Source organism: Natrix helvetica (assembly GCF_964273705.1).
Source record: "Natrix helvetica genome assembly, chromosome: 5".
In the NCBI taxonomy this organism is placed as follows: domain Eukaryota; kingdom Metazoa; phylum Chordata; class Lepidosauria; order Squamata; family Natricidae; genus Natrix; species Natrix helvetica.
Window position 1 is genome coordinate 115800946 of NC_138551.1, and position 72089 is coordinate 115873034.

Here is a 72089-nt window from a genome sequence, read left to right on the forward strand (position 1 = left end):
TCAGTCCAACTGTGCAGAAAGTTGTCATCCTGGATTTGTCAAGAGGGCTCGAGAAGGAGAGCCAGTTTGCTGCTATGACTGCGTTCCTTGTCCGGCGGAGACCTTCTCCACTCAGGAAGGTGGGTCACACTGAGGAAAATGGGAGGCTTTGTGGAACTGGATCCATCCAGAACATTTTCATGAAAGTGCAAGTTAAAAGACGGATTGAAGTTCACCAGTTTTTTTTTTTAACCTGCACAATTTATTATCTAAAAGGAAGTAAATCAAAAAGACTTTGAAGGAGGGGCTGGGAGGAGATGGGAGGAGGGGGTGGCAGACTGGGCAAGCTTTACTAGCAACAGAGGAAACATCTCCCCTGCTGATGGATTCAGAGTCCAGACATCACAGGGTTCATTCCAAATTCTCTGTCTGCCTCTTGCAGAGTTTATTCTTTTTATACAGTTTTCACCAGCAAAGCAAAGAGCATATAGCAACAGCATCTTATTGGTGCATTCTCCTTGTCAATCTCTAAGAACATCCCATCCAGGATAGAGTCTTACATATCTAGATGATGTCTGGCACTGCTAATTAGTTGAGCTCATAGGAATCTGAGGTAACCAGCCACTGAGATCATGGCAGTGTGCTCCGCATGTCTGTACGTAACCTTTCCTCCATTCCTACACCCTGCTTTTTTGTCTGGATATGTGCTGCTAAGTTCACCTTTCTAGGAAGATCTGAATTCTTTGAAACTTGATGAATTGTTTTAGGTCCACCTTCTGAAAGACCTTGCAATTCATTGTATATTGCATTCTCCCCTTGAGGATCACTGAGAAGGTGTCACTGGTCCATAATGTGGTGTTGTGGATAGTTATGGGAGGGGGACTCATTACACAAATATTCTGCCTGTCATGTAGATCAATCAATCAGTTGAGAGCTGGAAGGGACCTGGGAGGTTTTCCAGTCATATCCCCTGCTCAAGCAGGAGACCTGATACCATTTCAGACAAGTGACTGTCCAGTCTCTCCTTAAAAACCTCCAATGTTGAAGCACCCACAACCTCTGGAGGCCAGCTGTTCCACTGGTTAATTGTTCTCACTGTTAGGAAATTTCTCCTGAATTCCAGCTTACTTCCAGATGTTACAAGATACTGTAGATTTCTTCTAAGTCCAGTATATTAACCGCCATGTGGCAGGACACAAGATGTTTGCCTAAAAAGATTATATGATTCGTTATTAACCTCTAATAATGTAGCTTCCTATGAGTTACATTACACATTACACCAGAAATAATTAACACCCTAGGACTTTCCTCACCTTCATATACCTAGCTACTTTTTAAAAAGATTGCATCCTTCTTATGCTAGTTTTAACGAAAAATAAAAGGACAGAATTTTAAAGAAAATTGATTTTTGGTTTCTCAGATGCAGAAAAATGCACCAATTGTCCAGATGACAAATATCCAAATGTGGACAGAGTCCAATGTATCCCCAAAGTTGTAACCTTCCTGTATTATGAAGAACATCTGAGCATCATCCTGGTCTCTTTTGCCCTATTCTTGTTCCTAACCACAGGCCTTGTTTTAATCATCTTCATTAAACACCGAGAAACGGCCATTGTCAAAGTCAACAACCGGGATCTCTCCTACATCCTCCTAGTCTCCCTCCTGCTTTGCTTCTTGTCTTCTTCTCTCTTCATTGGTCAACCAAGGAAAGCCACCTGCCTTCTCCGACAAACGGTCTTCAGCATCATCTTCTCAGTTGCCATTTCTTCTCTCTTGGCCAAAACTATCACAGTGGTGCTGGCTTTCCTGGCCACAAAACCAGGAAACCGAGTGAAGAGATGGTTGGGGAAGAGCTTGGCCAACTCCATCATCCTTCCTTCTTCTGCTGTCCAAATTATCATCTGCTCCATCTGGCTGGGAGTTTCTCCCCCCTTCCCTGACTCTGACCTCCACTCCCAGCCTGGAGAGATCATCCTGCAATGCAACGAAGGGGCCGTTGTCATGTTCTACGTCACCCTCAGCTACATGGGCTTCCTGGCTGCCATCTGCTTCACGGTGGCTTTCCTGGCCAGGAATCTGCCTGGGGCCTTCAACGAAGCCAAGCTGATCACCTTCAGCATGCTGGTCTTCTGCAGCGTCTGGGTGACTTTTGTGCCCACCTACCTGAGCACCAAAGGGAAATACATGGTGGCTGTTCAGGTCTTCTCCATCCTGGCCTCCAGTGCTGGTCTGCTGGGCTGCATCTTCATCCCCAAGTGCTACATTATCCTCCTGAGGCCAGACCTGAACACAAAGGAGCATCTCACAGCCAAAAGAAATGTGTAAATGTGAGACTGAGGAATTTCAACTTTTAACATGTTCCACAGTCTAAACCAGTAATTCTAAATCTTTTTTTGGCCATGCCCCACCTAAGCATCTTTAAAATCCTGTGACATATAATTCTTACTTTACTCAAAGAGTGAACTCTACTCACACGGAGGAAGCCTAAAAGGCCATTAAATTAGTTTAAAGAAGGTTCAAATTGCCCCCATTAAAAATCAAATTGCCCCCCGTGAAGCATGGGCTCCACGTTAGGAACCACTGGTCTCAACATAGACAATGGTCCAAGCTGTTCTGCATGCATGAGTGGGCCAACTCTTTTTCTTGAAATAAATAAAGGGTGTGTGGAAGGTTGTGAGGAGGCAATTTTTTTTGGAGAAATGGGGGCATGTTGGCAAGATAGAAATATAAAAGGAATGTAAGGAGCAACATTGATGCCCTCATTTCTCAGGACATTTTGCCCAAACTGCTTTTATTTACACAATAACTCTTTCTTGAGGGTAGCAACAATACAATGGTAGGAAGGTAACTTGAACTCTCACTAATTATGAATATTCATGCTTACATCTATTAAATAAACTATGCACCTGTATGATTGTCATTTTCGCCTCCTTTCCAGGAATGTATAATTTGTGTGCATGCTTTTGTCTGTAAGATTTCCTCTCACTATTTTATGGAGGGAAATTCCTCCAGTGGAGACTGAATAAATAAATCCACTGAGCTTGGATTATTGGGTTTTTGGGTCCTGCGTTTGATTCCACAGAAACTGGTGTCAGCAGTGGGAGTCATAGTCTTAGATCTGCCACCAGGGACAGCAGATGGGAAACCCCTATAGGGGGGCTGTTGTGAGATTGATCCCATATCCCTTCCCCCTGCCCCATAAAGGCCCCATTGAGGAGCTTCTGGGAGGCCACAGTCTGTGTCTCAGAGTCCATTGTGGCTGGGGAGGATTGAAGAGGGTTTGTGGTCCCTTCCATCCCAATTCGCAGCCACTCTGGCCCTGCTGCGACCTCAGCTGAGCAACGGCTGGAGGTGTCCAGGAACCGAGGGGGAATTTGGCTTTAGGGACAGGATCAGTGTGACCTTTTCATGTGGAAGAACGGAGACTCACCCATAGACTCTGTCCTAACCCCCCTTTTCCTATTGTGTGAATGGAGGAATTGCCTGAGCTGATCCTGGGCAGGGAGGGAAGTGGATGATGGGGCTCAGGCAGACTCTGCTTGGGGAAGGAACCTTTCCCAAAGAAACAGAGAAACCTGCTGTGTCCCAGGGCTGGGAGGGGGTCCAGGGTCCTCACTGGTGCCTCCACAGGAAGTGAAAATGGAAGGGATGATTAAAAAAAACCCTCTCCCTCCCTGGTGAGAAGAGAAATTCCTGGATCTGCACACGGCCAGGACAGATTCCATGCAAACAGAAGCAGGAAAGTCCGTTTTTATTTTTGTTAGACTTTTTCCCACTGTTTTATTATTTTTTCAACTAACTAAAGGAGGTGAACATGTCCAACTCGTCTTCCTCTTCCTCCCCTTTTCCCCACAACAATCAACCTGTGAGGTGGGCTTGATTGAAAGAGAGCATCTGTCCCGAGGTCAGCAAACAGGCTTTCAGGGCTAAGGCAGGACTCGAACTCAGGATCTCCTGCTTCCTAGCCTGCTGCCTTAACCATTGTCAATGTTAAAGCAAGGTGGATTTTGGGCAGAGGCCCTGCTGGTCACCACTACCGCCTTGTCTTCCAGCAGGACCCCAAGTTTCCCCCCTGGGTCCTTCTGGGGTAGAGCAGCCCCATCCAAGAGCAAAGGAGAGAAACTCCTGGACACAGAGAGCCCCTCCCTCCCCCAGGCACAGCCCCTCCCTCTTGCCAGGGTTCAGCTGGAACTCACTGACTGTAGGGGGCAGCATAGAGTCTGGCCCTGAAGTCCTAGCTGGGCCCTGGGAATTCAAATCAGATCCTTCTGGTGATTGGCTCAAAGTCCCCAGCTGCCTTTGATGCCTAAGGCGGGACTAGAACTCAGAGTCACTTAGTGATTCGGACAAAGTCACTAAGGGACCCCACCTAATTTTCTTCATAGCAAGATAGGTTGGCCACTGCCTTCTTCTCAATCTACCCCTGGCATTTCCTGGTGGTCTCCCATCCCTGCTTAAATCCCGGCCTGCTTAAGCTTCTCCAAACCATCCTGTTATTGCATCCTATGGGTATTCCTCGACCTACGACCAGAATTGGGACCAAAAATGCCATTGCTAAGCTAGGCAGTCATTAAGTGAGTTGTGCTGAATTTTACAATGTTTATTGCCACAGTTGTTAAACGAATCATTGCGGTTGTTGAGTGAATCCTGCAGTCACGAAACAAACACCATTTCGCCCACTGATTTTACTTGTTCTAAATCCATGTTGATTGCCAGGCACCCAAGTGGCGACTATGTGCTGCACTAGTCGTAAGTATGAGGACCCATCATAAAGCGCTTTATTCAATGGCCGTGGAACTTGGAACAGTCGCTAAATGAATGCATGTAAATTGAGGACTACGTGTAGAGAATGTATATAATTGGATCCATTGTTTCTTCAGGCACTTTCTCACAAGGCCTTTTTAAGAGGAATAATATTTTATGCATATTTCCCTTTCATCATCTGGGGAGGTGCAGGAAAACCTGGATTCTCTGGATCTCTAATACCCGATTCCAGATACAAGGGACAAGATTCCCAATCCGCAAAACTCCCAAGAGCAGCACAGTTTTCTCAAGCAGACAGTGGATCAACTTCACAACAGAAGACCTGTAGAAAACTCTGCTGGACAACAAAGGAAGCTTGGACCAAGCCAACATGATGATCCACCAGTTGGAGCCAGAGAAAGAATCTTTGGTGAAGAACTCCAGAAAGAAATGTCTGAGGTTCCTAGCCAAGTGGCCTTTCTCAAAATTGAGAAGGCTGCCTTAGAACCTCTGAGAAGCTCCTCAAAGAGGTCTGGAACCTTCTTAAGAACTCAAGAAGCACCTCTAGAGTCTGCAGCATGAACTGGCTGAGATGGACCAAAGTTCCACTTTGTGGAGAAAAGCCACTGAAGCAGAAAGTCTCCATTCTTCAGAATCTGAGGGGAAATGAGAAGAAGCACCTCAACCATCTGCAGCAGCAGCAGACCTGTGTTTACCAGGCCAGAATGGAAGACATGCAGAAAACTCTGGAGGACAACAGAGAAGGACTGACCCATGTCAGAATGGCAATCCAGGAATTAGAGCTGCAGAACAGGTGTTTGGAGAAAGGCAGGGAAGATCTCCAGAGTGAGGTCACCAGCCAAGTGGCCTCCTTCAGAAATGATGTTGGCACTCCTGAGTGACCAGCACATGGGACAATTTTGCTGACTCTCTCTCTCCCCATACCTGGAATGGAGGAATGGTGGCCTTTTACCCATTTGAAAGAGAAAAGAGATTCTTCCCCTCCCTTCCCTTGACTTGCCACCCAGTGTGCCAGGGGAGTCAGGGGAGAGAGAGAGAGAGAGAGGGAGAGGGAGAGGGAGGGAGGGAGGGAGAGAGAGAGAGAGAGAGAGAGACTCCAAGTTGCCGCTGGCTGTGGGGCTGCACCTCCCTTTCACTCATCCACTGCAGCCCCACTCCATGCTGGATGGGGGGGGGGCAAAAGGAAGGGATGGCATGAACCCCCTTGAGCTGGGGGCCCCCTCCCCCAAGACTGAACATATTCCCCCTCCCGCTCTTTTCTCTCAGCACAGAACTCTCTCTTCCATCAGGTGAAGTCAAGGGAGACTCTGCCCGGAGACTGATGATGCTATAGTAGCTAGAATTCCTATTGGCCCGCTGGGGCTTCGTCGGATCCTGGGAAAATACGATTTGCTGGTTTTAGTCTGCATTTCTCTGCACATCCTGCGTTTCTCAGGCATTGCGTCGTCTGAAGGCCCGTTCTGGGCTCGGCAGCGCGTGTGTGTATCTCCCGGGCCTGATGCTCCCAACCCCAGAGGAGGCATCTGGAAGGGGGTGGGAGTGTTTGTCTCGGATTTCGGAGGTAGGAGGGCCGGGCCAGAACTAGAGGCAGCACCAATGAGAATTCTCCCTGCTTGAGTGTCATCGGTCTCCGGGCAGAATCCTTTGGGGCTTTACCCAAAGGAGGAGAGCCAGTTCTGCGGAGAGAGAGAGGCGGGGAAAGTGGGAGGGAGGGGGATCCTGGCCTGAAGAACCAACTGGGGCTTCTTCTCTGCTTGGAACGCTCTCCTGCACTGGGGGAAGTCAAGGGAGACTCTGCCCAGAGACCGATGACGCTGAAGAAGGGAGATTTCCCATTGGTCATCCTCCTTTCTGGACCCTCCCAATCCCGAAATTCGAGGAAGCCTCATTCTGGGCTCTGCAGAGTTTCTATGATTCCTTCGCTTTGCGGAGAGAGGGAGCCAGTGGGGAATTCCACTGCCTGAACCAAAGTGATCCACGGGATCTTGAGACAGGTCGTTTTCTCGGGGTGGGGGATCGGGGGGGGGGGACACCCTCAGGAGGGAGGGGGGGGCACCCTGAGGCAATTCAGCCGGTTGGCCGAACTACTCATACAATTAACAAGCAGTTTTAGGGAACCCGCGGGAACTGGATGAATCCCTCCCCTACCTGGTTCCATGTTGGGCCAAGTGATACGTCCCTCCCCCCTGCTTGTGGGCAGACCAGAGGCATCTGGGGGATAAGCGTGGATTTTGGGCTTATCTTGGTCTGGTCCATCAAATCTTTTTTACCTGCTTAAAATGGAATTTGCAAAGGGATCCGAGTGGCAACCAGAAGCCATTCTAAAACCTCAGACTGACTCCTGATCCACCCACAATCTCTTTGGTTGGAAGGCAGAAGACTTTCCAGGGGGCCTCTTGCTAGAAACCTGGATGTCGTGTCCCCCCCCCCCCACCTTACTCCCCCTCCTCTTCCTCCTTGGACCTGGATGAATAGGCGGCATTGAACGCTCTCATGCCCCAATCCAGAGCATTTGGTCAATTTGATTTACTGGGAACGTCCCGGTTGAAAAGGATTCTGTCCTACAAAGAGGGAACCCGGAAGTCAAAAGTTACAATTTGTTGTAGTTTAACTCATCAAAGGAAAGTAGAAAGGAAGGTTTACCTGGATAGGACAGAACATCCTGCCCCCTTTACACAGAAAGTCAGTTATATAAGCTAAACAGAATAAGCGAATAGCAGAACAATAGCCTTGGAAGGGACCTTGGAGGTCGTCTAGTCCAACCCCCTGCTTAAGCAGAGAACCCTCCACCATTTCAGAATCTTGGCTCTCCAATCTCTTCTTAAAGACCTCCCGTGTTGGGGCATCAACAACCTCTGGTGTCATTTCACTGCTTAATTCTTCTAACTGTCAGGAAAGTCTTCCTTAGTTCTAGGTTGCTTCTCTCCTTGATTAGTTTCCACCCATTGCTTCTTTTTTCTGCCTTCTGGTGCTTTGGAGAATAGGTGGACCCCCTCTTCTTTGGGGCAGCCCCTCAAATATTGGAAGACTGTTTATCAGCCCCCCCCCCTTAGTCCTTCTTTTCACTGGACCAGACATACCCAATTCCTGCAACTGTTCTTAGTATGTCTCCATCCCCCTAATCCTCTTTGTTGCTCTTCTCTGCCCTCTTTCTAGAGTCTCAACATCTTTTTTTCTTTGTGGCGACCAAAACTGGATGCAGGATTCCAAGTGGGTTCCTACCAAGGCCTTATAGAGCGGTATTAACACCTCTTGTGACCTTGAGCCTCTGTTAATGCAGCCTAGGACTGTGTGGGCTTTTTTGGCAGTTGCAGCACACGGTTGGCCCATGTTTGATTTGTTGATTCAGGATTTAGGACGTGAATGAAAAAAAGAAGAAGTCATAAGGTTCCTTAAGAGTCCACAAAGACAGAGACCACATGCTAATTGAGACGGAAGGAATTCTTGGCATAGAAGAGAAGAAACTATGGGCATCCCATTATCTAAGCATAGTCCTCCTTGGCAAGGAAAAACAGCTTATCTTACAGGTAGGGAATCTTACAATGTATCAATAGTACAGGTGGTCCCCGACTTACGACACTTCATTTAGTGACCAATCAAAGTTACAATGGCACTGAGAAAAAGGACTAATGACATGATCGAAATTCGGACACTTGGCAACTGGTTCATATTTATGACGGTCGCAGCGTCCTGGGCTAAGATGATCCCCTTTTGCGACCTTCTGGCAAGGAAAGTCAATGTGGAAGCCAGATTCTCTTAACAACCATAGTATTGACTTAACAACTGCAATGATTCACTTAACAACTGCGGCAAGAAAGGTCATAAATGGGGCAGAACCCACTTAACAAACGTCTCGGTTAGTTACATAAATTTGGGGCTCAATTGTGGTCGTAAGTCCACAATTATTTACCTGAACACACCGTTGATCCTAAGGATTTTTAGCCTGAAATGTATGCAATTAAAATTTTGTATATCTCATCCGATCTTTCTTTGGCTCTTCGTCTCCCCATTCCCACTCCTGGTTCGCCCTCCCCAAATACCATGATTGCATCATTGCAGGGTCACCTAGCAACAGAAATGTTGGGCTCAATTGCGATCGTTAGTGGAGGACTACAGGTTTTCCCTTATTTTTTTTTTATCCCTTGTGGATTTTCTAATCAAAATGTGATTGGCCAAACAATAATCTAATAATACCATTTCTGAGAGGAAAAGCATTCTAGGTCCCAGCCTCAAAGTTATTCCCATCCTTTCAACATTGCCTTGGCAAGAGAGAAAAATAAGGCCAACCAAGACCCAAAGAAACCCTGCGCTACTTAGCAAGAGCAACAGTATCAGGACCCCCATGTGGTGGGCACTACAAAGTCCCCCAGTCCAAGAGAGCTGAGGGAGGGGGCAGGAGGCCAGCCGAGGGGAATCTCCCACCCCTTGCTAGAGGCTCAGCTCCCCTGCAGCCATCCAGCAACCGCTCAGTTAGGGCATCCTAAGGGTGGGAGGTCTGTGTGGGGAGGAGGGCAGCCCCCCTGCCACACCTCTAGCAAGGACGGAGGGGAGGGTCACAGGGCTCTGCACCATTGACCCAAACAACACAAATAGGCAGGAATCAGGTGGGAAGAAGCGAGGAGGCAGGACGGCCGGAGCACCTGTTTTGCCAGACTTCCTAAGATGCCTGCCGGGATCCCTGCGGTGTCTCCCTTTTGTCTCCTCGCCTTGTCTTCATCTGCTCCATCCAGAACAGCCCCAAAGGAGGGAAAGGGGCCCTGCCAGAGCCACCTGTCAGAGGGGTAAGGCAGAGCATCCCAGGTGCTTCTATTTACCCTTCCAGTCTTCTTCCTTAAGGGAGAATTCCATAGCCTTCCCTTCCCTCTCCTTGTCCTTTCCTTGTCTCTGTGTTACCAAACCTTTCCTTCCCAGCAGGGTGGGAGCTCTGTCCATGAGGCACACCTGTGGCCTGAAAGGTAATCTTCCTCCGCCCCCCCCCCCCCATGCAGAGGTGGAAGAGCAATAAGAGAATTGGAAGGGGTCTTCTAGTCCAACCCCCTTGCTCAAACAGGAGACCCTGCACCATTTCAGACAGGTGGCTGTCCAATCTCTCCTTGAAAACCTCCAGTGGTAGAGCACCTGCAGTTTCTGGTGGCAAGCTGTTCCACTGGTTAATTGTCCTCACTGTCAGGAAATTTCTCCTTAATTCTAGGTTCCTTCTCTCCTTGATTAGTTTCCGCTCATTGCTTCTAATCCTGTCTACTTTGGAACCCCCCCCCCCTTTCTTTGTGACAACCCCTCAAATACTGGAAGACCTCTATCATGTCATGCCAGGGCTTTCTCTAGACAATCCATACACAATCCCTGCAACCGTTCTTCACATGTTTTAGGCATATGTCATTTAGCCATTTGGCCACGTCATGCGTGCAAATTCATTGGAAAAGTCAGTGATGCTAGGAATGGTTAGTAGAAGAAGCTGAAGGGGGAGCAAAGAACACGTTGGTTTGATAGCATCAATCTGACCCAACAGTCGGGGCTTCTCAGGGCACCATGGAAAGCAATGGCCTACAGGTGTTGGACACGACTGAACAGGAGTTCTCTGAACAAGAACTCAAAATAATCTCTCGTCCTGCAGATGTGATCAAAGTTGACACAGTGGGAGCACAGAATCCTTTAGCCACAATTTCCAACTGGATTTAATTTCCTGGATGAAAGCTTTCCTAGCTGTCAGACGGCTTCAAGCTGGGATTCAAAGGTTTCCAAAATAGACTAGACTAGAATAGAATAGAATAGAGCCGGAGGGGACCTTGGAGGTCTTCTAGTCCAACCCCGTGCTCAAGCAGGAGAACCTATACCATCTCAAGACAAGTGACTGTCCAGTCTCTTCTCAGAAACCTCCAGTGATGGAGCAGCCCCAACTTCTGGTGGCCAGCTGTTCCCCTGGTTAATTGTCCTCACTGTCAGGAAGTTTCTCTTTAATTCTAGGTTGTTTTTCCTCTTTGTTTAGTTTCCATCCATTGTTTCTTGTCCTGCTCTCCGATGCTTTAGAGAATAATTTGACCTCCCTCTTCTTTTGTGGCAGCCCCTCAAATACTGGAATACGCCTATCATGTCACCCAAATCCCTCCTTTCTTTAGACTAGCCAGGCCCAGAAAAGAGTCTTTTTTAAAAAAGCACGTGTCAGCCTCTGTTTCGCTATTCGCTTTCGGCTGCCATTGATATGGGGAGGGGGGAGCATGGTATTTGGGAGGGGAATATTTGCTACAGGAGAGATTGTTGAAGAGGGAGTTTTGTTCTCACCATCTACTGCGCATTCTGATGCCTGGGGTTCAGAGTTGGTCAAGGCCAACCGTCCTGCATACCAATCTGGTGATGCTTCTTGGAGATGCAACCCACATGACATCTGAGGGATTTGCAGATTGGGCAATGGGAGGGGGGTTGTCGGGGGGAGGGGTTGGACAAATATTGATATGTATGATTCTGCACGCTTCTGCCTCAGACCTCGCCTTACTTTGCTGCTATCTTTTCATAACCAGTAAAAGTACTTTTAATTCTAAAAAATGGAGCTAAGTGTTTTCTTTTTTGGTTGCTTGACTCTTGGCAAGGCTGACAAGATGCAACCCAATCGGTGATGCCCTTGTCTAAGTTGGGCCACCAGGCATAACTGCGGGCAAGTGCCTTCATCCGCATGATGCCTGGCTGGCCTAGAGGAAGAGCTGCCAAAACTGGCCACCGCAGCCTCTGGGGTACCACCACACGACTCCCCCAGAGTAGGCAGCCCCCTTGAGCGGAGAACTCAGGTTGCCGGGTGTGGAAGGGAAGGGACTCTGTGCTGACTGGCCCCCTCGGCCACCCCCTCCACACCCAGTTGAGCACTTGGGCGATGACATGGTCCTTGGCGGAGTGTGCAGAAATCTCCGATGCCAAAATAGGACCAGATGGCAGGTCTTCCATTAATAAAACAGATGATGCTGAAACCGGATCCCCCACAACCATCATCACAACCTGAAAAAGGTCCTCATAGTTACGGCCGTCACAACCTTCTCACAGTCCCATGATCAACCTTTGGGCCTTTGGCAGCCAGCATGTATTTGCCATGGTTGCCGTCTTTCGGTCGTGTGGCCTCCATTGGCCACTTTCCCAGCTGGCTCCCAACAAACGGAGAAGCCGGTTTCCCTTAAGGATCTCGGGGTTCCTTCCGCAACTGCAGTGGTTTCTTTACTATCTGGGGCACAAGAGGTCGGAAAATTGGCTGTGATTCACTGAAGGACAGTCCTTTGGATGGAATGGTCTGGGGTCTCCTGCTTGAGCAGCGGGTTGGACTAGATGACCTCCAAGGTCCCTTCCAGCTCTATTCTGATTGAATCTTAAGGGTAGGAGCCTCATTGTCAAAAACTGCCCTGAGGACAACAGCTCGTGCTCAACTTACAGTGATTTATTTAGTGACGGAAGTTACAACAACACTGAGAAAAATGACTCAGGACCAATTTTCACACCTACGACCGCTGCAACACCCCCTGGTCACGTGATCAAAACGTAGGCACTTGGGAACTGGCATGTATTTATGACAGTTGCCGTACCTTAGGGCCATGGGATCATTATAAGATTTGCTTAACGACACTTGATTTACTTAACGACTGCACTCATTTGCTTAGCAACTGTGGCTAAAAGGTTGTAAAATGAGACAGAACTTACTTAGCAACAGAAATTGTGGTCATAAGTGGAGGACTACCTTTATTGCTCCATAGTCCATTCTAATTTATATTCAGAGACGTTCAGGATCCCATAATTAGAACTTCCCCTTTCTTCTCCCTTCTGCTCGCTTCCTGGGAGCCTGGAGCAAAGTCCTTCTGAAGGGCTTATTTCTGGGGCTTCTGGGGCTGGAAGCAGCCTGAGATGATTGACGGGAACCCACCAGATCAGGCTTCCAAGGGTTGCACTGGAAGGAGCCCAATCTCCTCAGGATGCAGTCTGACTCTCCTGTGGGGTTTCTCCACCCACATCTTCTGGACTCCAGTCTCAACCTGGCCCATGCACTGGGGGGGGGGGGAATTGGCTGTTTGTGATGTCCTTATAACCCAATTAGGAGATGGAGACAGGATGGTGGATCTCATAGAAAAGCTTCTTTAACAGGGCAGGAGCAGCTATGGAAAAGGTGAACTAAGTAGGTCTCCTTGGATGAGAACATCTAAGCAAGAGGACCGGGAGGCCCCCACCTTCTCTGGCTTGGTGGGATGGCCAATGGTTCTCATGGAGATTATCAAATAACATGGTAGTTGGAGCTTGGCTCCCATAGAATCTATCTTACCACTTTTCCTATTCATTCTCTCACACATGCACTTTTAGTGCTGTCCATAGGAATCTTTTTTTTAAAAAAAGTTTTTTTAAAAGGTGTCAAATTCATTGGCAGTTGGTGAACAACAAATTCCTCTGAATAACTTTCACAGAGTTCTCTTTAGCAAGATTTATTGAGGTGAAAAGGAAGGCAGTTATAAGAATTAAAATCCTTCAACAATTTCCCATTTGGAAACATATAGATATGTTCTTTGATTCCTGCATACTATCTAAGTGGAAATAATTCAGGTATTCGTTCAAATAAATGGACATTATACCATTCTTAAATTTCTTTTTTTTTCTAATATTTTTACATTTGTTCTGGCTGTGAGATGCTCCTTTGTGTTCAGGTCTGGCCTCAGAAGGATAATGTAGCACTTGGGGATGAAGATGCAGCCCAGCAGACCAGCACTGGAGGCCAGGATGGAGAAGACCTGCACAGCCACCATGTATTTCCCTTTGGTGCTCAGGTAGGTGGGCACAAAAGTCACCCAGACGCTGCAGAAGACCAGCATGCTGAAGGTGATCAGCTTGGCTTCGTTGAAGGCCCCAGGCAGATTCCTGGCCAGGAAAGCCACCGTGAAGCAGATGGCAGCCAGGAAGCCCATGTAGCTGAGGGTGACGTAGAACATGACAACAGTCCCTTCGTTGCATTGCAGGATGATCTCTCCAGGCTGGGAGTGGAGGTCAGAGTCAGGGAAGGGGGGAGAAACTCCCAGCCAGATGGAGCAGATGATAATTTGGAGAGCAGAAGAAGACAGGATGATGGAGTTGGCCAAGCTCTTCCCCAACCATCTCTTCATTCGGTTTCCTGGTTTAGTGGCCAGGAAAGCCAGCACCACCGTGATGGTTTTGGCCAAGAGAGAAGAAATGGCAACTGAGAAGATGATGCTGAAGACCGTTTGTCGGAGAAGGCAGGTGGCTTTCCTGGGTTGACCAATGAAGAGAGTAGAAGAAAAGAAGCAAAGCAGGAGGGAGACCAGGAGGATGTAGGAGAGGTCCCGGTTGTTGGCTTTGACAATGGGAGTTTCTCGGTATTTAGTGAAGATGATTAAAACACGGCCTGTAGTTAGGAACAAGAGTAGTGCAAAAGAGACCAGGATGATGCCCAGATGTTCTTCATAAGACAGGAAGGTTATAACTTTGGGGATACATTGGATTCTGTCCTCATTTGGATATTTGTCATCCGGACACTTGGTGCATTTTCCTGCATCTGAGAAAATAAACCATATTCCCTTACTATTCTCTCCTTTTACCTTTCAGGAAATACCTTATTTGGACAACAAGTGATACCAGGAGATATTTTCTATAACACATTTATTAGTACCTCTAGTGAGTGACAGTAAGAAGTATAAGACCTTTTTTAAAAAATCATTTTTTGTTTAATCGTCTATGAAAGTGAGAGAAGAATTTGGACCTGAATAATATCCTGTGTGATGTTCAGAACCAAACTTTATTATTTCATGTATGTAATGAATCAGTTCCACTTCCTTTCCTCCAGTCTCACCCACCTTCCTGAGTGGAGAAGGTCCCCTCCGGACAAGGAATGCAGTCATAGCAGCAAACTGGCTCTCCTTCTCGAGTCCTCTTGACAAATCCAGGACGACAACTTTCCACACATCTGGACTGAGGCAGAGACTGAGCAGAAAAACAAGGAATGCCGAAGAAAAAATGTTAGGACTATCCGTTCATGGAAAATGGAGGGAGAAATGGATGGAGACAAGTAGGCTCTGGGCTTCACTGAGGTAAATATGAAATCTCTGACTACTTCTAAACAGATGCAGGAGGGATAACAACTGGAAGATTCTTCATTTACTTCCTCCCTTTTGATTTTGGTATTTAATATTACAATAAATTACTTTTCTACTTTAAACTTTATTAACGGATTGAACTGAAAAAAATTAACTATGATGATATATGTAAAAGATTTAGGAAACTTTTATTCCTTTAGATTTTTTAATACAGAATAAAACTGATGAGGAAAGAAACCTCTGACAAGTAAAATCTTGAAAGGTTTCCATAAAACATGGCTAAGCCTCCACTTCGGTCCCATCTGTTGAAGAACTTCCATTAGATGATACCAACTGGCATGGGAGGCCAACCACCATGGAGACTATAGGCTTTGCCCACTTGATATGGGACCTCAGGCTTTGCGAAACTGAGAAAAGACACCAAAATTTATCTCACCTTATTGAGCAACTTTAGCTGTGAAAGAGCATCTTCTTTGATAGAAAGTCTCTGTCCTTTAAAATACGCCAGAATCTCTTTCCTGGGATGCTCATTGGGGAGAACCAAGGAGCTACCAATGCCAACATCTGCTGTTATCTCTCCATTTTGGTCCAAGTACAGTTTTTTATCAGAAATATTCCAAAATTCATTCTTCTCCAGAAAGGGATGAAACTAGAATGGGAACATCCAGGAATTTGAAAAACAGAATACTTTGTTTCTAATCCCACATTGAAACTTTCTTCTACAATTGTCCAATCTCCAAATATGGTTAAATAGGGTACAAATACTGCCAATATCTTCATAAGTGAATGAAAAAGTTTGAGAAAAATTTGTCAGTCACATACTGACAAAGTATAAAGAAAATATAATCCACACAGTTGGTCAATTATAGGGAACATTCAATAAAATGAACAGAGGAAAAAAAAGATGATCCATAAACTCTTTGAAAACAACAGGTTGATTCCCTGAAAGCATGGGTTGATTAAGGAGAAATCTTTCAAGCTAATCTTCTCCCTTGTAATCCTGATGGAAAACACCTCCAGATGTACTAATTCTGCTTTAGTGTAATGTGACTTTAACAAAAAAATTAAAATCTGAAAGAACAAATCTCTTTTCTCAGCCTGAAAAGTTAGGGAGGATCCTTTCTGAATGTCTTTCTCTCCCATTATGCAGCTGCAGGATTCTCCCCTCTTCTCTGATCCTTCCCTAGGCAGCCTCTCTTCTCCTCATCCCAAAAGTCATTCTCACATATCATTACACTTTCTAAATGGATTATGGGAACTGGTGATAGAACTGGATTTCAATAAAGGACTCGCAAAAATGTTTGTGAATTTTGTGGAAACTTGAGGGGTGGTATGATAACTAAATGGATAAAAATGGTCTTCAAAATGTTACTCAAATAATTTTTAACAATTTTTAATCTTTCCTATGAAACCTGAAGGTGATGGATTATAATTTGCCATTGGTCATCAATTTTTCTGTTATTAATATGGTAATTAATATGATCTTAGAGTAAGCTAATTTGATGTGATTTAAAGAATATAAAACCTTTCAACTTAGAAGCTTTATTTGAAACTTTATTTTAAATTTCATTTAAAAAGTTTGATAAAATAATAATGGTTTTAAATCAACTTAAAGGCAATAATCAGAAACAAGCAACAATTGTTGAATAGGATGGATTGGATGGATGGACTGGAATTTAACTTGCTGCTGGCATCCCTGAAGGAGGAGTCCTGTTTGAAGGGAGGCTGCTTGGAGATGGCTGGAGAGGCCATGGACCCTGAAGACTCAAAGTGGACAGAATGGAGGACTGATGAAATGGATTCCTTCAAGAAGATTGGGGGAGATTGGGGAATAGACTTGCCATATTTAACTGGAAAACAAGTCTTAAGAGTTGTGTTTGCATTTACAGGACATCCTATAACTTTGGGGAATGGAAAGCAGTTGTTGGGAAAGATTCTAATTAAAATTTTAAAGAAATGTATTATTATTAAGAATCAACCAAAGATGTTTAACCCTGGACAGATTCTGGATGGATCAGAGGTAATGATTGTGGTGGTCTGTAGTAGATACGAAGCCCCTATAAATATTCTGTGAGTTAAATACAACAGCAGATAACACAGAAGTTTGAAGTTTTGAAATTTAACTTTATTGTTGGATTGCCTGTTAACTACATTTTTTATATACAGCAGATAGATGACAAGTCAAGTAGTTGCAAATAGATGCGTAATTTATAATAGTGGGCCTGTTTTGCAAGGGGGAGAAACTATTATAGCTGTATTGTATTCAACTGGGGGGGACAATATGCATGTTTTTGTCTGTTTTTAATGCACATTTTTTTAAAAAAATGTGTTGTCTCCTTTTGTTTTGTCATTGTAATAGTTTTATTTTACCTTTTTGAATAAAATTTTTTATAAGAGGAATATCAAGTTTTCAGAAACAATATTTATGATTAGCTCACAGAGAAGGGTGCATAAGTAAAAAGCAGTAGAAAATATCTGATTTTTAGCAACTAGGACTTGACTAACTATAGAGTCTCAAATAAGAACATGAAGGACTTGAAAAAAGATGAGGGATACCAAACTTGATACGTGAAAAGGACCTCAAAATCGTAGTTAACTGGAAACAGAATCTGAGTCAGCCGGGAGATGTTCATGGAAAGAAGGCAAATGCAGCCGTAAGAATCTCAGGAAGTGAAAGTTCCAGTTTGGGGAGACCCCAACTCAAGGACCAGGTCCCCTTGCAGGCACCAAGCTTGGAGGAGAATTTGTACAAAATCTACGTGAACTTCAGGGAAGGACAATGAAGCCAAGGAAGAGATCAAAGGAGCTGTTCTTAGCCTTGAGGAAATACAACAAGGAGAAGAGCTGAAGATCAGGAGGAGTCTGGGAGCCCCCTTTCCAACTGACACAATCTCTTGGTTGGAGAAGGGAGGATAGAGCCAATGGTGGGATTCAGCAAGTTCAGGCTCCCCGGTAGTAAAAATTCTGCCTGGCCACGTCTCTCCCCACCACTACTTGCCTCGCAGGCCTTGGCTGGTGCCTTGGAGTCATAGCTGCAGCTGCTCTTTGGCTCCCTGGCCTCAACCACGTGTCCATTCAGCCCAGCCTGTTTGCCTGCCGTTGCCATGGCCTCCTGCTCGTCTTGGTCTGCTCCTGAATGGCCTCCTCAGGCTGCTCCCGACCACCCCAGCAGCAGAACAGTAATGTGTTCTGGCCACTCTTCACCTTTTTCCTCTTTCCTTTCCTTTATCCTTTCCTTTTTCTTTTCCTTTCCTTTCCTTCTTTCCAATCTCTTTTCCTTTCCTTTCCTTCCCTTTCCCCACAAAATGATTTGTCCAGTTTTGTTTTGTCTTTGTAATAATTTTATTTTCCAAAACTCATATTTTACCTTCTTAAATAGAATAAAATTTTACTGCACAGTAAACTGCACCACCTCAGTTGCTGCTTGGAGGGTGGGGGGAGATTTCTGGTTTTGAAGGGCTGAGAGGAAGAGGGGAAGGATGAGCAGGCCCTCCAAGGCTGCCCATCCCTTTGCATTTCTGCAGCCAAATTCTACCCCCAAACAGAGAAACCCCCCACCCAAATACATCAGGCTGGGCCCATAACTGGGCAGTGTGTGTGGAGGGGGAGAGGCTTCCCCCTGGCCTGAGATGCCTCCAGCTAAATGCCCTCAGCGGACACCCCACACACACTCCCCCCCAAAGCGGTCTGCCGGGGCAATGGGGCCATCAGGAAAGCAGAGACGCTTCTCCCAAAGAAGAAGTTCTGGGGAGCCCAATCTGGAAAATTGCCAGAAAAGGGAAGGATTTTAGTAGGACAAGGCTACCATGCAGAGGAAGGCAGAGAGTCTTTGACTTATGACAATTGAGCCCAACATTTTGGTTGCCAAGCAAAAGTGTTGTTAAGTGAGTTTTGTCACATTTTACTCACTCCATGACATCTCCTGGCTCTAACAGTCATGTGCAAGCTAGGGAAGAGCATCTGAAGGCCTGTGTAATGTTCTAATGTGCAGAAGTTATAGTTAAACGTGTGGCAGAAAGTGGACTCTGGGTGTGTTTTTCCAAATGCAGTAAGTGAGGTTGAATGTGTATAGTTTTAGAAGAGCTGTGTGTTTCTGTGTGTGTGTGTGTGTGTGTGTGTGTGTGAGTGTGTGTGTACATACACATACAGTGTATATAGTAGATAATGTATCTTTTTGTGCGCATATATACTATACCTTGTAATATGGATGTACACAAATGGCATATATAAATAGAATTAAATTGTGTGTTTTGGATGTTCATTAGTTGTAAATAAATAGACAGAGAAATTGTATCTTGTTGACGCAAGGAGAGGCCAGGCAAGGTACCCCTTGACGTGAGTGATGTCAAGTTGGCCACGCCCACCCAATCACATGATCACCAAGCCTTACCCACCCAGTTACATGACCACCAAGCCACACCCATCCAATCACAAGACCACCAATTCATGCCCACAGAACCAGTAGTAAAAATATTTGAATCCCACCACTGGATAGAACCCTCTTCCAATAACTGATTCCTGTTACACACAAGTGTAAGATCTGCTCACTCTTATTCCAACGTGTCAGACATGGAAAAAGTGAATTCAGTTACAAGAGAGGAGATTTTAACTGAATGAGAGAGAAAAATATGATAAGAGGATGAGCTGTTTTAGAGCTGAGCCAGTAAAGCAGAGAAGTTCAGTCTCTTCATGGATCGTCTGAGAGCAAAGACTGAGCAGCCATCAGTCAGAAAAGCTTGAACTGGGATTCCTGCAGAGAGGAGGGGTTGGGCTAGATGGTCTCAGGGTCTCTTCCTAATTTATAAAGGTTGTCATGTCACAACATGTACTGTATTTTGTGGAGTATAAGATGCATCTGAGTATAAGACACACCAAGTTTTGAAGAGGCAATTTTTTTAAAAGTAGGTAGGTAGGTAGAGGGAGAGAAAGAGAAATACAGTAGGTAGGTAGGGAGAGAGAGAGAGAGTAGGTAGGTAGGTAGGTTTTTCCAGGTGTATTTATCCATGTGCTGGAGAAGGAAGTCACTGACAATCTGCAGCACCTAAGGCTTTGTTTCTGCTGGCACAGCACTTGATCAATCTAATTCTCATCAACCAGTTAAAGAGCTTTCCAAAAGGTGGAAAAAAAATTACACTCTGCAAACCTTCCCAAAACAGCCCGTTTTTGTGAAAATGTCCCCCCCCCCTTTTTTTTTTTTTTTAAAGTCATGAATAGCCTTGGGAGGGCTTGCAGAGTGCTCCTGTGGGGAGCAAAAATGCGCAAACAATGGCCCATTTTTCTCAAAAACAAGCCCGTTTTTTATCAAAGAAATTGCATGCATATCCTTATGGAGTCTTATAGAGTGCTGCTGGGGGCTGGGGGGGGGGGCAAAAATGGCCCATTTTTTGCTCATTACTGCCCTCCCTAGCCCCCAGGAGCTCTCTGAAAGCCTCCATAAGGGTATGCATGGCTATTTTGGTGAAGGGCGCTGGGCTTCGGGAGGCAAAAAATGCTGTATTCGATGTTTAAGACGCACCCAGATTTTCAGCCTCTTTTTTGAGGGAAAAAGGTGAGTCTTATATTCTGAAAAATACGGTAACTGCTGTGCTGTTGTTGCTCTAGCCCCACCTAGTGGCCTGGGGCAGATAAGCCTCACTATAAGGTCTGAAGCCAGACTCCATTTTCTGTCAGCCTTTGGAGAAGACGGAAGCAGCCATTGTGACCAAGAACCCTGGTCATCCGGAGACGCCTCCGTCCCTCACACAGAGCATCGCTGGAGAGGTTCCAGCTGCTTCTTTGTTGGCTGTTAGTTAATGCTGCCTATCTCGTCTTTCTATTTGATTTCCACCATTTGCATCTCCTCAGTTTCACCTGCCCTCTTCTCCCAATAAAGCATCCAGATCCACGCCAGGCTCCCTTTCATTGGAGGAGAATAGGGGGGCTTAGCTGCCTGTCCAGCTGCACACAGACCTGTAGTAAGGTAACGGAAATAACTGAGACGGCATGCATAGGAAAAAATTAATAAACACGTAGCCAGGAGCCATTAGCAGAGAAAACCACACACGTAGCCAGGAAGAGGTTACACTTGGTCACAAAAGGAATATAAGATAATAGGATTAGGAAAAGTGTAACAGTTAGGAAATCCCCAAATCTAGCAATGACCGGTCAGAATAACAAAAGCACAAAATCCAATTCCAAGATAACACAAACATTATGACCATTTACATAGAGCAGACACCTTTGTATAAGCACCCCAAACAGGAAAACATCCTCCTCGAGTTTTATGATAGGATTAGCCCAAGGACGAGATACCGGATGAATGAAATCCGAAGACAAGAGAATCAAGATCAGAGCAATCATCCAGAATAAAAGAACTTTTGTAAAAACTGAATTTTACACAATAGCCTGGGGCAAGAAATATTGTATAAAAGGGAAAACCAAACTGTATATAGTGTGCTGCAGACCCGGGAATGATAGAGCTGCGCCTCATCCTTCCCGTTCATTTTTCTTCAATAAAACTCATAACTTCCAGGCAGCTGTCTTCACGAAATTTTCTTTTAGCATCGTTGGTGACTCCCTGCTGGGAACGGACTGGAAACCTTTGTCTTCCAACAGACCCACGTGCAATGGGGACAGAAGAAAGGTGGAATTCCACCAGGCTAATCACAAACCCACAAATACAGGAATTTATTTTGAAAAGAATACAGCATTTTCCAATTAGCAGTGCTAAATATAAAAATGCCATGGTATCTACTCTTTGGAATCATTAATTCCCAGAGTAATTAAATTGGCCAGATCTGTTGAGATGGTTCTCCTCTGGATTCCTTCTCCAAAGGATCTAAGATTAATGGATCCATATCGGGACCCCCATACCTGCCACGGCTGCAGCCTTGGAGACCCCAACCTCTTTTCATCCTCCTTCCTTCCCCTCCACAATCTGGAGGAATATGCAGCATTCAGGGCCTGGGCCAGAGTCTTTGTGAGACTGTAATGTTGGTAGAAATTTTGGATCCATTCTCTGTCCCTTTTCCACTGGGTCTCCAGTGGGGCTTTCTGGGTGCATCTTCTGCGGCCTTTGGCAGAAAAGACATTCTTTGAAAGAGAACAATGAAAATAATGATCTTGAAACTTTACTTCCACAAAGAAATAGGGTTGAAAGGCAGAATCTTTTGGCCTTTCTTTTCCCAGATAACCAAATTTCCAAATACTGTGGATGTATTTGAGAAGTCTGCGCTTGTCCATTTCATAACCTCTAAAATTAGTGAGGATCCAGACTTTCCCCTCAAAGGGTCCTGGCAGACGCATAAGTGTTAAATGGAAAGGAAGAATTCTGTCCCAAATGGAATCATATTCCATGAAGTGAACAAAGACGTTGACTTGTCTCCACTTAGAGAGGGAATCCCTGAGGTATGCAGTATATCCAGTCTTTGAGAACAGTTGTGATATAACCACACAAATTCCATTCCTGACAAGCACAGGAGTAAAAGTCCTCATGAAATTCTCTCCCTTTTCTGTGTCTGAAGCAAAGAGGCCAATCAGGGTCCATCTGAAGTGGAGGAGCAGTGGGACAATTGCTGGATACTGGAATCCTTCTTTGGGGAGCATCTGGTGGAAAAAGGGGAATCGACTTTTATCACTCAGAGCCGCTGAAGCTGTTCCACATTTGATCTGAAAAAGGAATTGAAAGGATGAGAGCCATGATGGGGAACCTGTGGCATGCAGAGCGTCCTCTCCAGGCATACCAGCCGCCCCAGCCCAGCTCCAATAGCATCCACCTGCAGGCACACCTCCTGACGGCCAGCTGGTTTTCGGGCCTTTGCAGAGGGCCAGGGCAGGGGACCCGTGAGTATGCAGTGGGGGGGGGAGCTCACACTGTGCAGGAAACTCCGGCGGGCTGGAAGTGAGTGTGAATGGCCACCCCCACCCCCCCAGTGCTTCCTGGCTCAGTTGGAGGCTTCCTTCAGCCTTCAAACAGTTGCAGGGTTTTGGGGGGTTTATTTGCTTCCAGGTTGGTGCAGGAGGCTTTCCAGGGCCAAAATGGGGCGTGGAAAGCTCAGCGTTTCCCCCCCCCCCCCATTATTCCCGAATTGTGAGCTCTTAGGAAAGTATCCCCTCCTTTTGGGTTGCTAACAGTGGTGGGTTTCAAAAACTTTTAGAACCTCTTCTGTAGGTGTGGCTTGCTTTGTGGGACTGGCTTGCCAGCCATGTGACCAGGTGGGAGTGGCTTGGCAGTTCATGTGACCGTGAGGGAGTGGCCAAGACAATGTCAGCATTCCCAGTCAAGATGGAGGTATAAATTACACAGAAAAGAGGCATCCATACATCTGCATTTAACTTCAAAGCAGTGGCAACAACTTAAATTCATTAAATAATAATGTTTGTTAGGGCTATGCACTGTTTTTGAATATATAGGAATGTAAAGCCCACAGCATCTACTTGATTCATCACCACCACCTCTATTTTAGCTTGTTTCTGTCTTATCTAATATTTTCCTGCAATTCTTCCATAATCCAGACTACTAAAAAGAGTTCTACACAATTAGCCTTTTAAAATAAGTTTGATGTCCAACAGATTTCCTACTTATTAATATGAACAGGTTCTGGCCTGTTGCTTAAAAAAATAAATTCATATCACAATCTACGGGAAAATGCAGTCTGTAAGTATAATTTCTTTTGTGCAACTACTAACACCACTACACATAAGCACCATACAAAAGGCTGGTAAGATTATTTGCAGAACAGTGTGCTCTCTCACACTTGCCTTTGTTGTTTAAACCACTTTGTAGAGTATAATATACAATGTACTGTGCATGTAGAGGGGAAACTACTTGGATTGGCCACCCTCTTAACACCTTGGGCTTGGAATTATGTGCACCAGAAACAATACCTATTTGTTTCAGAGTATTTTCAGATTGACAGGCTGTCATGTGCTGAACTACCTGTTCTTTGTTTTGTGTACGCAAGCATAAAGTACAATCTGTGCAACTGTTAACTCTTTATACTGTATATAATCTCTGAAAATGTAAAAGAGAGAAAACAGGACTCCCCAGTCTGTCCCAACCACATTTCCCTCCATCCTCAAAATCCAGGGCCAATAAATTATATTCCAATCTTACACAACAGAACACCCCCCCAAACACACACACACACACACACACACACACACACACACACACACACACAGACACTGTTTCCATTTCTTTGAAGGGTTTATCAGCACTTGTCCCTGCATAAAGAGGCTCAAAAATAATCAATTTCTTATTGGACTTGGAAGTACTTAGAAGTAGCAAAAGTTCCTATCGCTGTGTGCCTTCGCCGAATGGAGCCTGGAAGGAAACAATGAACCAGATGCTACAGCTGAAGTGCGGTGAGGTGGGAGGTTTCCCTCAATCTCTTTTAAATCTATCTAATTGATGAACAGCAGCCTTCTTAATTTGTGGATTCAATCCTTTGAAGTGTTAAAATTGGAGGGGGGGATTTTCCACCCCCCCTCAGAAAAGCGGCATTCAGAATATCTCTCCCTCTCGGAGGAGAGAGAGAAAGTTAAAAGTTAACTTTCACTTCCACTAAGCAATGGGAGAATGAGTTTTTCAACAATTGCAAGAGATGACTGCTGAGTTGATTCTTTTAAACTACTTTTTGGAAACTTTGGATATGTCGCTTTCTGATCCCCTGTGAAGGCGGAGCCAAGATGGCCAACGGATTTCTGGCTTTATATTACCCTACACCCTAGAGATCTCCTGGGGCCTCTCTTTTTATGTGGTCCCCTTGGATTTGGAACATTTGATTCTTATTTGTTTTGGCTTGGAGCTGTATAGGAAGACTAACTTTCACTTCTGGGCTTGTTTGCCTCACGATCTCTCCCAGCTGTGCATTCCACAGGCGCCATTTCTTCTGTGTAAGACTTATAGCTATCTCTGAACTTAACATGGGTCCTAAAATATTACCGCCTGGCAAGGCGTCCTCGGCCCTGACATCTTCCATGTCTAGCCTGATTACTCAACAGACACAAATTGCTTCATTTCTACAACCTAAAACAACTGAAGAGAGTTCAAAGGATTTATCTGTTGCCCAAATGTTTCAAACTATTATGAAGGGACAAGACGAACTGAAAAAACAACTGGCAGACTTAAATGATCAACTCAGAGAAATGCAACAACAAGCAACACAAAATAAACAGAGAATAGGTGTACTGGAGGAAGACACGACTGGGCTGAGGGAGGAGGTTAAGATTGTCCAGAAAGGGAATAGAGAATTTGAGAATCATATGATAAAAATGGAATTTGAAATAATGTCTTTTTTTCTTAGATTTCAAAACCTACCAGAGACAGAAGATGAAGATCTTAAGGAGATCATGACCATAATTTTAGCAGAATATATTAAAAGAGATAAACAACAGCTATGGTGGGATATTGATTTGATTTATAGGATCAACTCAGCATATGCTAGAACACACAGTGTTCCAAGGGAAATACATGTTAAATTTCTTAGAAAGACTACAAGAGATGAGGTCTTAGGAGCTCAAAGGGTGGGACCATTAAAATATAAAGACAAAGAAATAACCATTCTTAAACAAATTCCGAAGAAAGTAAGAGATAAGAGGAAGAAATATTCCTCTTTATCAAAGAAATTATATAATAAAGGAATTTGGTTCAGATGGTTATTGCCAGAAGGAATGGTGATTTTCTGGGAGGGCACTAGAATTAGAATTAATACAGTTGTGGAGGCAGAGGCTTTCATTGAAAAATACAGTGCCTTTCTAGATGGTAAACAAGATATGGGGGGAGGGGCCATGGCTCTGCCAGAAGACAGGGGGGAGGAAGCAATAGTGAAAAGACTCAGGTCACTTCCGGTTCCGGCGGCTACGGCGACAGGCAAGCCTTTGCCTGCTCCCGCTCTCCCGGTGGGCTTCCCCCGCTTCTGGGGGGGCACAGGACGCCCCGGAGAGGTGTCCTGCCGAGGGAACGGCTCGCGGAGGGTCCTGGCGTCGGCGGCGGCTGGCGGGGGCTTCTCCGCTTCGTTCTAGGCACCGGGGAGCAGTCTCGGAGGGCGCCCGTGTGCGCGCGCCTCGCCCCATGCCGATCGGAGAACGCGCTATTGAACGAAGCAGCGGCAATGTGGTGAGAGGCTTCCCTTCTCCATTCCCTCTATTTTGAATTTATGGACCTTTCAGCATTTTTTTTAAAAAAAAAGTTAAACTTTCGGACTTTTGCTAGAGGTGCGGCTAGAGGGAGGGGGATTTCCCCCCCTCCCTTGGACAAGCGGCTTGAGAAGATTTTGCTTTCGCCCTCAGGGGAAGGAGGAGGGGGGAGAGCCAACTAATGATGCCTCACCCTCATAAAAGTGACTTTCATTGGACTTAGTTCCAGAACCTATGGGTGAACTGAGAACTTTTTGAACTTTTAAAACTTTATTATGCCTCTGAGCCCAAAGCTGGCAGGGCAAGATGGCACACTTCCGTTGTCTTCATGAACTGTGAAACCTGACTCCACCTTTAAAATTCAGGCTTCCGGTCTTTGTCTCCGAGTCACCCAGAGGAATCTCTTGTGGATTGTTCTTTTCTGAACTCTTTGGGGAAAAAATTTTCATCTATTGCTAGACTGACTAAAGAAATCCCCATCTGTTTGGATCCTCTGCCTTCTGGACTTGCCTGCCTGCTCTACTTCTCCAGCTGCCCAGTCTCTATTTTGACTGATTTCCTTGCTTTAAAAACCATGTCTCCAAAAAGACCACCTCCTGGAAAGCCTGGATTTGCTACTTCTGCCCCAACGTCTGCAACGTCTAGCCCAGCTACACAGTCAAAGATAACAGAACTGATGCAACCCAAGACTACAGAGATAGACTTTCAACAAATGCTTCAACAAATTCTACAGGGCCAGGAGGAAATTAAGAAACAGTTAAGGGAAATGAAAGATGAAATTAAACAGAACCAAGCCCAAATCTTTAAGAACTCACAGAGACTGGACCTTGTGGAGGGTGGGGTGGCGGAGGCGAGGGGGGGGGTAGAGGCTTTACAGAAGGGGAACAAAGAACTTGACATCCAACAAATGAAAATAGAGTTTGAGAGAATGTCCTTTTATCTTAGATTTCAAAATGTAATAGAAGCAGATGGGGAAAACATAAGGGACATTATGACTAATATTTTAGCTGAATACATACACAAAGATAAACAGCAGATGGAATGGGAGATAGACCTAGCTTATAGAGTGAATTCAGCATATGCCAGAACACATAATGTACCCAGGGAGGTTCACATTAAATTCCTTAGGAAAACCACAAGAGATGAAATTCTGGGTGTGCAAAGGGGGCAAACATTGACATACTGTGACAGGGAGATAACCATTCTAAAGCAGATTCCCAAAAAAATTAGGGAAAAAAGGAAAAATTATTCGCAATTGGCGAATAAATTATACCAGAAGGGGGTGTGGTTTAGATGGTTGATGCCTGAAGGTATGCTGATATTCTGGGAGGAGACAAGAATCAGAATTAATACACCCATAGAGGCACAGGCTTTATGGAAAAAAATAAAGCCAACCTAGAAAAAACAGAAGACACCACAACGGTCATACAGGACACGGGAGGGGCCGGAGCTCTGCCAGCGGGGGGTGAAGGGTCAACACCAAGAAAGCTCAGATCACAAAAATAAATAAGAAAATCACAATGTTATAAACAGACCGAAAGTAAAAATGAATTTATAACTAGACTATATATTATAATTATATAGATTGATTGAAAATTATTCTTTCTAGAATTAAGATGCTGACTTTTTATGATTATGTATTAAGATTTGATATTTTGATGTAACCTAGGAGTTTGGAGGGAGGGGGCGTCTGCCACATTTGCAACTGCCAAAATTTGTAATTCCACCTACCCTTTTCCACATAAATGTTTTTAAAAAAACCAATAAAACTTTTTGAAAAAAAAAAAAAAAAGACTCAGGTCACAAAAATGAGTTTGAAACATTATTGCAATTGTTGTTATAATGTAATTGTTGGAAGTGACATAAAAGATGATTGAACATATTGTTGATATAATGCAAAACAAAAAGCTGCCAATGTTTATTTTTAAATTTTTGATTCCTTTTTTCTTGTAAAAGTTGTGAGATTCGGGGGGATTTCTACCTTTCGCACGATGTAGCTGTCAAAATTTTCTTGTACCTATTTACCCTTTCCTATAAACATTTGTAAAAACCAATAAAATTCTTAAAAAAAAAGAAGTAGCAAAAGTTCCCACTGCTTTTCAGTGTCTCAAAAGCCCATCATAAAGGCGAGAGTCCATCCTTCTGCTTCTCAGTGCAGAAATCCCTAATATGTTCCGGTAGATTTCAAAAGCATCACTTGGAAGCAGAAACAGCCAATGTGGACCCTCTAGAGTAGTCACTGCTATAAAAGGTTTCTTTAGTGCTGTGAGCTATACAATTTAAAGTTTCTGCACACTGCTATCAAGCAATTTAAGCAGGAATATACCTCTGAGTAAACAGGTATTTTGCTTATGGCATTTGTACTTTACTGCAACAAGCAAGCGCTCATCCTCTAAATAAGTTAGACAGTCATAATATTAAAACTTGATAAGTGTTCTTAATAAGAAATTCACAATGGTAGCATCACACATACATTCCAAAAATACTTATGATATTTGCACAACCACCTGCTTTGCAGTTCTTGTCTTCTTAACTGATGGGAGACTGAAACCCAATCAATATATCACGAATAAAAAAGAATATTATGTCGGAGTACTGGAAAACTCAGCCAAATGGGAAAATGCAAAGAAAAAATATTGGACTTCCTGCTAAGAAGTAACAATTTATATATAGTATGCACAATTCTTTTAGTTAAATTATTGCTGAACAATTTATAATAGTTGCATCACAATATTATTCCATTTGCCACTACTACCCTACTTCCTAGATGTTCACTATTCTTTCTCTCCCCCCCCCCCCCAAAAAAAATTTAAGGGCATGTGAAATAGTTTTGATGAAAGTTGCATGATATGAAACTTCTCTCCTTTGAAATGTTTGGTTTTAATTCTCCAATGAATCAAAAGGAATGTTTCACGCTTCCTTGTTACACAGCATTTGTTTAGCTTTCCATAGCTCTCCCCTAAACCAACCAAGGAAGATAATACCACAGGAATCTAATACTGTTGTGCACGGCTTTGCACTAAATTATCTGTATAGTAAGCCAAAAAATAGTTTAAGATTATAATTAGCCCATCTGTTTCCCCCATTAACATGCAAATACATTTTTCTTGTTCAGAGACTGCATGAGAGATTTCCCAGTCCTTGTAGAATATAACATTAAATCCACATAACTACTCAAGTTTGTTTTCAGTATGCACAAGGAAGGAGCAGGCACTATCTTTCAACACGTAGAAGTCCAACAATAAGCTTTTATTCTTACATCAAGTTGAGCTGACTTGCCCTTTCCAGAGCTAAGGTGTATTGTTTTACCCAAGCAAACAGGAATGCTTTGTAAGGTGAATTATTATTCCACCAACACAGCATACCATACTCACATTCCTCTCCGCCAAGGGTTGCTGCCTTATCTTTGCTTTCAATCAAGTGCAGATTTTCCTCTTCCCCCCAACCTTTAAAGAAATAATAATTATTTCCTCAGTCTCAGTCTCAGACTCCTTAGCGCTAGACTCAGGTCAGCGTGAGCCGCGGTGGCCTTCATGTTGGCTCAGGAAGGAGGGGAATGGGACCGCGGCTCACGCTGACCTGAGTCTAGTGCTAAGGAGTCTCTTGTGCATGCTGTCCCATTCCCCTCCTTCCTGAGCCAACATGAAGGGGACCGCAGCTCGCGCTGACCTGAGTCTAGCGCTGAGGAGTCTCCTGCACAGCGTGGCTCTTCTCCACAGTGCAGCGGAAGGAGTTGCTGTATCCATCACCGTGATCCTGGGGTATTTTGCTTGCATGCGCAAGAAAGAGGCAAAAGAGAAAAGGGGAGAAAGAGAGAGAAATAGAGAGAACTGAAAGAGAGCTGGAAGGTGAGAATGAGAGAGAGGGAAAAGAGAGGGAAACAAATTAGAGAGAGAAGGGGGAGAGGGAGAGAGAAATGAAAGAGAGCTGAAGGGAGAGAATGAGAGAGAGAGAAAAGAGAGGAAAACAAATCAGGGGGAAAGAAAGGAAGAGAAAAGAAAGAAAGAAACTAACTTTCTCAGACCTATGATGAAAGCAATGGCAAGCTAGATCTCTTGCCAAGAAAACTGCAGTTTGCCAGAAGGCACAAATTGGAAGCAAGTCTGATTTTTAAAAAAGAAAATAACAGATGGCAAATAAATGCATCTGAAAATAAGATTATTTATAATTTTGGATAACGTATTATATTGTCAAACTCAAAAGGTTTTTGATACTTAATTGTCATCATCATCATCTCTCTCTCTCCTCCCCCCCCCCTCCAAGGGACTGTCCTCCCTTGTGGAAAACACAACAAGGAACTCCTTGGCTCCTTGCTCCCCCCCAAATCTCTTTTTTTGTTGTTGTTGGCCACTGGTGGTCACCGCACATGGTCCTTCGCAATATGCTCTTGCCCTCCACTCCTTCGAAACACACAAGATGGGACGAAATGGCGCTGATCCTTATATTAAAAACCCCTGTATTACAAAGGCATTTTAATAAAAAGATTGTGATGACGTCAGTGCCTCACCAGCCATAAACCTCACCGCATGTCACTGCATTGGACTTATCAGATTCTGAGCTGCATTCAAAAACCTTACACAATGAAGAATGCTGTGTTATATTTGGGGTCAGATCAAGGCCAAAATATTAGATTTTAATAAATCCAATCTTGTTCCCATGAAGGCATTAGAATTATAGGTTAATTAGACATTGTTTAAAATATTAAAGACAGAATATTTGCAAGATTGTATAATAAAAGTGGAAAATAATAAATAAATTGAAAAACTATGAACAATTTAAATCATATTACTGTATCTCACCCCTACAATTTATTGCAATTAGATTAACATGTGCAAATGCCAACTGAAGTATTCTATTCCAATAAACGGCCTACTATAATTTTTGAGCATTGCTGCATATTTTAATGCTTCTATGGCCCAGATTCTTTCTGGAGGAATCTTTTTAGCTTCTCCAGTTGTACAAGAAACAGGGAGACCTCAGTTCCTCATACAATTTGTCAGTAATACAATCCAAGATTGGTCTTTAATTGAAGTTTTGTCTGTTCTAACAGCCACAATTTTCAGAGTCTGTTAGTTTCCATAGATTAAATTTTATGCCAATACCCATATTTTCTGATTTTAGACAAAATAGAAATCGTGTAAATTCCCAAATCAGCTCTGAGGGGCAGCAGCTGGAGTCCTTTTGTCCACCCCATGATACTCCTCAGAGGCTGTGATTGGGTTGGTTCTGCTGGTGGTTTCTCTCTGAAGCCCCAAACATCAGATTGATGTAAGAACATGGGGGAAACCTTGGCCTCATATACTTCAATAATTGGGGCTGAGGAAGCTGGAGAGCTTTGAGGGTTTCATTTAAGCACAACTTTCACTCATGTCTTTGATCTAACTGAGCTCCTTTGATGAAGAGGGAGCCAAGATTCAGTCTCAGAGAAAAAAAACCCAGGTAAGGAAAAGTGTCACTTGCTCTATTGGCTGACCATCTATGGCTAGGATGTCATTTCCCAAAGATCATAACATTTGAATTTGATTTATTAATTATCAGATAATTATTGTGACAAAAGAAACCAAGTCTTCTTTACAGGGTATATAATCCAATGTGTAAGTATGATAATATCACAGTGTAAATCAGCATGTTCCAATAGGTATTTAGCATGCTAAACATATGTACGCATAACAGAACTTATAACAAAATAAAAAAGTTGGAAAGGACCTTTAAGGTCTTCTAGTCCAACCCCCTGCTCAAGAAGTTAGACCCTATACCAGGGGTTCTAAAACTACGGCCCACGGGCCGGATAAAGCCCACTGAAGCCATTAATCCGGCTCATGTGGGACCATGAGGCTGCCCCACCCAAATCACCCCGCCCACTTGCCAGTCCCCACCCACTGGCTGAGCACAGGCCTTACCTTCGCAAGCCCCACGGACTGAAACTGCAAAGTAAGACCAAAGCTTTTGGCCAGCAGAGTGTTTCTGGGGGAAGGGGAGGCCAAAAACGGGCCCCAGGAGGGGAAAATGGCCCCTCAGCTTCTTAGCTCGGGCTAAGTGGCACACAGAGCCATGTCGCCTGGCACTCACGGCCTTGCCCGTTGCTCTTCTGGGTTTCTGGTGCACATGTGTGCATGATGATCAGCTGGCCTTTACATGTGCAGCAGTGACAGGAACTGGAAGAGGAGCTGCCTGATGTGCATGTGCGCACCGACATGCACACTGGGCAACTCCTCTTCCAGATCGCGTCCCTGACAAGAGCACTCAGTGCCGAAAAGTTTCACCATCCATGCACTATTTCAAGGGTGGTTTTACCAAGGCATTAGAAAGCGGTACAAATACTTCACATGATTTTGATTCTATCCTCTTGTTGATGCAGCCTAGGATTCCAATGGCTTTTTTTGGCTGCTGCCACACATTGCTGGCTCACATTTGAGAGATTGTCCACTAAGATTCCAAGATCCCTTTCACAGTTCCTGCTATTGAGCCAGGTTTCACCTCATCTGTACCTGTACATTTGGTTTGTCTAGCCTCAGTGTAAGAGTTTACTTTTCTCTACATTGAATTTCATTTTCTTAGATAGTCCCAGGGTTCAAGTCTATCTAGATCCATCTGGATCTTGAGCCTATCTTCTGGGCTGTTGGCTATTTAGTGTCATCTGTAAATTTAATGAGATCCCCAACTATCCCTCATCCAAACCCTTGATGAAGATGTTGAAGAGGACTGGGCCTAAAATGGAACCTTGGGGTCCCCCACTGCTTGTTTCCCTCATGTAGATGTAGTTCCATTTAGGACCACAGTCTGAGTCCATCTGGGGGTGATGCTATCTATCCCACATATTTTTAGCTTACCAAGAAGTAGATGGTGGTTTACTTTGTCAAAGCCTTTCTAAAATCCAAGTACTGGAAACTATGTGCACTGCATTTCACTGGTCCACTAATTTAGTAATTTTTGTCAAAGAAAGAAATAACATTTATTTATGATGTGTTTTTGGATCCTTCATTAGTTGAAGTAAATTGTCAATATGAAGAGAGAATAACAAGGGTTCAAATATGCATCCTTCCCTTCCTCCTTGGTAAGTATCAATCCTTCTTCTCATTGCTCCGTTGAGCCCCAACCTCCCTCTCAAACAAGGACCTGGAGAAAGAGCCTGGATCAGGGCCAACAGGTGGAGCTCCATTTTGAGGGCAATCAATTTACTATATAATATTTCTCTGTTAATTATGACAAATGCACTAACATCTAGAAAGCCAGCAAAACTGTGTTTTACTTTGCTGATTTAGATTAGATATTTCAAGACAAATTTGTTACCAATATTTGATTATTGACATGCAATATTTCTTATAAAATCTGTATAGCTATTCAGTACCTAAAACCTTCTGTTTCTTCTGCAAGGAATGCATTTTTCTTAAGTTTAACTAAGAGGATCATGGCATAAATTTCAGCCACAATATCTGCTATATTGGCCTATAATTGCTAAAATTGTCCTTTTTATTCCACTTTTGGATAGATAAAATGTTACTATTGCCAACTTCAATCCAACTGGGTATTATTTATATGTGGAAATGAAGATGCCAATAGAGGCCCCAACAACCAGGGATATTTCTTGATCAGTTAAATAGTTGGTAGAATGTCTTCTCCAGGAAATGTATTGCTTGCATTTCAGGCCTTTTATGATTAATCTCAACATGAACATAATGGGGTAAAATATTGTCATTTTTGCTAATATGGAGAAAAGTAGCTCTTGAATTCCATGGAGAAGACATGATTCCATCTATTGCTCACCCACCACCACCCACTCCTCACTTTACCAGATGGAGAAAAACACACACAAACCTGTGGGACTTTGTAGGTGCCTCCTAATGTTGATATCTGGATGGAGATTTCCCTGTCAGCTCCATCAAAAAGAGCCAGAAGGTTCTCCTTCCTTCCACAGCCGTAGTTGGGGACATTGGCTTCTCCAGTGGAGAGAATGTCCAGCAAGGCATCTGAAGTGCGTAAAGGGCTCAAATAGTTGGCATGGATGTTGTAGCCAAGTGTGAGATTGTGCAGGAGCTGGGAATTCTTGTTGACCGTTTGAATGTTGAAAATGAATATTAAGGCATCTGGAAAACCATAAACATCCCTATTGTAAAAAAAAAAAAAGATTATAATGGGCAGCAACAAATACTTTTTAAAAATATATAAGCCTCCAAATGCCTACTTAGCCTTAAGCCAACATTGATCCAAAAGCAATGATCAGTTATACAAATATGGAAATGGGCTGAGGTACAGCAACTACAACTGGTTCCACCACTACTTTAAATAAAATTCATTATTCAAGTGATAAATTAAGGACTGAACTGAGAGAGGAAAATAATCTGCAGCCCTTTCAGCTTTTTTTTCAGAGCCATTTTTGGATTTGAGTTTCTTTCACAAAATCAGACAAAAGAGAGAAGCCATGGAAATCAAAATCATTCAGGAAATTAGACATAATCTGCAATATAGGAATAAATGAAAAATAAAAAAACAGAAAAGAAGGAGAGTGTTAGAATGGAGGGAGTACAATACTACCACCCTGAATGACTTACGGATCATGAAAAACAAACTGAAGAGAAGGAGCCACATTGAAAAGCAACTTTATATTCAATCTTTCCTCTCCAGTGGCGACTATACCAATGAGATAGTCTCCTGGGTTGTAAAAGCTCTGTGATCGTTTTCCATCCTGGTGCTCCAAACTCTGCAGGCATTTCATCCTCAGCTTCCCAGAGACTGGGTGGGATAAAAGCAGCATCAGAAGCAAAAGCAGCAGGAGGTCCATCATTCATGGGGTGAATCAATGAATCCCTTTTTTGTTTCTAAAGAAGAATTAGAAGAATTCAAAGGACTCTCACAAGGTGGAATATGATCCAGTGTCTTTCCTGATTGAAACACAGAGAAACACTTAGCTTCACCTGGAAAGGAGAGAGACAGACATTCAAGAGCACAGACCCTGCCTGTCCCAAAACTCCATATTTCTCTGCCCAAAGTCTCCCCTGGAGGATTTGGCCAAAGAGCAGAGCTGAAACTTTTATCATAATTCTCCCTCTCAGGAGGGATCCCTGGATAATTCAACCAGTTCTTGGATTCAAAAATTGTTGGTGAATTCTGTAGAGGGAAATGAAAGGGAAATAATTCTCATGTGATTCATAATAACAGGGGCTGATATTGAATTAAAGCCATCATCTAGAATTGAGAGATTTGGGGTCTCCATGCTTGAAACTGAGCCCAGAGGGAATACACAGCACCTGTGGCCAAAGAAACAAATAAATCTGAGATTTGGTGGCATAGTGATAAAAGACAAAACTCTAGGGACCAGCTAATGGCAGAGCATATCACAGAACTGAAATAGTTGGCAGCTGAGTTGGAACTAAAATGTACTTTATTTTGACAGCTAATGCTCAAGGGCACCACACAAAAGGGCTGATGCTATAGTATGGCCTGTCTCCAAGAACAAAATCAACTTTATTGAAAAACTACTTACCAGAATTTTGAAGAGTTAAAAAAAAATGAGAGAGAGGGGGAGGGAGGGGGGGAAAAGAGAGAGGTAAGAAAAAATGAAATCAGGGCTGCCTCTCACCCCTAATTGACAATAAATTCTTCTAATAGGTTCCTGAGAACCAGGTTGGATTTATTAAAATCTAACATTTTGGATTTGATCTAACCCACAATATAACACGGCATTCTTCATTGCTTTTTTAGATCAGTGATAGAATTGCTTCAGAGACCCTGAGAGATAAAAACAGATTCCCCTTTTTCCACCAGATGTTCCCCAAAGTAGGATTCCAGTAACCAGCCATTGTCCAGATGCTATTCCATTTCAGATGGACCCTGATTGGCCTCTTTGCTTCAGACACCAAGAAGGGAGAGAATTTCATGAGGATTTTCACCCCTATTCTGGTCAGGAATGGAATTTGTGTTGTTGTATCACAACGATTCTCCACAGATGGAAATACAGCTCCCCTCTTTAAGTGGAGACAAGTCAATGTCTTTGTTCACTTCCTGGAACATGTTCCTCTTGCAAACCGAGTTCTTCCTTTCTATTCAGCACTTGCACACTTGCCAGGACCCACTGAAGGGGAAGTTTGGATCTTGTCAATCTTGGGTGAAGCGACAATGAGAAGGCACAGGCTTTTCAAATATGTCCACAGTATTTGGAACTTTGCTTTTCAGGAAAAAAGTCCTAAGGATGATCCCTCTAAAGACAGTTTCTTTGCAGGACCTTAATATCAAGATGAGCATTTTCACTGTTCTGTTTCAAAGTCCATCTTCTCGATCAAAGACAGGGGAAGATGCCCCCAGAAAGCCCCACTGGAGACCCAGTGGAAATGGAACAGGATCCAGGTCCTAAATAACCCCAATCTGTACAGTATCACCAAGACTCTGGCCCAGGCCTTGAATGCTGCCTATTCCTCCATTCTGAGGAGGAGAAACAAAGGGGTCGAAGAGAATTTGGGGCCTCCAAAGCTGCAGCCGTGGCAGGTAAGGGGTCCCGACAAGGATCCATCAGATTTCCTTACTTTTTAGGAAGCATCCAAAGGAGACGGAGGGGAACCATCAGAGCTCTTTGGGGTACAAAAGGCCAAGAATTTGGGGCAATTTAATTATTCATGGAAAGGGGTGTTAAACACTGCTAATTTTAAAACCATGCATACATTTTTCAATAAAATACTGTAGGCAGGGGTTTGAAATTAGCACTATAGAATTTTATATTTATACCTTTGAAGGAAACTCTGAGACCATCTAGTTCAACCCCTCCTCTCTGCAGGAATTAAAGCCTTTCTGTCTGATGACTGCTTGGTCTTTGCATGAAGATTGTAGGAGCTGAGCAGGTGGGGGTTCAATACCTCATCTTGTTAGAAACATTATATTCCAACAACTCCATTCCCCCCTCCCCTCCCCCATGGATTTTGTTGACTTTGAGATCAACTGCTGTTCTTGGCTACTTGCGCCTGGGAAAGACAAACAGCGAAGGGGAGGCTGAACTCCTCTGTTTCACTGAGTTTCCTCTCTTGTAACTGAGTTCATTTGTCCATGCCTGACACTCTGGGATAACAGTAAACAGATCTTAAGCTTCTGTGTGACATCTTTCCCTCATTGGAAGAGGGCTGCATCCTCCATTCGCCAATTGAGAGATTGTCCTAGAATATCTAGTTAATCGAAGAGAAGGATTAGGAGGGACATAACAGATGTACCTGAGAGGCTGCCCTAAAGAAGAGGGGTTTCATTTATTCTATAAGGCCCCCGAGGGCAGGGCAAGAAGCAATGGGTGGGAGCCTGTTAAAGAGAGATCCAACCGAGAAGGAAGGAGAAATTTCCTGACAGTGAGAACTATTTAATGGGTGGAAGAGCTTGCCTCTTGGGCTTGTGGATTCTCCACCACTGGCAGCTTTCAAAAATAGACTGCGTAACCATTTGAGTGGGATGGTATTGAGTAAGGGGTTGGCCTAGAAGACCAAGATCCCTTCCAGCCCTCTGACTCTATGATTGCATGGAAGGATGGTCCCAGGCTCCCTCTGATTTTCATCTGCCTTATTTCAATAGGGCCCTTTGGCAGCCAAGATGGCAGCAGCTTCCTTTCCCTTTTCTTGCCCTTCTTGAGCCAGATATTTCCACCCCGAACCACCCCAATGAGGCTGTCGAAATGATGTCCCGGTGTCTGGAGGCCGTACGGGTCTGGATGGATGGCAACCGACTAAAACTCAACCCTTCCAAGACGGAGTGGCTGTGGCTTCCGGCCTCCCGGTTCAACCAGGTGCTTCCATCTCTGGCCATTGGGGGCGTCCAACTAGCCCCCATGGAACAGGTGCGCAATTTGGGCGTCCTCCTAGATGCCCGGCTGTCCATGGATGACCATGTAACAGCCGTGGCAAGGGGGGCGTTCCATCAGGTCCGCCTGATGCGCCAATTGCGCCCCTTATTGGACCGGGATGCCCTACGCACAGTCACCCATGCGCTAGTGACGTCTCGCCTGGATTACTGCAATGCTCTCTACATGGGGCTTCCCTTGAGATGCACTCGGAGACTACAGTTGGTCCAGAACGCGGCCGCGCGGGTGATTATGGGGAGGACTAGATACTCCCCTGTAACACCTCTCCTGCGCGAGCTGCACTGGCTTCCTGTGGTCTTCCGAGTGCGTTTCAAGGTTTTGATTATGATCTTTAAAGCGCTTCATGGCATAGGGCCTAGTTACATGCAGGATCGCATCCTGCCCCACACATCCCTACGACCGATTCGCTCACACAGAGAGGGACTTCTCCGGGTGCCGTCCGCCAAACAGTGTCGGGGGGCGACACCCAGGAGCAGAGCCTTCTCTGTGATGGGCCCAGCCCTGTGGAATGACCTCCCCCGTGACATCAGGATTACGTCCGATCTCCGCTCCTTCCGTGTACAGCTGAAGACCCACCTCTTTCAATTATCTGGCCTGGCTCAATCGTAATTTTTCTCTTATTCCTCCTAACTGTTTTTTAAATTGTTTTTAAACGTTACATTTTTAATTACATATTGAGTTCTTACAATTGGGGTATTTTAATGCTAATTTTAACTGTCTATATGATGTAATTTGTTACCTCCTCCGTGTCCGTGTCCGTGTATGTGTATATGTGTTTGGTATGTATGTATGTCTATTTGTTTTTTATACATTTTCTATGTTTTATATGCTCCATTGTACGCCGCCCCGAGTCCTACTTGGAAAGGGAGCGGCTAATAAATTCAATTTATTATTTATTATTATTATTATTCTGCCACGTCTTCCCCAAGGGTGGTGCCTACAGGGGGACCTTAAGTTGGGGTTTCCCCAGACAAGAATATTTGCTCTGCTGTGGCTTCCAATCAATGACTCTGTTGAGATCATTTCACCAAATGTTCCTATCCAGTTTGGTATCCATCATCCCTTTTCTATTGCATCACATTTTACTTCCAAGTGAAGATCTCTTCACTTCTCTCTCTCTTAAATTCCTTTTGGGGGGTTTTCAGACAATTTTGGTGAACCATCCAGATATTTTTTTTTAATTTTATGCCTGGGTCTAAGTTATAAATAAAGAAATGATTTAAGAAAAGGTGCAAATGAAATCTTAATAAAAATGTCCTTATACAAAATAGCATAATTTGTTTAGTCCTAATTGGTAAAATTTACATATTTTTGATATGACATCAAAATATATTTAAAAGTTGATATAAATGTTGCATCGGAAAATCATATTTTATCAACTACCCGCCTGCATTAATTACAATATAGAAAAATAGATGATCAAGGACTAATTGTTATTCATAAATTCCCAGTTTTATGAGGGACATTGAAATTAATTATCTCAATTAATTAGTTATCAGCAAGTAGGTTGTTACTACTTTGCTGAAATCTTTACATCACCAGCATTTCCACAATCTATTAAGGAAGTGTAATGACATGTGCAAATATAATATAATACCAACATCTTCACCAGGCTAGAAAGTTGGAGATCCTGAGTTCAAGTCCTGCCTTAGCCGTGAAAGCCAGCTGGGTGACTTTCGACTAGTCACACTGTCTCAGCCACAACCCTCCTCACAATGTTGTTGTGTGAAAAATAAGAAGAGGAGGGTGTGTTTGATATGTTTGCTGACTTGAGTTATTGCTTTGGAGACTCCGTCCAGCCACCTCATTCTCTGTCGTAATTTTTTTTTTAGATCTTGTGTAATTCTCCAGGCTTGAAAAGGGTTGGTGGGAGAATTAAACTTTCAGACTTGCGAGATTGTCTTGATGTGGCCTTCCAATAAAGTTGAGTCACCTCATGTGGTTGTGTTTCCTACCTGGTGTACCTGGGAGAAGATTAGCCTGGCAACTTTCTTCTTGACAAATCCAAGTTTTCTGGGAATCCGCCTGTTTTTCCCAAGGAGTTTACAAATAATCTCTTTGTTTGTTTCTTTGTTCAATTTATTTGTAGTCTGTTCTAAAATATTCTCTTTCATAGAGAAATTTGGTCAATGATATTTCATCAATACAAATGTAGTTTTTCAATATGTGATTGACAGATTTTGCTGAACTTTTGTCAGTTTTGAAGACAGGGGTAACACTTATTTCCCAACTCACAAAATTTGCAAATTAGACAACTCTAGGAGAAAGATTCACATGTGAAAAGACCATGAGTGGTAAGAAACCAGGCTTCCTGCTTTTAACCTTCATGGGTGTTTCTATTCCAGTTCCATCCGTTTCTGGAGACGACTGAATTTTGCAATCTTTCCAAGAAGTAACTGTACTTGGATCAAAATGGAGATGTAGCTGCAGATTTGAATATCATAAGCTGGGTTACTTTCCATAAGAAGGATGCCATTAAAGAGCAGCTGGGGAGTTTTCAAAGAGAGAGACTTATTATCAGCCAAGATGCTCTTTTACGGCTCAAGTTGCTCAACAAGGTGGGTGAAATATCGGTATCCTTTCTTTATTTTTGAAAGCTGTTGAACCCATTTCAAGTTGGCTAAGTCTGATCATTAAGGGGAAGACCTTCAAAGAGAATTGAATATTGGGAGCAGAACACATAGAGTCTTCTTAGACCAATTGGAAGGCTTCCATACTATTGACCAAGGTATCCTTTACATGCTGTAGCTTGAAACTTTTTTAATGCTGATTTAGCCATGGCCAACTTGGGAGGCTGCTGATAGTTTAGGATTTCAATCAATCAGAATAGAGCTGGGAGGGACCTTCGAGATGTTCTAGTCCAACCCACTGCTCAAGCAGGAGATCGCATACCATTTCAGACAACTGACCTCCATTGATGAAGCACCTACAACCTCAGGAGTCAAGCTGTTCCACTGGTTAATTGTTCTCACGGTTAGGAAGTTTCTCCTTAATCCCAGGTTGCTTCCTGGTTGATCTGGAGGCTAAATCACTAAACGGCTAAGGAAACTAGGTATGTTTACCCTCTAGGAAAAGAAGGCTGAGGAGAGAGGCATCTTCCAACATAGAAGAGGGCATCTATTTATTCTCCATAATGCCTGAGCCTGAGGGCAGGACAAGGAGCTCATCAAAGGAAGACTCAACCTGCAGGCCATTATACAAATCAACAAAGAACATTGCTTTTAAAGTTGACAGCCTTAATTTCTAAGGAACTTTTCCTTTATATTTAAGTGGGAGATGCTTTTGCTTCACCTTTCCCCACTTTTCCAGATCCTACTGGTCAGATGTTTTTTCTCTTCATCAGCTTTATTCTATTTTAACAGATTTAAAATAATAATAACAATAAATCTGTAACAATAAATTGATTCTAAAATTTACTATGAGTACACCATCATAATAAATGAATAGTAAAAAAATAAATATTAATACAGCCATGAGGAAGAAGCCACTGCTTCTTTCCTAATACTTAAATCTTTCCTCAATTCCATCCTGCCAGATACGCCAGAAGCCAAAGAGAGGAACTAAATGAAGAATCTGCCATTGTTATATATCCTATGTCTGCTTAAAATGAATCAGAGAGTTCATATTCACCTAAGTGAAGTTCAGAAAATACTTAGCTAATGTTTCTGAATGCCAGCCAAGGAATAATGGATGGAAACTGACCAAGGAGAGATTCAACCTAGAAATAAGGAGGAGCTTTCTGACAGTGAGAACAATCAACTAATGGAACAGAAGATGTGGGAGCTTCATCCCTGAAAGCTTTCCAGAAGAGACTGAACTGTCATCTGTCAGAAATGGTGTAAGGTTTCCTGCTTGAGTGGGGGCATTGGACTAAATGACCTACAAGGTCCATTCCAACTCTGTTAATCTGTTATCTGTTATCCTTGCTTTTCTCCTCAGTCCCTGCCTGAGTCCAACTGTGTGGAAAATTATCATCCTGGATTTGTCAAGAGGGCTCGAGAAGGAGAGCCAGTTTGCTGCTATGACTGCGTTCCTTGTCCGGAGGGGACCTTCTCCACTCAGGAAGGTGGGTGACACCGGAGGAAAGGAAGGCCTAGTGGAAATGAACTTAGCCAGAAATTTTGATGAAAGTGCAGATTAAAAAAAAAAAAGATTGAAGCTCAACTATTTTCTTATTTATTCAAAATGCCCAATTTCTTAGGACATAACCCAATTTCCTTAGGTATATAAGTTTTATAGAATGATATACTTAATATTTTATGTGGAATTGTTAAGCAATGCATCTTGAAAAATGTTCCCTTTATCAGCTTTTGTCCCAAGAAGGTATTTCTTGAAGTGCAAAGGAAAGGATGCTAAAGAAATATTGCTTTCTACTTTTCTCAGATACTGACAAATGCACCAAATGTCCAGATGACAAATATCCAAATGAGTCCAGAATCCAAGGTATCCCTAAAGTTATAACCTTCCTGTCTTATGAAGAACTTCTGAGCATCATCCTGGTCTCCTTTGCCCTACTATTGCTCCTAACCACAGGCCTTGTTTTAATCATCTTCATTAAATACAGAGAAACTCCCATTGTCAAAGCCAACAACTGGGATCTCTCCTACCCTAACCCTGGTCTCCCTCCTGCTTTGCTTTTGTCTCCTCTTCTCTTCATTGGTCAACCAAGGAAAGCCACCTGCCTTCTCCCGCAAACGGTCTTCAGCACCATCTTCTCAGTTGCCGTTTCTTCTCTCTTGGCCAAAACCATCATGGTGGTGCTGGCCTTCCTGGCCACAAAACAGAAAACCGAGTGAAGAGATGGTTGGGGAAGAGCTTGGCCAACTCCATCATCCTGTCTTCTTCTGCTGTCCAAGTTATCATCTGCTCCATCTGGCTGGGAGTTTCTCCTCCCTTCCCTGACTCTGACCTCCACTTCCAGCTTGGAGAGATCATCCTGCAATACAACGAAGGGGCCGTTGTCATGTTCTACGTCACCCTCAGCTATATGGGCTTCCTGGCTGCCATCTGCTTCACAGTGGCTTTCCTGGCCAGGAATCTGCCTGGGGCCTTCAACGAAGCCAAGCTGATCACCTTCAGCATGCTGGTCTTCTGCAGCGTCTGGGTGACTTTTGTGCCCACCTACCTGAGCACCAAAGGGAAATAATACATTGTGGCTGTTCAGGTCTTCTCCATCCTGGCCTCCAGTGCTGGTCTGCTGGGCTGCATCTTCATCCCCAAGTGCTACATTATCCTTCTGAGGCCAGACCTGAACACAAAGGAGCAGCTTACAGCCAGAACAAATGTGAAAACATGAGAAAAAACACCATGATATTTAAAGTATTGCAAACATTCTTTTTATTTGAAAAAAGGCATTATTTCCACTGAGATAGTATGCAGGAATCGAAGAAAATCATATATGTATGTTTCCAAATGGGAAATGTTTGAAGGACTGGAATTCTTTTAGCTTACGACCAGAAGAAATCTGGAAATGTGAAACAGAGGAATATCAACTCCAAGCTATTCTTCATACATGAGTGGGGCAATGATTTTTATTCATATTAATAAGGAGTGTCTGGATGATTGTAAGGAAGCTGATTTCTTGGAGGAATGAGAATGCGTTAACAAGATAGAAAGAAAGGGTTAATGCCCTCATTCCTCAATACTTTTTAGCCAAACTGCTGTGGCAACACAACTGATAGTTTCCTTTTATTTAGATGATGTCTCTTTCTTGAGGATAGTAACTGTGGGTGAGCATGAACTTGAAGTGTGCTAAGTATGAATATTCATGGTTATATCATCTATTAGATATGCCTATTGGTGATTATCATTTTGTCCTCCTTTCCAGAAATGTATAAATATGAGTGCATCCTTTTGTCTGTGGGAATCTGTCCTGCTATGTTCTGGGGGGGAAATTCCTCCAGTGGACACTGAATCAATAACAACCGCAATGAGCCTGGATTATTGGTTTTTTGGGTCCTCCTGTGTTTGATTCCACAGAAACTGGTGTCAGAAGTGGGATTCACAATCTTCGAACTGCCACCAGGGACAACAGCTGAGGAACTCTTATAGGGTGAGGGTTGTGAGATTGATCCCATGTCCCTTCTTGAGGCCACATAAAGGCACTGTCTAGGAGTGTGTGTGAGGCCACGGTGTGCGTCTAAAAGTCTGATGTGGCTGGGGAGGTTTGTGGAGTGTTTGTGGTTCCATCCCAATTCTCAGCCGCCCTGGCCTTGCTGTGAGCTCAGCTGAGCATTGGCTGGAGGTGTCCAGGCAGGAACCGAGGGGGGAATTTGGTTTTGGAGAGGTCAGTATGGATGAACAGAGAATGACCTGGAAGCTCTGCTCAAACTCCCTTTTTCCTGCTGTGTGAATGGAGGAATTCAGATGATCCTAGGCAGGGAGGGAAGTGGATGATGGGACTCAGGCAGACTCTGCTTGGGGAAGAAATAGATGAACCCTCTGTGACCCACGGCTGGGAGGGTTCTGGTGCCCTCACTTGTGTTTCCATAGGCCTCAAAATAATGAGAGGGTGTGAAATTGGAGGGATAGTAAAGGAAAAAAAATCCTCCTGGGTGGGAAGAGAAACAGCCCCAGATGTGAATCCAAGGACCACAATAATCAGTGCAGGGAAGGAAGAGGGAAGCCTGGCCAGGAAGACCCTCCAACTCCAGAGACGGACCGAGATCAGACAGATCATGATCTGAAGAGAATCTCTCAGAATCTCTGGGAGAAAAGCAAGGGGGGGATTTCTCCACTCTGGGGGTCTTGCAGGGGGATCCAGTCCCTTCCCTTTCATCTCAATAAATCTTGCTAAAGAGAACTCTGTGAATATCACTCAGAGAAATGTGTCGTTCAGCAACTGCCAATGAATTTGACACCTTTGAAGAAATCATTTGATCAATTATTCATACCAACAGCAACTAAAAGTGTTTGTCTGAAATAATGAATAGGAAAAATTGTAAGATGTGGGAGCCAAACTCCAACTATGTTGTTTGATAATCTCCATGAGAACCAATGGCCATCCCACCAAGCCAGATGCTTAGATGTTCTCATCCAATGAGACCTAGTTAGCTCACCTTTCCATAGTTGCTCCTGCCCGGTGAAAGAAGCTTCTCCATGAGATCCACCATCCTGTCTCCATCTCCTTATTGGGTGATAAGGACACTGTAAACAGCTGGTTCTTTTCCCCAATGCATAGGCGAGGTTGAGACTGGAGTCCAGAAGATGTGGGTGGAGAAACCCCACAGGAGAGTCAGACTGCATCCTGAGCAGATTGGGCTCCTTGTGGCTGCACCAGGTGAATAGCTGCAAGCAGGAGATCGGGTGTGTCACGAACTCCACCAGAGGAAAGAAAGAGGATCTCCCTCTCTCCAAGGTGGGAAGCCCAGCAGTGCAACCCTTGAAGGCCTGATCTGGGGGGTTCCCCTCAGTCATCTCAGGCTGCTTCCAGCCCAATAAGCCCCATAAATAAGCCCTTAAGAAGGACTTTGCTCCAGGCTCCCAGGAAGCGAGCAGAAGGGAGAATAAAGAGGAAGTTCTGGTTACGAGATCCTGAATGTCTCTGGAGATAAATTCCAATGGACTATCAGGCAATCAAGGTAGTCCTCCACTTATGACCACAATTTCTGTTACTAAGCAAGGCAGTTCTTAAGTAAGTTCTGCCTCATTTTACAACCTGTTTGCCACAGTTGTTAAGCAAATGTGTGGGGTAGTTAACTAAATCATGTGGTCATTAAGCAAATCTTAGGGTGATCCCATTTTTGTTGTTGACATTTTGTGGAGGGTTGGAGGTTTCTTCTGAATGGCTTCTCCAGAGCAGCAAAGGCAGGAGAAGAGACACAAGTGGGAGGCCCCCAATCAGGATCTCTATTGGTTATTGGGAGGACATGTTTCTTTCTGATATCTCCCTAGAAAGAGCATCGAAGGAGTCTGTGTCCAACTGTCTATCCAGGAGAGGAGGGAGGATTGGAGGAGGGAGGGAGGGAGGGAGGGAGGTGGGGGACTTGCTACCTCGTGTGCCAGGTGAGTCTGGCCAGAGCCGGATCTGGGAGCCGGAACCGAGCAGCCAAATGGGCTGAGCAGTCGGGGGCCGAACAGCCCGCAGGAGAGGAGGGGAGAGGAGAGCAGCCAGAAGCTGAAGGGGAGCCCGGGGGTCCCCAGGAGAGGCCTCGGGGGAGCAGAGAGCCCCGAGGCAGCAAGGCTGGGGGAGCAGGGGGGCAGAACGGGAGGACAGGGCTGGATGGAGGGTCTCGGGGGCAGGCAGAAGCTCCTGCTGCTCCAGAGCCTCTCAGGAGGAAGCAAGAGGAGGAGGAGGCCATGCCTAACATCTACCTGTACTTCCCCCCACTCCTCCTGCCCTCATGCATACACCCCATAGATGGCCTCTCCCACCGGTCAGACAAGCACATCCACACCACACCAGACCCGACTCTCACCCTATAAAGAAACTGGCAAACATCCAATTCAGCCCCTCTGGCTCTAAGCCTATGGGGAGCCCCCCAAACATTCCTCATCAAGCACAGGGAACTTCACCAACTGTAAAAGTCTTAGAGAGTTGGAAGGGACCTTAGAGGTCTTCTAGTCCAAGCTCTGCTCAAGCAGGCTAATGGTGGAGTCTTTAAGATAGGTCTACCTTCAACCAAGCTAAGAGAGATCTAACAAAACGAAATTCAAAGTAGAGAAAAGTAAAGACTTAAATTTAGGCAAGAAAAGCCAAGGGTACATATATAGACTGGCTGAAACCAGGCTCAATAGCAGTAACTGTGAGAGGGATCTGGGAGTCTTAGTGGAGAACCAATTAAATATGAGCCAGCAGTGTGTGGGGGCAGCCAAAAAAGCCAATGCAATCCTAAATTGCATTAGCAGAGGTATACAATCAAGATCAAGAGAGGTACTTTCCATTACCTAGAGTACTGCATAAAGTTTTTGTCGCCACACTATTAAAAAAAAAGTTGAGCTCTAGAAAGAGTGCAAAGAAGGACCATCAGGATGATTAGGGGACTGGAGACTAAAACATATGAAGAACGGTTACAGGAACTGGGCATGGCTAGCGAAGAGAAGGACAAGGGGAGACAGGATAGCAGTCTTCCAATATTTGAGGGGCTGTCACAGAGACGAGGGGGTCAAGCTATTTTCCAAAACACTTAAAGACCAGACAATAATGGATGGAAACTCATCAAGGGGAGATTCAACCTAGAACTAAGAAGAAATTTCCTGACAGTGAGAGCAATCAACCAATGGAACAGAAGTTGCCTTCAAAAGGTGTGGGAGCTTCATCCCTGGAAGCTTTCAAGAAGAGACTGGACTGCCATCTGTCAGAAATGGTACATGGTCTCCTGCTTGGGTGGGGGGTGTTGGACCAGAGAACCTACAAGGTCCCTTCCAACTCTGTTAATCTTTTCTAGTGTCAGGAGAGAATGGGAAGGATTCCACATGTGGATGTCCGAAACTGTGAATGCAGAATTGCTTAATTCCTTCTTTGAATTTATTTTTAGGCACAAAAAACCCCCAAAATATGTAAAGAACAACAAGAGAGATAGAGTCAGTATACAATTCCAAATAGGCACAAAATTCATAGAGTGGCTGAACAATTGCACCCAGTGAGTAGTCCTTCATGGAGCTACATCTACATGGGGTGAAATATTCAGAGGGGAACCTCAAGTTTCTGCCTTGAGCCCCAGACTCTTCCATATCTTCCCAAATGATCTATGTGAGGGGACAGAAAGGGAACTCATCAGGTTTGCAGATGGCACCAAGCTTGTGGGAATTACGAGAATATAAGCTCAATATCCAGAAGATGTAAACATTGGATGCTACCTAAAGAGATGCAGTTCACTGGTGAGAAAAGCCAGGATCTGCACTTAGGAGACCCCAATGCCCAGGTACAGAACAGGGGGTGCTTGGCTCAGCAGTGGTACCTGTGGATGGATCTCCTGGCAAAGCACTTAAGGATCAGCCAGAACTCTGCTGCAAATGACAAAATAGGCCCAGGAAGTCTTAGGCAGCAATAAAAGAGGGGAAGATTCAAGAGGGAGAGAAGGGCTGGTACCGCTTTCTGTCTCACTGGTCAGACCATCCTTGGAATACTTTGTCCAATTCTGGTCACCCCAGAAAAGAAAAAGTTGTGGGGATTCTGGACAGTGTGAGGAGAGGAGGAACAAAGATGCTTTAAGGTCTAGAGGTCAAATCATTTGATGAACGGTTGAGGGAGTTCGCTATGTCCAGTCGAGGCAAGGTGGGAAGGATTGGGCAGCCATGATAGAACATTCCAGCACTTTTAGGGGCTCTGACAGGGAAGAGGGAAGTGACTTCATCTCCAGAGCCCTGGAGGGAAGGAGAAGAGGAAACGAGTGGGAGTTTGTTAAAGAGAGACCCAATCTAGGAGTCAGGAGAAGTTTTCAGACAGAAGGAACAATTAAGCCGTGGAATAAGTTGCCTCTCAAAGTAGTGAGTGCTCCATCTCTGGAAGTTTTCAAAGTGGACAGGAGAACGATTTGACTGGGATGGTATAAAGTTCCTGCCTTGAGCAAAGGGTTGGACTAGAAGACCTCCAAAGTCCCCGCCAGCCCTATAAATCTACATCCTATGTTCTACCATCCCTAAGACTACTTCACTACCCACCACCCACCGGCTACTGACCAGCTCCAGTTGGCCTTGGTGGCCCCTGGCTTCCCCCTCCTGTTTCTTCTCTCTTGCAGCTTCTGGAGCAACAGGAGTTTCTGCCTGCCCCCGAGACCCTCACCCCAGCCCTGTCTTCCAGCTCTGCCACCAGCTCTGTCAGTCTTGCGGCCTCCGGGGGTCTCTGCTGCCTCGAGGCATCTCCTGCAGACCCCTCGGCTCCCAGTTCAGCTTCTAGCTGTTCTCCTCTCTTCTCCTCTCCTGTGGGCTGCCCAGATCCCAGCTGCTCAGCTCATTTGGCTGCTCGATTCTGGCTCCCAGATCCAGCTCTGGCCAGACTCTCTGCCCTCCCCACAGCAGAGCCCTCACCCTCCTCACTGCTGCCCCTCGGCCTCAGATGGCACTCCAAGGCTTGGAATTGATCCTAGGGATCCACCGCTACCAATCTCATCTCACCACTGCCACGGCCATCACCTCCACCCTCCTTCTTGGCTCAGAGCCCTGGGATTCCTCAGTGCTCTCAGGCCCTGATGCTCGGTGGCTGGGAAGCTTTCAGCTCAGTTGACAGTCCTGCAGTGACTGGTAAGGTGGGGGTAAGGGTGGGGCTCTCCTGACTCCCCTGGCACACTGGGTGGCAAGTCAAGGGAAGGGAGGGGAAGAATCTCTTTTCTCTTTCAAATGGGTAGGCGGCCGCCATTCCTCCATTCCAGGTACGGGGAGAGAGAGTGTCAGCAAAGTTGTCCCATGTGCTGTTCACTCAGGAGTGCCAACATCATTTCTGAAGGAGGCCACTTGGCTGGTGACCTCCCTGTGGAAATCTTCCCTGCCTTTCTCCAAACACCTGTTCTGCAGCTCTAATTCCTGGATCGCCATTCTGACATGGGTCAATTGTTCTCTGTTGTCCTCCAGAGTTTTCTGCAGGTCTTCCATTCTGGCCTGGTAAACACAGGTCTGGTGCTGCTGCAGATGGTTGAGGTGCTTCTTCTCATTTCCCCTCACATTCTGAAGAATGGAGACCTTCTGCTTCAGTGGCTTTTCTCCACAAAGTGGAACTTTTGTCCATCTCAGCCAGTTCATGCTGCAGACTCTAGAGGTGCTTCTTGAGTTCTTAAGAAGGTTCCAGACATCTTTGAGGAGCTTCTCAGAGGTTCTGAGGCAGCCTTCTCACGTTTGAGGAAAGCCACTTGGCTAGTAACCTCAGACATTTCATTCTGGAGTTCTTCACTGTGATTCACCAAAATTTCTTTCTTTAACTGGTGGATCATCGTGTTGGCATGGTCCAAGCTTCCTTTGTTGTCCAGCAGAGTTTTCTGCAGGTCTTCTGTTGTGGTCTGAAGTTGATCCACTGTCTGCTTGAGACAACTGTGCTGCTCTTTCATCCGTTGTTTGTCTTTCATGGATTCCTGGATCTGAAAGTCAATGGAATCTGGTTAATCTGGAGATCATGGAAGCCATCTCTGTCCATTGAGAAAACAGCCCAAGGTTATTCCCTAAAGGACCGTTTCTTCCCTGCTGCTGACCTGTTTGGAAAATGGAGAGACACAGTCACATCCTCTCTCAGTTCAGGGATAAGTTTGCTAACTGCTTGAAGTCCACATATGCCTTCAAGTGGCCCAGTTTGAGAAACTCTGACTTAATCCATCACAACTGATCTCCCTTCAAACTATCCTGACTTCCCATTTGATTCTGACTCCAATTCGAGGCTTCTCTTCACTCAAGACTCTCCAAAGGACTCAGAATCTGCTATCGGTCAATTCGGCCCCCTCTGGCACTGCTAGGGGGTTTCACATGAGAGGGAAAGGGGGGGACCATTCGGACTAGGACTAGGAAAGAGCCCCCCCTCCAAGTACTCACCAGTCCCATCCAAGGCAGGAAATCCTGGTGGGTCCCCTTGAGCCTCTCAGCCACAGCCTACCTCGCAAGCATGTTGTTGTGAGGATGATGGAGTCTTCAGTGTGTTCACTGTCTTCATCTATTTAGAGAAATAATAAAGGTGGATAAAAATCTGAGTAATAAAAAATAAAAATATATGAATAAATAAATCAGCAGGATGAGTCTATTTGGGAAATAACTACATTTGGCCAATGGAATCCCTTTTTAGGTTAATCTCCCCAGGTCAGTTTCTACCTTTGGGGTCTCAATGCCTCTCCAACTGGGACATCCTGAAGCCAATTTTTTTTCATAGATCACATTGCCGACCCCCAGCCGGCTGCTCCCAGCCCCTTTCCAGAGACAGGAACCTTTGACCTGTTGGATGAGGAGTTTGGTGACAGGTATGGAGGCTGCAGACATGGCAGGTATCAGCACGTTTGTCCCACTTTTCTGGCAAACTCCAGCCAATGAGCTTAGGAGGAGCTTCTGATGTCACAAGCCAAGGCTTTGATTGGCCTGGACCTGGGATTTGAATAATATCCACCAACCGGCTGCCTTCACCTGGGAGGCGTGGCTTATCCATAGATGAGCCAATCCTGAAGGGGTTTTAAACCCTGAATTGGCTTCAGCCGGAGTGGCTCCCTCTGAAGGGCCTTGGTTGCCTGGAGAGGTCGGGGAGCCCCAGATTCCGCCCCTTCTCTGGGGGTGGAGCCCAGATTGAAATCTTGTCCCTTGGATCTGGAATCTGGTATTAGAGATCCAGAGAATCCAGGTTTTCCTGCACCTGCCCAGATGATGAAAGGGAAATATGCATAGAATATTAGAGATTCCTCTTTAAAAGGACTTGTGAGAATGTGCCTGAAGAAATAATGGATCCGTTGATATACAGTCCCTAAACAAGTATCCTACACATGAAAGGAGGAGCTTCCAGGGGAATGGCTGCTGACCTCTGAGCTCCGTACGACTACGGAGCTCGCTGATGAAGGGGGGGGGTGCCCCCGGCCCTCTTTCCATCTGGAGGGTCGAGGATTAAGAGCAGCGACCACCCTGGCTTTCCATAGAGCCTAATTTGGCCTTCCAGGGTGGTCAAATAGCCAGGATGATAAGAAGATTGTCCCAGCTGGAGCCGAGATGGGAGTTGGAGGCGGAGTTATGGTCGGAGCTCCAGCTGGAGGGCGGTGATGGCGGCGAGGAGGGAGGCAGAGCGAGGCAGAGCGAAAGAGTGGCGGCGACGGCTCCCAGCAGCCCGGGTGGCGAGACGGCGGTATCGGCGATGCCAGCAGGGCCGAATTGGAGGGTGAGGACCGCCGGAAGGCCGTTCGGGGGCGGAACGAGGCTCGAGACGTTGGACGCTGAAGAAGGCCTGCGGGAGAGCCGTAGGCTGGCCGGAGCAGCGCTCGGGCCTGGACCAACAGCGGGGGTCGTTGAAATAGGGGGGTGGGCTGGCCACGACAAGTCCAGCCTTTAAAGATCTATGGAGTCTGGAGCCTGGAGCCTAGCAGAGGGAGGAGACCTGTGGCACCAGGGGCAGGAGACATAGTGCCAGGAGGCAGAGGATTTATCAACCCCTGCCATCTGCCATTTGCCTGCCAAGACTGTGCCCAGGTGTCCCTCGTTGATCATCAACAACTTTTTACAACTACCTGCCCACTTGTCATTTTGACTATCTACAACTGCTCCCGAGCCAACTGTTGTGTGTGCCTGCGTGACTACCCCCACCATCTTTCACCAGCCCACTATCAAAATCCATCAAATATCAATTTAAACCGTCTGCCTACCTACACCACAGATTGCCTCCCGGCCTCCATCTTTCTACCATCTTCCTACCACCTACTCTCCATCTAGTTACTGTCTTCTCATCATCCCCTTATTTATCATCTGATGTGGAACCTGGCTTGCTGTCTCATTTTAACATCCATAGCACCCTGGCCCTGGTTACAGCGCTTCCAGTATATATTCGAGGTCAGACTTGCTCCAGCTGCGGGAGTCCCCCCTCTCGCAGATATGGCCCTTTGCACTTTCAAGGGCCCACCTTAATGACGGGTTTGTTAACCCCGAGAGGTGGAGGAGGCGAAGACTTAGGGGTTTTTTAACTAGATGTTTTTTATCCATTTTAGGGGGTTCCAGGGTGGGTGGGAGGGATCAGGCCAGGCGAACAGGTGAGGTCAAGGAGGGAGTGAGCGGAGTGGGGAGGGGGAGGGAAAATGACATTCCTACAGAGGGTTGTTTTATTCCAACGGTCGTGGGGAGGGGTGGGTGCGAGGACCAAACAAAATCTCGTAGTCGGTTGGGAGACCGTGGCTGTTGGACACGCCCGGTCGCTCGTACCAACCCCCGCATTCTAGGTGGCCAGGACCTACAGAGCCAGGGCCTGAGGCTGATGCTCTGCAATGCAAGGTCCGTTGTTAACAAGGCCCCCCTCATTAATGAGTTGATCTCAGAGGGGGAGCCGGACCTTGCAGGGATAACAGAGACCTGGTTGGGCCACGAGGGTGGTTTGCCCCTCGTGGAGATTTGCCCGCCAGGTTACCGTGCATTTTATCAGCCGCGGGCCCTGGGTAAGGGTGGCGGGGTGGCGGTAATTATACTGGAGAGTCTGGAACCGAGGGAGTTCACTGTGCCACAGATCTCCGGGTGTGAGTCCCTTGGTGTGAAATGGGGCCCAGGGAGGCAGTTGGGCTTGCTGATTGTATACTTGGCTCATCGCTATGCATCAGCGGCCCTGCCTGAGCTCCTCAAGCTGATCGCGGAGACGGCAGTTGATACCCACAAACTTGTGGTTATGGGGGATTTCAACCTGCCGTCGACGGGCGAAGCATCCGAGGTGGCTCGGGAGTTCATGGCTTCCATGACAGCCATGGACCTGACCCAATTAATTCAGGGCCCCACACACGAAGGTGGGCACACACTGGACCTTGTTTTTGTATCTGGACAGTGGACGAGTGATCTGGGAATAGGGGATCTAGTTATTACACCCCTGTCATGGTCGGACCACTCATCTCTCCGGCTCGACTTCCCCGGCACTACCCCCCACCGCGGGGAGGCGGAACCTGATTGTCCCAGATGGTTCCGCCCCAGGCGACTGCTGGAACCGGATAGGTTCCAGACGGAGCTTGGGCCACTTTCTGTAGCCCTGACCCGCTCCCGGATGGAGGACCTAGTGGCTGCTTGGAATAGAGTGGCTGCTGGGGCCTTGGACCGGGTAGCGCCTTTGCGGCCTCTCCTGTGGCAACGAACCACCCTGGCTCCTTGGTTTACCGAGGAGCTGAGGGTGATGAAACGCCACAAGAGATGCCTAGAAAGCAGGTGGAGGTCCTCACGCTCCGAATCTGACCGAACACAGGTAAGAGCCTATTTACGGACCTACCTTGTGGCACTGAGAGCGGCCAAACATAGACACTGTGCCGCTCTTATTGCGTCCGCGGATAACCGCCCTGCCGCCCTGTTTCGGGTGACCAGCTCCCTCTTATCACAGAGGCCGCGGGAAGCCCCTTTGCAGGGTAGAGCAGAGGAGTTTGGGGAATATCTGCAGGACAAAAGCGATCAGATCCGGAGTGGATGGGCCCCCTTCAGTGGACCAAGGGAGACGTCGGAAGCAAGTCTTGAGACACCACGCTGGGAGGGGTTTGACTCTGTTGCCCCCGAGGATTTGGACAGGTTACGTGGGCGACTGTGAGCCACCTCATGTTTACTGGACCCGTGTCCCTCCTGGCTTGTACTGGCATCCTGGGAGGTTACACGAGGCTGGCTCCTGGGTCTGGTGAACGCTTCACTTGAGGAGGGGTCCTTGCCAGCCGCCTTGAAAGATGCGGTGGTGAGGCCCCTGCTCAAGAGGCCTTCCCTGGATCCAGAGGAGCTAGCTAATTACCGTCCCATCTCCAACCTCCCCTTTTTAGCGAAGGTTGTAGAGAGTGTGGTGGCACAACAGTTCCCACGTCACCTGGAGGAAGCAGACTATCTAGACCCGAGCCAGTCCGGCTTTCGACCCGGTCACAGCACGGAGACGGCCTTGGTCGCGTTGGTGGATGATCTCTGGAGGGCCAGAGATAGGGGTTGTTCCTCTATCCTGGTCCTATTAGATCTATCAGCGGCTTTCGATACCATCGACCATGGTATCTTATTGCGCCGGCTGGAAGAGGTGGGCGTAGGGGGCACCGTTTTGCGGTGGTTCCGCTCCTACCTCTCCGACCGGACACAGTGTGTGTTGGCAGGGGAGCAGAGGTCGACCCTGAGGCCACTCATCTGTGGGGTGCCACAGGGGTCGGTCCTCTCGCCCCTCCTGTTCAACACATACATGAAGCCGCTGGGTGAGATCATCCGTGGTTTTGGGGTTGGATACCATCTGTACACTGATGACACGCAGCTGTACATTTACACCCCAAACCACCCCAACGAGGCCGTCGAAATGATGTCCTGGTGTTTGGAAGCCGTCCGGGTCTGGATGGGGGACAACAGACTTAAACTCAACCCCTCCAAAACTGAGTGGCTGTGGCTACCGGCGCCCTGGTTCAACCAGTGGATGCCATCGCTGGCCATAGGGGGCGAACAACTGCCCCCCGTGGAACGGGCGCGCAATTTGGGCGTCCTCCTTGATGCCCGGCTGTCGATGGATGACCATGTGACAGCCGTGGCGAGGGGGGCGTTCCACCAGGTTCGCCTGGTGCACCAATTGCGCCCCCTATTGGATCGGGATGCCTTACGCACAGTCACTCATGCGCTGGTGACGTCTCGCCTGGACTACTGCAATGCTCTCTACATGGGGCTCCCCTGGAGATGCACCCGAAGACTACAGCTAGTTCAGAATGCGGCCGCGCGGGCCATCATGGGAGGAACAAGATACTCCCATATAACACCACTCCTGCGCGAGCTGCACTGGCTACCTGTGGTTTTTTGGGTGCGTTTCAAGGTGTTGGTTACTATCTTTAAAGCGCTCCATGGCATGGGACCTAGTTACCTGCGGGATCGCATCTCACCTCACACATCTCTACGACCTATCCGCTCTCACAGGGAGGGACTCCTCCAGGTGCCATCCGCCAAGCAGTGCCAACGGGTGGCGCCTAGGAGTAGAGCCTTCTCTGTGATGGGCCCAACCCTCTGGAATGACCTCCCCCCCGATATTAGAACTATTAATGACCTCCGCTCCTTCCGACAGAAGCTTAAGACCCACCTGTTCCAATTAGCTGGCTTAGCCAATTTATAGCTCCATCTTTCACCTCCTGGCAAACATCTTATCGTGGAATTTTTAAAGGAAATTTAATCTTATTTGTATTTTAATTAAATATGGTACAGTATATTTTCTACCTCCTCCATCTATGTCTATGTTTATGTATATGTATTCTATTTTATGTATATGGTTTTTAATAATGACTGTACACCGCCCCGAGTCCTGTTTAGGAAAGGGCGCGGTTTATAAATAAAAGTTTGATTGATTGATTGATTGATTGACATAGTCCTCAATATCCATTCATTTAGCAACAGTTCCAAGTTCCACGGTTATTCCTTATGAGGAATTCTTCAGAAATTCCACCTGAACCACATCAAAGATCTTTTCAACATCCAATGCAATGTGAGCAGCCATTTCCTGGATCGAGAGATATTATTCAGTCACCCGTGTTTTAGTCAAAGGAAGAGATAAGAGGGTGGAAGATTGCACAAGCTTTACCACTTCAGGAGAAAATCTCTCTTTGGACATGTCCGGCCACATTTACCTCTCTAGCAATATCTACGTTCTTTGGAATTTGAGGGATTTTCTTAGGTCTGAAATGGTGTAGGGCTTCCTGCCTGAGCAGAGGTTGGACTAGAAGACCTCAAAGGTCCCTTCCAACTCTGTTTCTCTGTTAGGTCCATCACGTGGAAGATTACTGTGATACATTCTACATGGGCCTCCCCTTCAGGAACTCTGAGAAGGTGTTTCTGGTCCACAATGAGGATATGTGGACAGTAATGGGGAAACCCCATTACATGAATATCCTGACAGCCAACTACATATCCCAAGTAACACAAAGCCAAAGATGAGACTGATAATAAAGATTTATTAATAATGATTTAACGATACAACAATCCAAAAACAAACGAACAATAACAACAACAAAAAACCAGGAACAAATGGAACAAATGGAACCATGGTGGAGTCTTGCGTGGCCCTCTGGAAGTTGAGCGAGGGGGCCTTTCCAGGGACAGCTGGATGTGATGGAGGCAAAGATGAGGAGGGAAAGGAGAGGGGAGGGGAGAGGGAGGGAAAGGAGGGGAGAGGGGGAGGGGAGGATGGGAAAATGGGGAGGAAGAGGGGCAAGAAGGGGAGGGAAGAGATAGGAGGAGGAAGAGGAGGGGGTGGGAGGGGGCAGGAAGGGGAGGGAGGGGGAGGGGAGGGGAGGGGGAGGGGAGGGGGAGGGGGAGAGGGAGGGGAGGGGGAGGGGAGGGGAGAGGAGGGGGAGAGGGAGGGGAGGGGGAGGGGAGGCGAGAGGAGGGGGAGAAGGGGGAGGGGAGGGGGATTAGGGAGAGAGGGGAGGGGGATTAGGGAGAGAGCGGGAGGGGAGGAGGGAAAGGATGAAGGAGTAGGGAAAGGAGGGTGAGGAATAGGTGGTGGGGAGTAGGAAGCAGGGAAAGCAGAAGGAGAGGGAGAAGGAAGAAGAGGAAGTGATGATGAAGAAGAGGATGTGATGAGGATGATAAGGAAGGTGATGATGAGGTGGTGGAAAGGAGAAAGGAAGAGGGGAAGTAGAAAGAAAAGAAGAAGGAGGAGGAGAAAGGAGAAGGAGGAGGAAGGAGAAGGAGAAGAATGAGCAGTAGGAAGGAGGAGGAGAGGAAGGTAAGGGATGGAGGAGAGGAAAGAAAGGTGGGAGGGGGAGGGGGAGGAAGGAGGAGGAGAAGAATGAGCAGGAGGAGAAAGGAGGAGGAGGAGGAAGGAGAAGAAGAAGAAGCTGAGGGAAGGAGGAGGAGAAGGAGGAAGAGAGGAAAGAGAGGAAGGACAAGAAGAGATAAAGAAGAGGGAGTGGGAGGGGTGTGGGAGGAGGGGGAAGGAGAGGGAGAAGGAAGAAGAGGCTGTAATGGTGAAGAAGATGGGGATGTGATGATAAGGAGGACAAGGAGGAGGTGGTGGAAGAGGGGAGAAGAAGAGGGGAAGGAGAAAGGAAAAAAGGAGAATGAGGAAGAGAAGGAAAGAGAAGAAGGGGAGGGGGAGCTGGAGGGAGAAGGAGGAGGAGGGAGAAAAAGGAGAAGGAGGAGGAGGAGAAAGGTGAAAGAGGAGAAGAAAAATGAGGAGGAAGGAGGAGGAGGAGGAAGGAGCAGGAGGAAAGAGGAGAAGAAGAATGAGGAGGAGGAGGAGGAAGGAGAAGAAGAAGAATGGTGAAGAGGGGGAAGAGAAGGGGGTGAGGAAAGGAGGGGAAGAGGGAAGGGGAAAAGGAGGGTAAGGGGAGGAGGGGGAGGAGAATGGGGTGGGGAGGAGGGGGAGAGGGAAGGAAAGGGGAAGGAAAGGGGAGGAGAGAAAGAGGGAGAGGGAGGGGTGGGAAGGGAAGGGGAAGGGAGGGGTTGGGGTGAGGTGCGGTGCGGAAGGGGGAGGGGCAGGGGAGAGGCAGGGGAGGGGCAGGGGAGGGGAGGGAGAAGGGGGAGTGGTGGAGGGAAGGGGAGAGGGAGGGGTGGGGAAGGGGAGGGGGGGAGGAAGGGGAGGGAGAGGGGAGGGGAGGGGAGGAAAGGGGAGGAGGAGGAGGAAGAGGGAGGGGAGGAAGTGGGGGAGGGGAGGAAGAGGAGGAGGGGAGGAGGAGGCTACCCGAAGCTCCCGGCAGATGTTTCCTTCGATGGTTTCCTCGGGAGCTTCTCCAAGTCCTCCTCCTGGTCCTCTCCTTTCCCGTGTGATGTCCCTCACCAAGGTGGTCGGGTGAGGGACTCTCTTGCTCTGGAAGAAGCAGAAGGGGAGAATTAATGGTCTTCAAATGTGGCCTCCCCAGTCTAATATTCAGCTATTCCCCACTCCTCCCTCCTGCCTAAGGGCTCCTCACCTCCTCAGCCGGTCTCTGAAGGTCTTGGTTAAGAAGGCCTTCTCCCCGCTCAACCTCCGGTTTTCCTGCCGAAGTGTCTCCACTTCGGCCTTGAGGGCCACACGTTCCTCCACCATGATCTCAAAGAGCTTGGAATTTCTGTAAACAATGAAGAGAAAGAGAAGAAATTAGTCATCTTGTGATGGATGGATGGATGGATGGATGGATGGATGGATGGATGGATGGATGGATGGATGGATTCTTCTATATCTTTCTCACCTGTCCAGTTGTTCCTGCAGTTTTTCGTTTTGGATGAGGAGCTCCCGTTTCTCCCCAGCTTGCTCCAGAACTCTGCAGAGGAGGCTCCGGTATTCCTCCTTCTCCACCTGAAGCTGGATCTCCAACTCCATGATTCTGTAAAAGAGGAAGACAAGAGCGAAATTAGCCCCCTCCGGTTTTCCCTCGAACCATCCAACCTGTTTAAAATGAAAACTACCTAAAAATACCCAGCACTTCCTCTCCCTTCCTTGCTAAGTGGTTTAGTTTTACCCTTTGCCCAAGTCAGGGCTGCTGAGAGAATGTCTCACCTCCTGTCCTTCTTCTCCAGCTCTCTGCAGAGTTCTGGGATCTTAGTTGCAAGCTGGGGATTTTTTTTCTGGAGCTCCTCATCCCTCCTTGTTTTGCTGCTGTAAAGACAAAGACCAGAGAGAAATTAGCCCCTTGATTCTCTCACTTGAAGCATCAAACGTTTTCTTCAATTAAAAAATACTTTAAAATACCTTTATGTCTCTCTGTGTGTACAAGTTCAGTGTTGCTATTCCTACCAGGACAATCAGAAAGCTCTCCTTACAGGGAACAGGGCTTTAACCATTGGGGGAAGCCACCCGCTCCCAGCAGAAAGAAATATTTTAGGAGATATTAAAAAGGCAGAATATTATATTTCCCCTAGAAGAGAAATAGAAACCTTAAGGGAGGTTCCCTGTCCCCAACAGATATTTGGTGCCCATTAAGAGAGACTGGGCCATCCTATCTACGAGGCAAAAGACCTCCAGCTCCTGGGTGGTGGGATTAAGACAGGACCCTCCAGGGCATCCTAGGATCATCTAACAGCAGAGCTCCCTCAATGGCAAAATCTCCTAAGGCCATTGCATCCGCCCAGGGGTGGGTTTCAAAATTTTGCTACCGGTTCCATGGATGTGGTGAGGTGGGGGGAGCATGTGACTGGGTGGGCGTGGCCAACCTGACGTCACTCACACACACTCAGTCACACGACCCTCCACCTAGCCACACCTACCAAAACAATGGTGAAAGATTTTGGAACTCTGACAGAGGGAAGAGGGAGGGAGGGAAGAGATAGGAAAAACTCCCCCAAATAGACCACCGGAGGATTTAGGGGGTGTAAAAACCATATGTTTCCTTGAAGGAATGGAAGCATTCAACTTTGGATCCCGGAGGCCATGCCGGTGTTTATAAATCCGGCAGGCGAGTGGAGGGGGAGGAGAACAACGGGAAGGAAAGAGTGGGAGATAGGGAAAAAGGCAGACGGAGGCGCTGGACTGTGCAAGCAGGGCGGGAGGGAGGAAAGTTCATCCAGTCCTGGCTGGAGACAAGGGGGGGGGGAGGAACTGGCTGCAACCCCCCCAAAAAACCACCCCCAGGCATGGCGGGGGCCGTGGGAAATTGCAGAGGCCGGATTGCATGCGAGCATTTGTGTACTGGATGGGAAGCAACAGACTCAAACTCAACCCCTCCAAGACGGAGTGGCTGTGGATACCGGTGCCCTGGTTCAACCAGTGGGTTCCATCACTGGCCATCGGGGGCGAACAACTGGCCCCCGTGGAACGGGCGCGCAATTTGGGCGTCCTCCTGGATGCCCGGCTGTCGATGGATGACCATGTGACAGCCGTGGCAAGGGGGGCGTTCCACCAGGTTCGCCTGGTGCGCCAATTGCATCCCCTATTGGACCAAGACGCCCTTCACACAGTCACCCATGCGCTTGTGACATCCCGCCTGGACTATTGCAATGCTCTCTACATGGGGCTCCCCTTGAGATGCACCCGAAGGCTGCAGCTGTCCAGAATGCGGCCGCGCGGGTAATCATGGGATGTACCAGGTACTCCCATATAACACCTCTCCTGCGCGAGCTGCACTGGCTACCTGTGGCTTTTCGGGTGCGTTTCAAGGTGTTGGTTATCACCTTTAAAGCGCTCCATGGCACAGGACCTAGTTACCTGCGGGATCGCATCCTACCCCATACATCCCTGTGACCAATTCGCTCTCACAGGGAGGGACTCCTCCGGGTGCCGTCCACTAGGCAATACCAGCGGGCGACGCCCAGGAGTAGGGCCTTCTCTGTGATGGGCCCGACCCTCTGGAATGACCTCCCCCCCGACATCAGAACTACTACCGATCTCCGCTCCTTCCGCAAGAAACTCAAGACCCACCTGTTCCAATTAGCTGGCCTGGCCCAATCGTAGTTTTAATTTTCAATCCTCCTGGCCGGCATTTTAAATTTTAAGGGGGTGTTCTTTTAACCTGTTTTAATTTTTATTATCATTGTACAGACTCTATATTTAATTTGTTTTTTAAAAAGGGGTATTTAATTTGGTTATTGTATATACGGTTTTTAGCTTTTGTCTGTACACCGCCCCGAGTCCCCTCGGGGAGAGGGGGCGGTCTATAAATTCTAAATAAAGTAAAGTAAAGTACTGCAGTCCCAATACTGTGGCCCAAAGGACCATAGAAAGACGATTCTGGATTGTATCAACAGATTTCATACTTGCTTCCTTGTACTTGTTGATGAATTAATTAATTAATTGATTAATTGATTGATTGATTGATTGATTGATTAAATCAATCTAACCAAATGAAATTAAATGGTGGAAAAAAATAAGGTTCTCCATTTAGGCAAGAAAAACAAAATGCACAGGTACAGTGTAGGTGATACCTGGCTCAATAGTAGTAACTGTGAGAGGGATCTTGGAGTCCTAGTGGACAACCATTTAAATAGGAGCCAGCCGTGTGCAGCAGCTGCCAAAAAGCCAACCCAGTTCTAGGCTGCATCAACAGAGGGAAATAATCAAGATTACGTGAAGTCTTCATACCACTTTATAAGGCCTTGGTAAGGCCACACTTGGAATACGGCATTCAGTTTTGGCCGCCATGATGTAAAAAAAAATGCTGAGACTCTAGAAAGTGCAGAGAAGAGCAACCAAGAGGATGAGGGGACTGGAGGCTAAAACATAGGAAGAATGGTTGCAGGAACTGGGTAAGTCTAGTTGAATGAAAAGAAGGACAAGGGGAGACATGATAGCAGTCTTCCAATATCTCAGGGGTTGCCACAAAGAAGAGGGAGTCAAGCTATTCTCCAAAGCAACTCAGGGTAGAGCAAGAAGCAATGGGTGGAAACTAATCAAGGAGAGAAGCAACTTAGAACTGAGGAGAAATTTCCTAACAGTTAGAATGTAGACTTACGTGACGTCCTTCCCCTTCACGCTCCTCAGCGGTTCCCCCGCTGCTGTTCCGGAAGTCTGGAATTTTTTTTTAAAAAAGCAGGTGTGAATATTCATATATATCCTCTCACTCACCCTCCACTATCCCCACCCTCACACTGAGCTTCTCAGTGGCGTAGCGTGGGTTGTCAGCACCCGGGGCAAGGCAAGTAATTTGCGCCCCCTAAGATGTTGCGCCCAGTGCGGCCGGCCCTCCCTGCACCCCCCACGCTACGCCACTGCCAGGCAGCGCTATTGGCTGGCTGGGGATGATGGGTTTGGAAGTCCCCTGGAGACTCCAACCCAGTCTCAGACCAGCTGCCACGCACCCTCTTTCCGCACCCCCGATGCGACCCTGCTCGCGGTGGTAGCCTTGACCCTGTGCACATACGGGTCGGCCATGCATTCAGACAAGACCCCGGATGCGTGTCTGGGGAGTGTTGCGTGCAGATACATCCCAGATATGCCCTTGGAGTCTCGTCTGAACGCCGTGCGGGCGCAGGGTCAATAACGGTCGGCTAAGTGGACTCCAAGAGGGCTGCAGGCCGGGTGATGAGCTTTCAGCCACTGACATCCTTGGTTGCTTTGCACCTGCAAAGGGAGCGGAGGTGTGTGAAATTTTAAAACTGCCAGTGCCTTTTGTATTTGGCTGAAATGAGAGGCTTCCCTCCAATGGGGAATGTTATGCAGTTATTAAAGTTTCTGCTGATAAAGAAGGTAACAAGCAGAATATTTCCTTTAACTATAAAAATATTTCCTGCTTTCTCGTGGTCATAAAAACGTATTTCACTCACACCAAAGGCTAAAAAAGGTATATGAACCTTGCTGATGTGCCAGTCTGTTGTCAGCTGTCCTAGAAACAAGCTTTGAACAATTTTAGACCCGAATAAAATAGGGAACTTCTTTCCAAGCAACTGTTTTTTTGTTGTTTCTTTCCTTGGAACCCAGGAAATTCTCCCAACAGAATGTGAGAGGTCCATGCAGCTTTTAGCACCCCCGCCCATGCCTTCCCTCTTGGTCTCCCAGCCTTCTTTTGACCGTCAGGAGCAAGAAGCATTTTTATATTTCCTAGGGGGCTATATTTCCTCCCCACCCCCCATAAATGGAAATCCACCTTCATGGCCACATTTGGAGGTGGGGGAAGAGAAGGAGGAATGGCAAAGCTTAGCCAGAGGTAAATGAGGGAGCTGTAACTTCTCTTCCAATATTTGTGTTTGTTAAATGCAGTAAGTCAAGAACAGAACTGTACCTGCACAGATCAATTAATATTGGGGCTATAATTTCAGGTGCAGCAACCCTACTTTTAGAATTTCTTCACTTCCTAAAGTGAGTAAGAGGCTTCTTGGCATGGAGTTGGATCCAGCGAGGGGGGAGGTCCCTGCTTTTGAGGAAAGAAGGAATAGACCGACTGCCTTGTGGGGCCGGGAGGCTGGTGAGCCCCCTCCCTCCAATTGCACCGGGCAAGGGCTGCCCAGGTGCCCATCGCCCCTGTTCGGAGAAGAGCGTCAGTGGCCAGGAACGAAGCAAGCCCTCCTGGCTGGCAGGCGGGGCCGGGGCGACCCAGCAGGCTTTCTTGGCCTGCCCCTTCCAGCTGGCCTGTGCGGAAGTGGGAGGCGGCAGAGGGAAGAGCATGGCAGAGCAAGAGCCCGGGCTGGGGTGTGTAGTCCGCGCTCACCTGCCGGGCGCCGGTGCTGCATCCAGGCAGGAGCTGCTCCCCCAGCCCACCCCGACACACACACACCGGCTGCTTCCCCCCCCGCGCCCCCAAGCCGCAGAAACGGCCTTCTCACCAGCTCTCCTTCCAGCTGGGAAGATGCCGGAGCGTCAAGGAGTTCGAGAAGCTGAACCGGATCGGAGAAGGGACCTATGGCATCGTCAGAGCTGCGAGTGCGAGCGCGCGCCCCCCCAGATGTTGCGCCCGGTGCGGCCGGGGCCCCCTGCACCCCCCAGGCTACGCCACTGGAGCTTCTGCATGTCTTATTGTGACATACTCAGTAAAGGACACTCAAAAAAGATTTAGATTGCTTACCTGGGGGGTGGGACAGAGGGTGTTAGACCGCTGAGGAGGACACCCTGGCTCTATCGGGGGCACCCACTTTATCAGGGCACCCTCATAAACGGCTTCTAAGTCATCTTCCAACTCGATTGCTTATTGGGAAGGTGAACCAAGGCAGATCTGACTATCAGGCACAAGGAGTTTTAAAATAATGTCGAGTTTAGGATTAGTACAGGGCCCTGATGGTGAACCTATGGCACGCATGCCCTTAGTTCCATGTGTAACCATGCCACCCGACACGTGCGGCCTTGCCTGTTCGTTTTCCAGGTCTCTGGCATGCATGTGTGTGCGACAATCAGTTGTACTTCATGCACCTGGCAGTGCCAAAAACCAGGGTGTGCATTCGCGCCAGCTAGCTGATTATGCGCACCAGGACCCGGAGGTTCAACTTTTCCAGAGCGCAGTCCCTCCACACGTGACAGTGCCAAAAACCAATGTGCACATGTAAACAAGCCAGCTGATCTTTGGGCATACATGTGCCCCAGAATCTGGAAGTACGGATTCATAATAAGCATGCCCACACGCAATGCGCGGGTGTGCAATGTTTCTACACCTTTTTGGCACTTGGTGCAGAAAAGATTCACCATCCCTGGCTTAGAGACTTCTAAGAACCAACCAGGATAGCTTCCAAACCACGATCAGGGTCTTGAGGTTATATGTCAGTCCAGCTAATTGTGGCATGTTTCACATCTGATGGCCATAAAAATCCATGGTTTCTGCCTTATGTAACCTGCCCAATGACTGATGGTCTTTTCAGGTGTGTTTGTTGTTTTCCAAAATGGAGGTCACGTGTGGAGAGTTGTTGGTCTGCATCTGGATTTTTCAAACTTTAAGATGAATGGACTTCAACCCCCACAATTCCCCACCCAACAATGCATCTCCCAGGATTCATTGGCCATCAAGCTGTCCAGGGAATTCTGGGAATCAAAGTCAGTTCATCTTCAAGTTCCCAGTTTGAAAAATGCAGGTGTTTCAGCAGTTAAACTCTGCACCGAGACTTGACTAATCCACACATTTCTGAATAAGCAGGAGACAATTTTGCAGATGAATCCTGGGTTGTTTGGCTAATCCCTGATTAGGTTTCCTCCTTTTTAAGCTTTCGTTTTATATCTCTGGTTTTTATCTTTCTCTCCCCCCTTGGAAGACCCAGCCCTGCATGGCTTCTCCCCAACAGGAGCCTCTCCTGGAAAGACGCGAAGCCCAAATGGAGCTGGAGAAACCCCGGGGGCTGCATCCCCCCCAACATTCAGCCCTGGGACCCATAAACCAGGATAGTCTCTCCCAAGGAATCAGGGGTGGGGGGAGCTGCCCCAGATCCCCTCCTCTTTCCTGGCCATCTTGGGCCTTTTCTATGGATCTGGTCTTTGCATTCCCAAGTGCCTTATGCATGGAAAGAGGTGGCAGTGGAACATGGGATTTGGGCTCCCCACTTCCCAGGACTCAGAAGACGGAACTTGGAGGGGGCTTTCCATCTGCAACACGAGGCTCCTGAGCTCCCCTTTCTCCCCCCCCCTTCATATCTCTCTTGGGGTGAGGGGCAGCCTTAATTTCTCCGTCTCTTTTCACTTGGTTTCTTCTGACTTCTCCCTCTCTGTGTGTTTATTTGTGGGTGTGATTTTTTTCAACTGGGCAAAGTTCTGCTAACTACTTTTTCATTAAAGTTGATTTTATTCTTGAAGTCTGGCCACACTATTGCACCAGCCCTTTTGTAGGGAGGCCATTGGGCATTGACTTTCAAAATACAGCAAATGTTGGCATAGACTCAGCAGGCAGCTATTTCAGATCTGTGGCATGCTGGGACATTAACTGTATCCTGGGGTTTTCTCTCTAACCATGATGCCAACAAATGTCGCATTTCTAGTTAGCTTCAGCCACAGGCACCGTGTATTCCCTCTGGGGCCACTTTCAAGGATGGAGCTCCCAAACCTCTCAATTCTAGATGACGGATTTAATCCAATCTCTTCCTCTGTTATTATGAGTCACATGAGGATTATTTCCCTTTCATTTCCCTCCAGAGAATTTCCCAACAACCTTTGAGTCCAAGAACTGGTTGAATTATCCTGACAGGGAGAATTATGATAAAAGTTTCAGCTTTGCTCTTTGGCCGAATCCTCCAGGGGAGACTTTGGGCAGAGAAATATGCAGATTAGGGACAGGCAGGGTCTGTGCTCTTGAATGTCTGTCTCTCTCCTTTCCAGATGAAGCTGAGTGTTTCTCTGTGTTGAGAAAAAGCAACTGGATCATATTCCACCTTGTGAGAAGCCTTTCATTCTTCTAATTCTTCTTTAGAAAAAGAAAAGGGATTCATTGATTCGCCCCATGAATGATGGACCTCCTGCTTCTGCTTCTGATTCTGCTTCTGTCCCATCCAGGCTCTGGGAAGCTGAGAATGAAATGCCCGCAGAGTTTGGAGAACCAGGATGGAAAACAACCACAGAGCTTTTACAGCCCAGGAGATCATCTCATCAGTATAGTCATCAGTGGAGAGGAAATATTGCATATAAAGTTGCTTTTCAATGTGGCTCCTTCTCTTCAGTTTGTTTTCCATGATTGGTAAGTCATTCAGGGTGATGGAGTTCCACTCCCTCCATTCTAACACTTCCCTTCTTTTCTGTTTTTTATTTTTCATTTATTCCTATATTGGAGATTATGTCTAATTTCCTGAATGATTTTGATTTCCATGGCTTCTCTCTTTTGTCTGGTTTTTGTGAAAGAGACTCAAAAAGGGGTCTGAAAAAAAGCTGAAAGGGCTGCAGATTATTTTCCTCTCTCACTTCAATCCTTAATTTATCACTTGAATAATGAATTTTATTTAAAGTAGTGGTGGAACCAGTTGTAGTTGCTGTACCTCTGCCAATTCCCATATTTGTGTAACTGATCATTGCTTTTAGATCAATGTCGGCTTAAGGCTCAGTAGGCTTCTGGAGGATTATATATTAAAAACAGTATTTGTTGTTGCTGTTGATTATAATAACACTTTTTTACCATAGGAATTCTTATGGTTTTCTACTTGGTTTACGATTCATTTTCAACATTCAAACAGTCAACAAGAATTCCCAGCTCCTGCACAATCTCACACTTGGCTACAACGTCCATGACAACTACTTGAGCACCTTCCGCAATTCCGATGCCTTGCTGGACATTCTCTCCACTGGAGAAGCCAATGTCCCCAACTATGGCTGTGGAAGGAAGGAGAACCTTCTGTCTCTTCTTGATGCAGCTGATAGGGACATCTCCATCCAGATGTCAACATTAGGAGGCACCTACAAAGTCCCACAGGTTTGTGTGTGTTTTTCTCCATCTGGTAACGTTAGGGGTGGGTGGTGGTGGGTGAGCAATAGATGCAATCATGTCTTCTCCATGGAATCCAAGAGCTGCTTTTCTCCATATAAGCAAAAATATCAATATTTTACCCCTTTATGTTCATGTTGAGATGAATCATAAAAGGCCTGAAATGCAAGCAATACATTCCCTGGAGAAGACATTCTACCAACTATTTGACTGATCAAAAAACATCCCTGGTTGTTGGGGGGGCCTCTATTGGCATCTTCATTTCCACATATAAATAATGCCTGCCCTATGCACTCGGATTGAAGTTGGCAATAGTAGCATTTTATCTATCTAAAAAGTGGAATAAAAAGGAGTCTAGCAATTATAGGCCAAATAGATTAGCAGATATTGTGGGTAAAATGTATGCCATGATCCTCCTAGTTAAACTTGAGAAAAATGCATTCCTTGCAGAAGAAACAGAAGGTTTAGGTAGTGAACAGCTATATAGATTTTATAATAAATATTGCATGTTAATAATCTAATGGTAACAAATTTGTCTTGAAATATCTCATTTATATCAGCGGAGTGAAACACGGTTTGCTGGCTTTCTAGATGTTAATGCATTTGTCATAATTAATAGAGAAATTATAGGAAATTGATTGCCCTCAAAATGGAGCTCAGCCTGTTGGCCCTGTTCCAGGCTCTTTCTCCGGGTCCTTGTTTGAGAGGGAGGTTTGGGCTCAATGGAGCAATGAGAACAAGGATTGATACTTACCAAGGAGGAAGGGAAGGAAGCATATTTGAACCCTTGTTATTCAGTCTAGATATTGACAATTTACTTCAACTAATAAAGGATCCCAAAACAGATCATAAATAAATGTTATTTTATTCTTTGTCAAAAATGGTTAAATTAGTGTACCAGTGAAATGCAGTGCACATATTATAAAGTACTTGGATTTTAGAAAGGCTTTGACAAAGTAAACCACCATCTACTTCTTGGTAAGCTAAAAATATGTGGGATAGACAGCATCACCCCCAGATGGACTCAGCCTGTGGTCCTCAGTGGAACTACATCTACATGAGGGAAACAAGCAGTGGGGGACCCCAAGGTTCTATTTTACCTTCAACATCTTCATCAATGATTTGGATGAGGGATAGTTGGGGATCTCATCAAATTTACAGATGACACTAAACTGACCGGAATAGCCAACAGCCCAGAAGATAGGCTCAAGATCCAGATGGATCTAGATAGACTTGAACCCTGGGCCTATCTAACAAAAGGAAATTCAATGTAGAGAAAAGTAAAGTCTTACACTGAGGCTATAAAAACCAAATGTACATGTACAGATTGGGTGAAACCTGGCTCAATAGCAGTAACTGTGAAAGGGATCTTGGAATCTTAGTGGACAATCTCTCAAATGTGAGCCAACAATGTGTGGCAGCAGCCAAAAAAAGCCATTGGAATCCTTGGCTGCATCAACAGAAGGAGAGAATCAAAATCACGTGAAGTATTGGTACCACTTTATAAAGCCTTGAAAAAACTACCCTTGGAATAGGGCATTGATGGCGAACCTTTTCAGCACTGAATGCTCTTGTGAGGGATGCAATCTGGAAGAGGAATTGCCCAGTGTGCATGCCACTGCGCATATGTGCACCTGGCAGCTCCTCTTCCGGTTTCTGCCTCACACGTATGCAATGATCAGCTAGGTGGCACGCATGTGCTCGTGGAAACTGGAAGACCAGCTCTTCCAGTTCCTGGCACTGCAATGCACACAAAGGCCAGCTGATCGTCGTGCTCACATGCACACAAGAAACCCGGAGGAGCAACGGGCAAGGCCACATGTGCAAGTCGGCATGGCTTTGGGTTCCACTTAGCTCAAGCTAAGAATCTGAAGCAGAGGACACAATTTCCCCTCCTGGGGCCTCCGTGCAACCCATTTTTGGCCTCCCCAGCCCCCAGAAGCACTCTGCCGGCCAAAAGCTTTGGTCTTACTTTGCAGTTTCAGTCCGTGGGGCTTGCGAAGGTAAGGCCTGCACTCAGCCGGTGGGTGGGGACTGGCAAGTGGGTGGGGTGATTTGGGCGGGGCAGCCTCATGGTCCCACGTGGGCTGGATTTATTTATTTATTTAGATTTCTAGACCGCCCCCTCTCCCCGAAGGGACTCGGGGCGGTGTACAGGTATAAATTTAAAAGCCATACAAACAATAGTATACATAGCTAAAATTAGATTAAATAGCCCCTGTACGAATTTATAAAAATTAAAAACTTAGACCATAAAACCAATCATAAAAATTTAAAAATAAAACTGAGGTGGGAAAGCTGGAATTGGGCCAGGCCGGCTAGCTGGAACAGGTGGGTTTTAAGTTTCTGGCGGAAGGAGCGGAAGTCCGTAGTCGTTCTAATGTCAGGGGGAAGGTCATTCCAGAGGGTCGGGCCCATCACAGAGAAGGCCCTTCCCCTAGGCGTCGCCCGCTGGCACAGCCTAGTGGACGGCACCCGGAGGAGTCCCTCTCTGTCTGAGCGAATCGGCCGAAGGGATGTATGGGGCAGGATACGATCCCGCAAATAACTAGGTCCTGTGCCATGGAGCGCCTTAAAAATGATGGTCAACACCTTGAAACGCACCCGAAAAGCCACAGGAAGCCAGTGTAGCCCGTGCAGGAGAGGTGTTATGTGGGAGTAGCTAAAGACAATAATAATAATAATAATAATAATAATAATAATAATAATAATAATAATAATAATAATAATAATAATAATAATAATAATAATAATAAAAATTTGAATTTATTAGCCGCTCCCTTTCCAGATAGGACTCGGGGCGGCGTACAATAGAACATATAAAACATAAAACATATATACAAACACATAAACATACATATATACAAGGACATACATGCACGGAGGAGGTAACAAGTTACATCACATTAGACAGTTAAAAATCACCGTTAAAATACCCCAATTATAATAACACAATTTAAAATTTAAAATTTAAAAAATTTAAAAGGACTGTCAGGAGGAATAAGAAAAAATTTACGCTTGAGCCAGGCCAGATAATTGAAAGAGGTGGGTCTTCAGCTGTACACGGAAGGAGCGGAGATCGGAAATAATCCTGATGTCACGGGGGAGGTCATTCCACAGGGCTGGGCCCATCACAGAGAAGGCTCTGCTCCTGGGTGTCGCCCCCCGACACTGTTTAGTGGACGGCACCCGGAGAAGTCCCTCTCTGTGTGAGCGGATTGGTCGTAGGGATGCATGGGGCAGGATGCGATCCTGCATGTAACTAGGTCCTGTGCCATGAAGCGCTTTAAAGATCATAATCAAAACCTTGAAACGCACTCGGTAGACTACAGGAAGCCAGTGCAGCTCGCGCAGGAGAGGTGTTACAGGGGAGTATCTAGTCCTCCCCATAATCACCCGCGCGGCCGCATTCTGGACCAACTGCAGTCTCCGAGTGCATCTCAAGGGAAGCCCCATGTAGAGAGCATTGCAGTAGTCCAGGCGAGATGTCACTAGTGCATGGGTGACTGTGCATAGGGCATCCCAGTCCAATAAGGGGCGCAATTGGCGCATCAGGCGAACCTGATGGAACGCCCCCCTTGCCACGGCTGTTACATGGTCATCCATGGACAGCCGGGCATCCAGGAGGACGCCCAAATTGCGCACCTGTTCCATGGGGGCCAGTTGCATGCCCCCAATGGCCAGAGATGGAAGCAACTGGTTGAACCGGGAGGCCGGAAGCCACAGCCACTCCGTCTTGGAAGGGTTGAGTTTTAGTCGGTTGCCATCCATCCAGACCCGTACGGCCTCCAAACACCGGGACATCATTTCAACGGCCTCATTGGGGTGGTTCAGGGTGGAAATGTATAGCTGAGTATCATCAGCATACAGATGATATCCCACCCCAAAACCACGGATGATCTCGCCCAGCGGTTTCATGTATGTGTTGAACAGGAGAGGCGAGAGCACCGACCCCTGTGGCACCCCACATGTGAGGGGGCTCCGGGTCGATCTCTGCTCCCCTGTCAACACACGTTGCGTCCGGCCAGAGAGGTAGGAGCCAAACCACCGTAAAACGGTGCCCCTGACTACCAGACCCTCAAGCCGGTGCAACAGGATACCATGGTCGATGGTATCGAACGCCGCCGAGAGATCTAATAGGACCAGGATAGAGGAACAACCCCTATCTCTGGCCCTCCAGAGATCATCCGCCAATGCGACCAAGGCCGTCTCCGTGCTGTGCCCGGGTCGGAAGCCGGACTGGCGCGGGTCTAGATAATCATTCTCCTCCAGGTGACGTGGGAACTGTTGTGCCACCAGACTCCCGAAATTGCCCGTGCAGCCGCATTCTGAACCAGCTGCAGCCTTCGGGTGCATCTCAAGGGGAGCCCCATGTAGAGGGCGTTGCAGTAGTCTAGCCGGGACGTCACAAGCGCATGAGTGACTGTGCGAAGGGCGCTCCGGTCCAATAGGGGACGCAATTGGCGCACCAGGCGAACCTGGCCACGGCTGTCACATGGTCGTCCATGGATTAATGGCTTCAGTGGCCTGTATCCGGCCCATGGGACATAGTTTGAGGACCCCTGGTATAGGGTCTCCTTCTTGAGCAGGGGGTTGGACTAGAAGACCTCAAAGGTCCTTTCCAACCCTTTTATTTTGTGATAAGTTCTGTTATGGGTACATATGTTTAGCATGCTAAATATATGTTTAGCATCCATCCTTTTGGAACATGCTGATTTACACTGTGATATTATCATACTTACACATTGGATTATATACCCTGTGAGGAAGACTTGGGTTCTTTTCTCATAATAATTATCTGATAATTAATAAATCAAGTTCAAAAGTTATGGTCTTTGAGAAATGACATCGTAGCCATAGATGGTCAGCCAATAGAGCAAGTGACACTTTTCCTTACCTGGGGCTGTTTTCTCTGAGACTGAATCTTGGCTCCCTCATCATCAAAGGAGCTCAGTTAGATCAAAGACATGAGTGAAAGTGGTGCTTAAATGAAAACCTCATAGCTCTCCAGCTTCCTCAGCCCCAATTATTAAAGTATCTGAGGCCAAGGTTTCC